This window comes from Oppia nitens, unplaced genomic scaffold, assembly GCF_028296485.1.
Source record: "Oppia nitens isolate AA-2021 unplaced genomic scaffold, nextdenovo-longstitch-racon4-pilon3 scaffold11_pilon_pilon_pilon, whole genome shotgun sequence".
Taxonomy (NCBI): Eukaryota; Metazoa; Arthropoda; class Arachnida; order Sarcoptiformes; family Oppiidae; genus Oppia; species Oppia nitens.
This window is the reverse complement of record NW_026533190.1, coordinates 1,640,001-1,705,000: the sequence shown is the minus strand read 5'-3', so window position 1 is coordinate 1,705,000 and position 65,000 is coordinate 1,640,001. Positions and strand designations below refer to the sequence as shown.

At 26.3% G+C, this 65,000-nt stretch overlaps 14 protein-coding genes across 14 annotated transcripts in view; 9 read left to right on the top strand and 5 right to left on the bottom strand.

Moving 5' to 3' along the window:
* Positions 1-20,325: 20,325 nt before the first annotated feature.
* LOC128952669 (DNA endonuclease RBBP8-like) lies at positions 20,326-21,187 on the bottom strand. Its single transcript, XM_054298103.1, has 2 exons — positions 20,924-21,187; positions 20,326-20,834 (listed from the first exon to the last, which is right to left on the bottom strand). Exons 1-2 carry the CDS (start codon positions 21,143-21,145, stop codon positions 20,502-20,504), a joined length of 555 nt encoding a protein of 184 aa, XP_054154078.1. The 5' UTR covers positions 21,146-21,187; the 3' UTR covers positions 20,326-20,501.
* Positions 21,188-23,601: 2,414 nt separating this feature from the next.
* Positions 23,602-25,351, top strand: LOC128952659 (signal peptidase complex subunit 2-like). Its single transcript, XM_054298091.1, has 2 exons — positions 23,602-24,285; positions 25,070-25,351. Exons 1-2 carry the CDS (start codon positions 23,890-23,892, stop codon positions 25,280-25,282), a joined length of 609 nt encoding a protein of 202 aa, XP_054154066.1. The 5' UTR covers positions 23,602-23,889; the 3' UTR covers positions 25,283-25,351.
* A 678-nt stretch (positions 25,352-26,029) lies between these two features.
* Positions 26,030-29,779, top strand: LOC128952625 (uncharacterized). Its single transcript, XM_054298047.1, has 5 exons — positions 26,030-26,480; positions 26,587-26,961; positions 27,137-28,165; positions 28,239-28,795; positions 28,893-29,779. Exons 1-5 carry the CDS (start codon positions 26,246-26,248, stop codon positions 29,445-29,447), a joined length of 2,751 nt encoding a protein of 916 aa, XP_054154022.1. The 5' UTR covers positions 26,030-26,245; the 3' UTR covers positions 29,448-29,779.
* Positions 29,780-29,863: 84 nt separating this feature from the next.
* Positions 29,864-35,798, bottom strand: LOC128953734 (copper-transporting ATPase 1-like). The gene is made up of 4 exons (XM_054299257.1): positions 35,757-35,798; positions 31,481-33,595; positions 30,429-31,408; positions 29,864-30,355 (listed from the first exon to the last, which is right to left on the bottom strand). The coding sequence occupies exons 2-4, from the start codon at positions 33,558-33,560 to the stop codon at positions 29,864-29,866; spliced, it is 3,552 nt and encodes a 1,183-aa protein (XP_054155232.1). The 5' UTR covers positions 33,561-33,595; positions 35,757-35,798.
* Positions 35,799-36,732: 934 nt separating this feature from the next.
* Positions 36,733-40,623, top strand: LOC128966333 (isochorismatase domain-containing protein 2-like). The gene is made up of 5 exons (XM_054313184.1): positions 36,733-36,974; positions 37,697-37,730; positions 40,007-40,294; positions 40,395-40,428; positions 40,515-40,623. The coding sequence occupies exons 1-5, from the start codon at positions 36,822-36,824 to the stop codon at positions 40,621-40,623; spliced, it is 618 nt and encodes a 205-aa protein (XP_054169159.1). The 5' UTR covers positions 36,733-36,821.
* LOC128966344 (E3 ubiquitin-protein ligase RNF125-like) lies at positions 38,496-39,283 on the bottom strand. Its single transcript, XM_054313195.1, has one exon. It carries the CDS (start codon positions 39,185-39,187, stop codon positions 38,711-38,713), a length of 477 nt encoding a protein of 158 aa, XP_054169170.1. The 5' UTR covers positions 39,188-39,283; the 3' UTR covers positions 38,496-38,710.
* Positions 40,624-41,007: 384 nt separating the features above from the next.
* Positions 41,008-41,581, bottom strand: LOC128953723 (uncharacterized). Its single transcript, XM_054299246.1, has one exon. It carries the CDS (start codon positions 41,572-41,574, stop codon positions 41,008-41,010), a length of 567 nt encoding a protein of 188 aa, XP_054155221.1. The 5' UTR covers positions 41,575-41,581.
* A 3,671-nt stretch (positions 41,582-45,252) lies between these two features.
* Positions 45,253-45,717, top strand: LOC128953712 (uncharacterized). The gene has a single exon (XM_054299234.1). It carries the CDS (start codon positions 45,253-45,255, stop codon positions 45,715-45,717), a length of 465 nt encoding a protein of 154 aa, XP_054155209.1.
* A 2,942-nt stretch (positions 45,718-48,659) lies between these two features.
* Positions 48,660-49,073, top strand: LOC128952699 (uncharacterized). The gene is made up of 2 exons (XM_054298136.1): positions 48,660-48,714; positions 48,804-49,073. The coding sequence occupies exons 1-2, from the start codon at positions 48,705-48,707 to the stop codon at positions 49,058-49,060; spliced, it is 267 nt and encodes an 88-aa protein (XP_054154111.1). The 5' UTR covers positions 48,660-48,704; the 3' UTR covers positions 49,061-49,073.
* Positions 49,074-49,540: 467 nt separating this feature from the next.
* LOC128953702 (probable H/ACA ribonucleoprotein complex subunit 1) lies at positions 49,541-51,772 on the top strand. The gene is made up of 2 exons (XM_054299222.1): positions 49,541-49,670; positions 51,498-51,772. Exons 1-2 carry the CDS (start codon positions 49,541-49,543, stop codon positions 51,770-51,772), a joined length of 405 nt encoding a protein of 134 aa, XP_054155197.1.
* A 2,739-nt stretch (positions 51,773-54,511) lies between these two features.
* Positions 54,512-55,725, top strand: LOC128953693 (isochorismatase domain-containing protein 2-like). The gene is made up of 5 exons (XM_054299211.1): positions 54,512-54,673; positions 54,828-54,855; positions 54,975-55,262; positions 55,445-55,478; positions 55,614-55,725. The coding sequence occupies exons 1-5, from the start codon at positions 54,512-54,514 to the stop codon at positions 55,723-55,725; spliced, it is 624 nt and encodes a 207-aa protein (XP_054155186.1).
* Positions 55,726-56,514: 789 nt separating this feature from the next.
* LOC128952208 (isochorismatase domain-containing protein 2-like) lies at positions 56,515-57,598 on the top strand. The gene is made up of 5 exons (XM_054297563.1): positions 56,515-56,718; positions 56,824-56,851; positions 56,920-57,207; positions 57,323-57,356; positions 57,443-57,598. The coding sequence occupies exons 1-5, from the start codon at positions 56,548-56,550 to the stop codon at positions 57,552-57,554; spliced, it is 633 nt and encodes a 210-aa protein (XP_054153538.1). The 5' UTR covers positions 56,515-56,547; the 3' UTR covers positions 57,555-57,598.
* An 853-nt stretch (positions 57,599-58,451) lies between these two features.
* LOC128952083 (uncharacterized) lies at positions 58,452-60,604 on the bottom strand. The gene is made up of 3 exons (XM_054297421.1): positions 60,450-60,604; positions 59,293-60,379; positions 58,452-58,905 (listed from the first exon to the last, which is right to left on the bottom strand). Exons 2-3 carry the CDS (start codon positions 59,963-59,965, stop codon positions 58,517-58,519), a joined length of 1,062 nt encoding a protein of 353 aa, XP_054153396.1. The 5' UTR covers positions 59,966-60,379; positions 60,450-60,604; the 3' UTR covers positions 58,452-58,516.
* Positions 60,605-62,996: 2,392 nt separating this feature from the next.
* The window catches only part of LOC128953682 (RYamide receptor-like), a 13,721-nt gene continuing 11,717 nt past the window's right edge, over positions 62,997-65,000 (top strand). Inside the window, exon 1 of the mRNA XM_054299199.1 lies at positions 62,997-63,379. Coding sequence (XP_054155174.1) covers positions 62,997-63,379 — 383 coding nt within the window. The remainder of the gene's footprint in view (positions 63,380-65,000) is intronic.

The following is a 65,000-nucleotide window of genomic DNA, read 5'->3' as shown; positions in this document are numbered from 1 at the left end:
TCAATTATTTTTTATATATATAGTATTATGGATTGTTCTTATATTTATTATAAATAATAAATAAAGTGTTAAATATATATATATAATATAGTGTTAAATTAAATTTATCAAACAAACAAACAAACATTTATCACATAAAATAAATGACTTTTTCAAAAAAAAAATAATAATTTGTATAACAATAATCCCCATAAAATAATTTGTGGTAAAATTCAATAAAAAAATCATTTAATAAATTCATGTATAATATAGTAAAATAAAATATTTGATACGTTTTTATCAAAAAAATTTTTTACTAAATTAAGATTTAAATAATTTGGTTACTAATTATTTTTAAATAAAAAAAATAAAATGTTTATCAATGTATAGTCATCAACAACAACAACAACAACAACAAAATATAAACTATTTAATAACTCAATTACGATTAAATAAAAATAAATAAATAATTGTTTTTAATTAAAACAATGATATTATTATAATAAATATCAATTGGGTAAATAAAAATATTTTATTTATTTTTTTTTTTTGAATATTATTAATATTAATCTCATATCAGGTATATATATAATGAAATAATACTATAGTATTATGTAAATGAAGTTAATATATTATATATATATACATATATAATATATATATATATATATATATATATATATATATATATATATATATATATATAATAGACTATACATATGTTTAGATAAGAGATTTTATTTATTAAATATTTATTTTAATATTAATAAGATTAGCATATTTTTAAAATAGAGAGACCATTATATTAGTGTAAATATTTGCAAATTACATAAATATTTTTTTCTATATTATAATAATTGAAATATTATTGTAAAACAAAACAAAAATACATATTTATAATCATAATTTTTGATGACTAAACAACACACTAAACAACAAATTTATTATTATTATTATTATTATATTGGTATCAATTTATTAATATATTTATATATATATATATATAATAGACTATATTTGATATTATTAACATTTCTATTTAATATGATATATCTATATCTATATATATATATTTATTGCAAATTATTTATTTTAGTTATATATATCTTTCTATCATTATTGAAACTAAATGATAATGATAGACAATAATAGTTTATTTTTTTCTGTCTATTATAATAAATAATTGACTAATTTTAATACTAATAGTGAGAGAGAGAGAGAGAGAGAGAGAGAGAGATAATTTAGTTATAACAGTTATATTATGTAAAAAATAACATTACTATTGTTTTTTGGGTTAATAACCAGCAAATCGACACATAAAAAATAATGTATATAAATAAACAGTAGTTTTGAATAAATTGTAATATAATATTATATTTTACTTATATTATTATTATTATTATCAACTAGATTTACAATATATTTTAAATAATTTTTATAACTATATATTTATATTAAGGAAATAAGTTTTTTTTAAATAAATAAATAATTTATATTAATTAATTCTATTATCAAATAATATTATTATCAAAATTATTGATATATTGTTTATAAAAAATTTATTATTATATATTATTTACTATTTGTAATCTATATATATATATAAAAAAAATGTAAATTTAATTTTTTTTGTCTTGTTATAGTTTTACCTAGTTACAAAATAATATAATATATACAGACACAATATGTGCTAGTTTGTACTAGCTCCTATTGTTATTTTTAATAATATTAATAGTAATAGTGTACTAGTAGTAGAAAATAACACAATATTTTTTATTATTATAACTAACTATAGATTTTTCTATAGACATGCAAATTATAAATTATTTTTTGTTATTAATAGCATAGGAAATATATATTGTAAATCAAAATAATATTCTAATAAAAATTATGATATTTAACTATAATATATGATATATATATATATTACAAGTTTAATTAATAAAAAAAATATAAATTTTATTTAATAATAAATAATAATAATAAATTTATATATATAAAAGTCGATAATAACTTACTTATTGTTAAATTATTAATACACATTATTAATGACTTATTAATAATAATAATGTTTAATTATTATTATTATTATTATTGTAAAATTCACCGAAAAAAATTAAATAAAAATTTTTAAAACTAAAAAATTATCTATATATATATATATTAATGTACAAAAAAATTGTGATGTTTTATAATAAAACTATAATGTTATACTATCATTATGTTATAACTAATTATTACTATACTATCTATTATATGTATATATATATATATATATAGTTATAAATATATTTTTTTCAAAATTATTTAAAACATATGTATAAATTAATGATTGATTTAGATAACAGCAATAGTAAATCAAATTCAAATATATATATAGCTTAAAGTTTACAATGTTATAAAATATGTTATACAACACAAAAAATAATAAGAAACAAAAAACAAACAAAAATCATATACAGGTGTAAATCTATTGGTAGTTTAAATATAATAAATTAATAATTTTGAAAAAAAAGTTTTTTTTAAAACACTTACATAAAACTCACACCAAATGTTATCCAAAATTGTTTTTTATTATTGATTATTAATTGTTATAACAATTTACTATAAAACCATATGTCCTGGTTGTCTAGTATTTTTTGAGCTCAGGTAGTATATAACTAATCAATTAAAAAATTTTTTTTAAAAAAAGTAAATAATTAATTAACTGATAGTATTTTATTAATTAATTTTATTTAATTCAGATATTATTATTGTTATTAGCTGTTATTATAAACTATTAATATTAGATTTTTGTTGCAATTTTACATTTTTTTTTATTATAAACTAAAAAATTCAAATAGTCAATGCAAATGTTAGATAATATACAGGTATAATAAAGTTTTTAATACTCAATATTTTTAAAATGATATGTAATATTACAACAATTTTTTTGTCATATGTATCATATATGTATATATAAAAAAAATTATATCTATTAATATAGTTAGAAATTAATATTATTATTTTTTATATATAAAAAAATAAATATTATTTGCAACATACGTAATAAGTTTATAATTTGTTATATTATATGCAATAAAAAAATACTACTATAACAACAACAACTAAAATTAAGTTTAAAATAATATTTAAATTAATTAATTATTTTTTGTTTAAAAAAATATGTTACAAATAAAAATTATATAAACGTATTTGTAAAATATTTATATAAAAAAATAAAATTACTTATACTAACCAAAAAAAAAAAATTATTATTTGTTTTGTAATGTATTGTAAACACAACAAAAAAAATTATTTGTAATAATATTATAGATAATATAAAATTATTATTGAATAATATAGAAAAAAATATTATAATAATTATTAAATTATATACAAATAATTTAATTTATAAATTAAACATCATTGATCTACTAATACATTATAGTTTTTTTGTTGAAAATATATATATATATTAATTTAAACTTATAGCTTAAAATTAATTAAAAAAAACTACAATAATTTTAATTAAATAATTTTAAATATTTGTCGTTTTGCTTTGTAATATAATACTATTTTAAAAATGATTTATAAATCTAATATATATATCTATATATATATATATATACTGTATATTATTTGTTAATAAAATCTATAGTACAATATAAACTACATATACAGTATCTTTGAATTTAAAAATAAAATTAAATCATTTAAAAAATAACATTTTCTAATTTTATTTATTTATAGTAATACTAATAATAGTTTAAAATAATTAATCAACAATTGGTATAATAGCTTTTAATTTTAAATGTTATTTTTCTATAAAAAAAACTAATTAATATAGTTATCAATTTGATTAAATATTAAAAAAAACACTTTTTTAACTATTAATTACAAAATAAAAACATTGTAACAAAAAATTTCATTATAGTAACAATAAAACTATTTAAAAATAAAATTATAATTATTTAATCATAACTTTTATCATTATTAGTCACAAATACATATAATAATTATTATTATTATTGAATTGAATGATAAATATTTGTTGACTAATAAATATCATATATATATATATATAATTTTTTAATCATTATACAAACAAAATAAAAAAAATACACAGTAACTAATTTATTAATAATATATATATATATAGATAATATTTTATAATAATTGTAAATAATAATGTCTAGACGTGCTTGAAATATATGTATATAATATATATATATTGTATTACATAACTGTCTAGAAGTTACTACCCTTTTAATTGTCCATGATAATTTTTTGTTTATATATATATATGTCTATTTGTTTTATGTTAAGTTTATTTTATTTAATCAAAAATAAACTTAATTTAAATATTTAAAATAAACTTTAGATTTATAAAAGTTTTAATAATGTACTATAAATACTTAGTGTATATATATATAAAGTTAATATAGTTAACAATATACTATATGTTTAATTATTATATATATATAATTTTTATAATAGTTTTTTAATTACTCATCAATATAATAATTTAATTAATCTTTTTAACAAAAAATATATATATATACACATACATAGTATATAAATATATATCAACGCAATTATGATATATTTTTTTGGATATTATATACAGTATATAAATTATAGTATATATATAGTATAATTTTTTTGATAAAAAAAATTATATCTACTAAAAAAATATTTAAGAGAAAGAGAGAGAGAGAGAAAAAAAAAATAATTATTAAGTATTATATATTATATACTATATTATAATATATTTATAATATAACAAATCACTATATTTTATTGATATATATTATATATACTGTATATATATATATATATATATATATATATATATAATACTTATAAGTCATAATTTTAGTTAATAATTTTAATTAACAATTTAAAAAAAAATAAATTGACCAATTTAATTGCGTACATTGTTTACGTATATATAGAGGTTATTTGCGTCAACAAAAAAAATTTGATACTTAACTTATTTTTTTTTAAACTAAAATTATTAAAAATATTTATTTTGCAACAATAAATACATATATAAAAAATTGAAAAGTATTATAAAAAAAAATTCCATATAAATGTAATTTATTTTTTTTAATTTATATAAAAAAGATATATATATTTTTTGCAATAAGTTTTATTAGCTATAAGTATAATATGTATTATAATATCAAATATGTTTTTCTATTTGTTACTAAAATAGATTTATTTTTCCTCTTTAAACTTAATTTCAAAAATAATTAACACATTTATATAAAAGTAATTTTATTTAATTAAAAATAAAAGTTTGATTATTTACTATAAATTATATGACTAATAAAAAATAGTAATAATTTAAATTTTGGTTTATTTTTTGTTATATATAATTGTTATATCTATATATACTAAATCAAAAGTAATTTAATACAATAAAAAAAAATTACATACAATTTGTTGTTGTTGTTATTATTATTAGTAAAATAAAAATTATTGTTAAAAATATTCACACACAAAAAATTTAATTACAAAAAATCTGAGACAAACATTATTATCTTAAATACTCAATATATATATATATAATATTTATATAAAACTTTAGATTTAAATAACACATTAGACTGTATGTCTAAAATTTATTTAACATATATATCATATACAGTATATATGACCATCAATACAGTAGTAATGTACTGATGAGGCCTGGTATGTATGTATGGTATTTGTATAGTATAATGCCGACGCCCATATACTTGTATATAAGTTATATAATATAACCCTTTTTTAAAAAATCAAATAACTACTGGAGTATTAAGCACCGGGCAATTATATATGTTTATGTATGTGTATGTGTGTGTATGTATGTGTGTATGTATGTGTGTATGTGTGTGCATGTGTGTGTATGTGTGTGTGTGTATGTGTGTGTATGTGTGTGTATGTGTGTGTATGTGTGTGTGTGTGTGTATGTGTGTGTATGTGTGTGTATGTGTGTGTATGTGTGTGTATGTGTGTGTATGTGTGGGTATGTATGTGTGTCTATGTGTGTCTATGTGTGCCTATGTGTGTCTATGTGTGTATGTATGTCTATGTGTGTGTGTGTGTGTGTGTGTGTGTGTGTGTGTGTGTGTGTGTGTGTGTGTGTGTGTGTGTGTGTATGTGTGTCAGCTAATAATATAATAGCTCATCTAATAATAATAAGTCTAGTCATCAAAAAAAGACACATACGCAAATTTTATAGACTTTTACCCCTACCCACCTCCACCCCCTCCCACCGATTTTTGTTTAGTAAATGTAAAATAAATAGATATATAAAATTATAATTTGTTATACTAGTATATATACATACAGTATATATATACTGTATGTATATACTATATTATATATAGACTATTAATATTAAAGAGAGTATAGTTTATATACAAACAAAACTTACTTTTATTTTTCTTTAATTATATATCACTTCACTTGTCGTTAAAAAATATACAGTAATATGAAAATTGAAAAAATAACTGTTAAATAAACAGTTAAATTAAAACAATAATATATATATATTTATAAATTGTATATTAAGTTTTTATATACATATTGTATATTGTATATATAGAAAGTGAAAACAACTTTAAAACAATAATAATAATTTCTATATTAATTATAAATAAAAAAGATATTATTAATTGCAAAATATTTTATTTTGTTGGTAATTATTATAAGATCTTACACAATAAGTATCTGTACTGTCTAATACATAACAATAAAATACAATACCTAATAAATATGTTTATAATAAAAATTTATCATATATGAGATATTGATATATATATATATATATATAAAATATTAATATATAATGTTATATTTTTAGCAATTAGATGCAGACTAGACATTAGTACACATACAATGGGAACTAAAACACAACGATTAGGGAAAAAAATATGGAAATATAAATTGTAATAATTTTTTTTAGTTTTGTTTCATTTATGATATAAATAATTTATATATWTATTTATTAATATATTTTGAAAGAGACGGTGACAGACAGCGAGAGAGAGAGAGAGAGAGAGAGAGAGAGAGAGARAGAGAGAGAGTCTATTAAATATAGTTAACAACAAATTGATTTATTTTCTTAAATAATATAATTATTATTATTATTATTATTATTAATAGTAATAAATTTTGTTTTAAATATACTCTTAAACTGTATAAATCTTTGTATAAATATATTTAAATATAATAATAATAATAATATTAAAATAATTATGTGTCTCATTAATTTTATTTTGTCATAATAATAATAATAATAATAATATATAATTTAGTATAAACAGTATAATTTATTATTTTAACAACAACAATTTTGTATACGAAAAAAATTATTATTATTATTATTATTATTACATAACAAATTAAATACTAATAATTTTTTTTAATTATTATAATAAGTAAATTATTACTTATAATAATAATTATACAGTAAAATAAATTGCATAATAAATTGTGTAAAAATATTTATTTATAAAACAAATTAACAAATTATTATAACATTTATTGTTTAGATTATTGATTAATTTTAAAAAAATAAATTTTATTAAAACTATTACTTGTATTTATACTATTATTCAATTGATCTAGCAAATATAATTAGGTGTCAACATATTTATTATTAAAATTAACAAAAAAAATTATAGGTTATATTTTTAATACTATTGTACATACGGTATACACTTTATAATAGCAAAATAATTGAGACATCAATATTTAAATAACTATTTATATATAAATACATATATAGTATATATATATATATAGAGTATATATTGTATGTTACTTATTAAGTTGACATCAATTTATTTACAATAATAATAGCAATAGTAATAATAATAATAATAAATAATAATAATTTTAATAAGTATGTATTTATCTAACAATGTAATTGCATATTAATAATAAAAATAATGATTATAATAATAGAGGAAATTATTTTATACTATTTTTTTATTTTATTTTATTATCTTATTAGACAATCAATATATTTGCAATTAATTTTGTAAAATAAAGTTATTATATTCACATTATAATTATATATCTTATTTAATATGTTAATCAATAATAATAATAATTATTATTATTATTAACTATATATTTATATACTGTTATAATAGATATCAAGAATATTCTTTAGACATGCATTTAAATGATAAAATAAAATCAAACTTTTATTTTATAATAATGTTATTTAAACAAAACAAAAATACTTATAATAAAATATATATAAAAAAAAATTTTGATATTTTTTTTGTCTTTTCTGATTTCATTTGCAATAAATTTTTATTGTTATAGTAGTTTTTTTATATTATAAATTATCAATAAATTATTATATTTCAGTCAATGATAATAAAAATGTCAGCAATTTATTATTGATATTATAATATTAATAATATAGTGATAATTGCATGTTGTTTAGCAATTTATTTATTTTATTTTATTTATTTTATTGATACAATACTATAACAAACAGTACTTATACTTACATTTCAATTGAAGATAAATATATAGTAATTTCAACAAAAAAAGCCTAATTATTAAAACATTTTTAGTATTATTATTATTAAACTAAAATTAACATTAAATATATATAACTTTATTTAACATTCTTTTATTTATTTATTAATTTATTTAGTTTTGTTAGTAAAAATTGTAGTTTTTTTTAATTTATATATACATATAATAAAAAGCAACAGGTATTTGGTATCAAGTGTTATATCAATTTGTTATCAAAATAAATTAATTACAAAAAAAAACAGTTATTTTATTTATTTAACACTATATATATATAATTTTATTTATATATATATATATATAACACCACCAAAAAAATACAATACACTACACAATAGCAACAATAAATAAAAATAACTAAAAATAAAGTGTAACACAAAATTGTTATCTTATTTTGTTGTTGTTGTTGTGTTTTTTGTTGATAAAATCACAACAATTTTATTATTATTATTATTTTTTTGTTAGTATTGTTGATAATGTTGTTAAACTTGTTGTTGACAATGATATGTTCAACCAAACAAACAAACAAACAAAAAACCATTGCTTTTGCATTATTTAGTTATTATTATTATTATATCATTTAGTTTTTTTTGAATGTGTTTTATAACCAGTGAGAGAAAGAGAGAGAGAGAGAGAGAGAGAGAGAGAGAGAGAGAGAGAAAGAAAAAACAATGAAATACTATTAAAATAAAAACTTTTAATGTAATTAAAGCTTTTCTCTGTATATCTATTGAAATCTTTTATCTAAAACAACACAACAACTAAAAACTTATATATATTTTTGTGTGAAATTAGGTGGGAGTGTATGTGTGTGAAAGTGGTGGCATCGGATCGGATCGATAGGGAGGACAGTGTGTGTGTGTGTGTGTGTGTGTGTGTGTGTGTGTGTGTGTGTGTGTGTGTGTGTGTGTGTGTGTGTGTGTGTGTGTGTGTGTGTGTGTGTGTGTGTGTGTGTGTGTGTGTGTGTGTGTGTGTGTGTTAGAGTTAGTTGAGTTGAGAGGGGAAAGGGCTATAAATGTCTGGAAATCTCAGACAACAACAACAATAATACAACAAACTATTGGTTAAAAATTAAAATGAATATTTTCAATGTGTCTATGGATTTGTATATTATAAAATTATATGTATATAAAGTTATATATATATTATATATATATGTAATAATATGTGATTGAATGAGAGTTTATAGAGCATAGGGAGGTGRCTATATAACTGTACATTATATATATATATATATATATATATATATATATATATATATATATATATATCAGTGCCAAAGTTCAGTCAAATATACATAACATGTATATATTTTATGTACAGAATCTCTGCGAAACAATTTGTGTGAATCCATATAGACGTCTATCGACCCGACTATCTATACATTACTGTACAGTATGTATGTGTGTGACTGACTATCCATACCATACTTGTCTGTACACACACACACACACACACACACACAYACACACACACACACATACATACACACACACACACACACACACACACAACACACATACACATACACATACACATACACATACACATACACATACACATACACATACACATACACATACACATACACATACACATACACATACACATACACATACACATACACATACACATACACATACACATACACATACACATACACATACACATACACATACACATACACATACACATACACATACACATACACATACACATACACATACACATACACATACACATACACATACACATACACATACACATACACATACACATACACATACACATACACATCGTACAGACAGATATCGTATGCAATACTAGTATTAAACTGTACTACCAGTGCTTTCAGACTGACTACAAGTGCACTTAATATATAATACTGTATATGTGTTTAGACTATCGTAGACGAGTCCCGAGACTAACACACATATAATTTTCTATATAAACCGTAAACTTATAGAGTCTATAACTATAACTATATATATATATATATATATATATATATGATATCAAAATAATATTAAAATATAGTTAACTTAAGAGGCACTGGGAGTAGTGGTGATGTTATTATAAATATGAAACATATATATATATATATAATACAGTAAATAACATTTTACAGTAAATGTTAAAATAATAAAATAAAGAGAGAGAGAGAGAAAAAAAAGACACCTTTGAAGCCAAACAAATAAAAAGAAATTATTATTACTTTTATTGTTATTATTATTATTTTATTTTATTAATATATATACACTATTATTGCCTTTAAAGTCCATAACAACTCTCTCTCTCTCTCTCTCTCTCTCTCTCTCTTTGCAATCAAAATATAGTTATAGATCACGAAATAGTTTTGTTTTATTAATAAAATATTTTAGTCCCTAAAACATATTGGTCTATCAGATATACTTTACATATTATACTGTATTTATATTAATAATATTATTTTATTAACAATATTATTACTATTATTACTGTATTATTGACAACCAGTTATATATATATATTAATATACAAATTAAATAAAGTATAATAAAATTTTATGATAAATTTGTTTTTTTTAAATTAGTGTTATACATGATAATATTTATCATAATCAAAAAAAAATCAAATTAGTTAATTAGTAATTACCAAAAATATAATATATATATTAATATTATAGTAGTAATGAATATCTATTTATATTAAATTTATTATAATTTGCAATTTATTATTATTATTATTATTACTGCTACTATTAATATTATTATTATTATAATCATTATCATTATAATTTATTATAAAAGCACTTATAGAGATTTAACCGGAAAAAAACTAAATATAATTATACTTATGAGACATATTATGTGTAATATATGTAATATTTTTATTTTTTGTTTGTTTGTTATATTTATTTATAAATATAATATCATYTCTCTCTCTCTCTCTCTCTCTCTCTCTCTCTCTCTCTCTCTCTCTCTCTCTCTCTCTCTCTCTCTATCCATAAAACAAAACAACACTTGAAATGCTTATTACATAATTAATCATAAAAATATGATTTAATACTAAATATTATAGTTTCCGTATTTACTATTTATATGTATATACAGTATATATCAAACAAACAAAAATTATATTTAATATATTTAACATTATTTAAAGTGATTTTTTAACATTATTATAATAACCAACTAAATTATTTTCTATACTTTTATCATTACAAATCTATATAACCGTATAAATAGATAGTGTTTTTTGCTAACCATATATATATATATTAATATCACTAACTATTTAAACCCTATTTTTAATTAATCACTTTTGGGTATAAATTAAATTGTCTAACAAATTGAATTGTTTATTTCAAATTATTATTATTATTACACAAACACACATACATACTCATACACACACATACGCACACACACACATACGCACACACACACATACATACACACAAATACATACACACAAATACATACACACACACACATACACACATACATACATACATAAAATTGTTATACTAAATGTTTATTTTATATCTCGTTTATTATCTATTTTGTTTGCGATATAATTTATATATATATATATATAGTTATGTAGTAAATGGTTAACGATTATCACTTATTTCAAGTGTTAAAAACATTTTTTTATATTATATGATATTAATAGAAACAGACAATAAAACAACAATAACAACATCTTTATAATAATTTGTAATAAATCTATAATAACACCAAACAATAAAATCATTGTTAGTATAGAATAAATCAAAGTTAATATAATAATAACTTTATTTAATAAATTGAATATACAGTAATAATATAGAAAATAATTTTTGATATTTTAATTATATTTAAATTATGAGAATATTTATTGTAATTATAATTACAGTTATAAATAAATAGTTAACTATTAATAATAKCAACAAAATTAAAATCATTTTTAGTTTATGTTTTTGCGATAACAACCAAACGGTGACCGACTCTAACTGCCGCCGCCGACGGTAATCAAATGGGCAAATTGGTGACCATTAACGATAAGAATAGTCGCGGCGGTAGCGCTACGGCTGCTGTTGCTGGCAGTGCTCAGCAAAAGTTGGTACCGATAAAGTCAGATGAAAGCCATCGCTGGTTAAGCTAAAACTGAAGACATTGGGACCAACAGTTAGAGAGCGATCAAAACGGCGCCAATTGAACGGATACTCGTGTAAGGTATGTATTGTTGAGCCGACCGATTCAATTAGCCAATCGGCAACCACTTAGTTATCGGTAATCTGACTAAACAATTGTTTGTTGACATCAGGAATGCGAAGACTACTACTACTACAAGACCCGACATCTAAGCGACGGCCAACTCCGCAATCGGCTGAACATTACTGGGAGACACACATACCAATAAACACCTGAACTGATCCGACGGGGAGTCTTCCAATGTGGAAGACAAGCGATTAGTTGGGGTGAAGACGATGACGACTACGACGACCACCACCGAGAAGAATAAGAAGAAGAAGAAGACGTGGAAGTGTTTGGAGAATGAGTTGAGTCTGTCTTCATCGTCAACGATGACGACTACATCGGAACAAGAGATTGTAGTCTTAAGCGATTGACTGATCCACTGATAGCTCAAATACACACACTATTGCTAGACATATACTAATGTTATATATCTTTTATATACTGTATTAAAATTGTATCTTATATTCAATCAATGAAAATCTGATTCAATCGGTTTAGTTACTATCCGATGCTAATGAGTGGTATAAAAGTATAGTATATATCTATAAATATGTTTTGTCTTTTAAAAGTGCCATTAGTTTTGTATAAAAAAATAATTTCATTTATATTTTAATTTTAAAAAATTCAAGAATTTATATTATTATATATTTATAAAATTTTTATGCAATTGTTTATTGTTGTTTAAGTCATATATTTAATGTCTTTTTTAATCGGATTCATATATATATATATACCGGTATATATATATACTGTATATATAGGTATAACTAAATTGTTTTATTTAATTATCATTTAGTTAAAACATCATTATAATGATAATGCATACAAACAAACAAACAATAAGTAAAAACACCAAATAGTCGCAGTGGGTCTTCAACTGACCGATAATGCTATCCTTAAGAAACTTCAGAAACGGATCCAATTTGTTGGCCAACACCGAGACTCCGGTTGTTGGCGACGATTCCGGATTCGTAATCACCAATCGCTGGCATATCTTATGTGTTACGCACCGACACTGAGGACCACCATTACCACCATCACCACCATAACTACCATCAACACCACCACCGATAACTACCTGTCTCTGACCACCACCACCATCACCACCATTGCCTGTATAAACCAGACCCAGTTCCTCCTCCTGTTGTTGTTGTCGTCTAAGGGCTACCTGTGCAGCCATTATACGTTTACGTTCATCAGTTAGATTGCACTTGGTACAATGACAATCGCGCCATGGACAAAAACGTTTATGATCTAGATTAGATTTAGATTTAATTTTTTGAAAAAATAAAATTATTAAAAATTAATTATGGAAAAATTAAAGTTTACATGTGTTTTGTGTGTTATTAAAATAATAATTATAATTTATATAATAATAATTATTATTATTGTAAAAACTAAAATTTTAAAAATGTTACCTAGTTAATATATATATATTGATGTTATTTTCTAATACATATATATATTTATATATTATATTTTTGCTTATTTTTAATGTTAAAGTTATTAATGTCGTTTTGTATAAATATTAAGTAATAATTTTTTTATTTTTATGAAAATTAACTTACAATATACTATGACTTTAGTAATAAATTATATATATATATATTACATTTTTGAACTTTAAAAAATAAATTGTGTAATTTTTTACATTTAATTCAAATTTTTAAATTATTGCCTAATTTACTTAATTTTATAGAAAACTTTTAGTATATTTATACTTAATACTACTTAATATTTGTGTTTAAAAAAAATTGATTTAATGTATTTAATGTAAAATAAATCAGAGAGAGAGAGAGAGAGAGAGAGAGAGAGAGAGAGAGAGAGAGAGATTGAATAGATATATACAGTATATAACCGGTATATAGATAGAGGTAAACCCTAACACACATAACATGTATATATATAATATACAGTATATATTAATATAACTTATTAATACAAATTTAATTATAAATTATAAAACTATTGAAAAAAAATTAAATAAAATCAACAAAAAAAAAACATTTAAAAAACACAACGACTCACTTCTGACGTCTTGGTGAACGCCGTGATTAAGGCATTTTGAACACTTCGTGTTACGGGTGTCACCACTGGTCGACTGGACAAACCCGTTACGCGCGCCGCCGGCAGCCAATGGAGACGACGGCGACGACAACGATTGGTCGCTGATCATCGACGACGGCGGCGGTGGTGGTGATCCGTTACTATTCTTGCGATCGTTACCACCATCTAGTGATGGTATAGATAATGGGGACATCACTAGTCCAGCACTAGTAGTAATAGTAATATATATATATATATACCGAAAAAAATAGTAATTATTGTTTATTATATTTTTTTACATTAATTTAATGTATGGTAATTGTATAGGAATTTTAAACATATATAATATAAAATATTATATGATATATATATATAATACATTTAATTGAAAATTATAATAAAAAAAACAGTTTATATATAAATAATTAAATAAAAGTAATTTATATTTTTATTATTTTACAATAATTATTAAAACTAGTTTTACAAACTTTTACAAGTTTTTCAGTTAATAACAAATATGTTTTCTATTTGTTACTAAAATAGATTTTTTCCCCTTAAACTTAATTTTAAATAATTAACACATTTATATAAAAGTTATTTTATAATAAAATTAAAAAGTTTAATTATTTAATATAAGTTATATGATTAAAAAATAATAATAATAATTTAAATAATAGCATTTTTATTTTTGTTTATTATTATTATTATTTTTTGTTATATAAATTTATATATTAAATCAAATGTAATTTAATAACTTTTTAAAAATACATACAGTTTGTTGTTATTATTAAAATAAAAATTGTTATTAAAAATATTCACCAAAAAAAATATATTTTTAATTACACAAAATCTGAGATAAATATTTTATCTTAAGTACTCAATATATATATATATATATATACGGTATATAAAACTTTAGATTTAAATAACAAATTAGACTGTATGTCTAAAATTTATTTAACATATATACTGTATATATGTGTGTGTGTGACCATCAATACAGTAATAATGTACTGATGAGGCACTGGTATGTATAATATATATATATGGTATCTATATATTGATAGTATAGTGTCAACGCCCATATACTTGTATATAAGTTATATAATATAACCCTTTTTAAAAAAAATCAAAAAACTATTGGAGAATTAAGCACCGGGCAATTATATATATGTATGTATGTATCAGGGTTAAGCAAGGGGTGCTAGGGTGGGATCAAGACAAATGACCCCCCCTAAGATTTTGTGACCCCACATTTTGTTATTTTATCCTTGAATGAAAGTTTATAGAGCATAGGGAGGTGGATATATAACTGTATATATACCAGTGTCAAAGTTCAGTCAATTATATATATAACATATTTATTATATCATATTTGATGTACAGAATCTCTGCTAAACTATTTGTGTGAATCCATATAGACGTCTATCGACCCGACTATCTATACATTAGTGTACAGTATGTATGTGTGTGACTGACTATCCATACTATACTTGTTTGTGCATACAAACAAACAAACAAACACACACACACACACACACACACACATACATACAAACACACACACACACATACATACATACATACATAAAATTGTTATACTAAATGTTTATTTTATATCTCGTTTATTATCTATTTTGTTTGCGATATAATTTATATCATATATATATATATATATATATATATATATATATATATATATATATAGTTATGTAGTAAATGGTTAACGATTATCTCTTATTTCAAGTGTTAAAAACATTTTTTTATATAATATGATATTAATAGTAACAGACAATAAAACAACAATAACAACACCGATAATAATAAAATCATTGTTAGTATATAATAATAAATCAAAGTTAATATAATTTAATAACTTTATTGAATATATTGAATATACAGTAATATACACAAAAATAAATTTAATGATATATTTACTTTATTAACTTATATATTTTTATTGTATTTTTTTTAATCGGATCCATATATATATATATATACTGTTAGATAGATATAACTAAATTGTTTTTTTTTTAAATTATCATTTAGTTAAAACACTATTATAATGAGATACCATAAATTTTTTATGCAATATTTTTTTTTTAATTTTTAAATAATGTTTCGTTTTTATAGAGAGAATAAACATAAAAAATAGTTTGTTTTTTTTATAAAAAAAATATTTATATAAAGTAATAATTATTTAGAAACAGTTTTACAACAGTTATGTTTGAATCGTTTACCGACTTTTTGGCCACAATTGTCGCACAGATTATAGTTACACTTTTCCAGATGCGAGTCCAATAGGTTTAGCTCCAGTACCTCCTGGCAACCCTTGTCCTTGTAGTCGCAGTTGGTCTTCAACTGACCGATAATGCTATCCACAAGACGATTGGACTTCAAAAACGGATCCAATTTGTTGGCCAACACCGAGACTCCGGTTGTTGACGACGATTCCGCCAATCGCTGGCATATCTTATGTGTTACGCACCGACACTGCGGACATATCAGCGTATCGCTGATAACTAAACGCTGTATACATTGTCGGCAAAATGTATGACCGCATTGGGTGTCCACTGGTTGGCGAAAGATATGCAAACATATAGGACATTCCAGTTCTTTGGCCAACCAATCTTCGAGACCGATAAACCGTTTCGGTTCGTAACCAACACCATCATTATCAGTAACTAACTGTTCCTGACCATCATCACCACCATCAACACCATTGCCGGCTCCATTACCGGGATGAATGAGACCCAGTTCCTCATCCTTTTGTTGTTGTCGTCTAAGGGCTACCTGTGCAGCCATTATACGTTTACGTTCATCAGTTAGATTGCACTTGGTACAATGACAATCGCGCCATGGACAAAAACGTTTATGATCTAGATTAAATTAGATTTAATTTTTTTGAAAAAATAAAATTATTAAAAATAAATTATGGAAAAATTAAAGTTTACATATTTTGTGTGTGTGTGTGTGTGTGTGCTATTTAAATAATTGTAAAAACTAAAATTTTAAAATTGTTACCTAGTTAATATATATATAAAAGTTATATATTGATATTATTACATATAATATATACATATATAATATGTATCTTTTTGTGCTTATTTTTAATGTTAAAGTTATTAATATTTTTTAAAATCTAGAAATTTTGTATAAAAATTAAATAATATTTTTTTAATTTTTTATGAAAGTTAACTTACAATTTACTATGACATTAGTAATAAATTATATATATATTACATTTTAGATCTTTAAAAAAAATTATGCAATTTTTTTATATTTAATTCAAATTTATAAATTATTGTCTAATTTACTTAATTTTATAGCAAACTTTTAGTATATTTATACTAAATATTTGTGTTTCAAAAAATTGATCAGAAATAATAAAATAGTAATAAATATTTTTTTTAAACTACATTTTAACTTAATTTAATAAATTAATAATAAATTAATACTATTTAATAAATTGAGCATATACTGTATATATTTTATTTATATAAATAACATTTTATTAAGTTAGAAATTAAAATGTTATTTTATATTCAAATGAAAATTATTTCTAATATATTTTTTTTGAAAAATTTTTACCAAGCTAATTTAATCAGTGATTATAACTTTTAAGATATATATATATATATATATATATATATACTGTATATATTGAATAGATATTTACAGTATATAACCGGTATATAGTTAGCGGTAAACCCTAACACACATAACACATATACAATATATATGTAATAATATATGACTTATTAATACAAATTTAATTATAAATTGTATAACTATTGAAAAAAATAAAATAAAATCAACAAAAAAAACATTTTAAAAAAACACAACGACTCACTTCTGACGGGAACGTGACTGCCGTGATTACGGCATTTTGAACACTTCGGGTTACGGATGCCATCACTGGTCGACTGGACAAATCCGTTGCGCGGGTCGACAGCCGATTGGGACGACGGCGGAGACAACGATTGGTCGGCCAATTGATCGCCGCTGATCATCGGTGGCGAGCCGTTACTACTCATTGGTGTGTGTTTTTGTAGGTGTGTTTGTGTTTAGATAAACTGTTTTTTCACCCGAAAAAAATCGGATCTAAATATACAGTATATATATATAAAAAAAATAAATTAATACTAATTATTGTTTATTATATTTTTTACATTAATTTAATGTATGGTAATTGTATAAGAATTTTAAATATATATATATATATATATATATATATATATAATATAAAATAATACATTTAATAGAATTTAAAATAATTAACAAATTTATATAAAAGTAATTGTAATTTGTATATAAGTTATATAATATAACCTTTTTTTTAAAAAAAATCATATAACTACTGGAGAATTAAGCACCGGGCAATTATATATATTGTTGAGAGGGGAAGGGCTATAAATGTCTGGAAATCTCAGACAACAACAACAATAATACAACAAACTATTGGTTAAAAATTAAAATGAATATTTTCAATGTGTCTATGGATTTATATATATATATTGTAAAATTATATGTATATATAAATATATGTAATAATATGTGATTGAGTGAGAGTTTATAGAGCATAGGGAGGTGGATATATATACTATATATATATATATATCAGTGCCAAAGTTCAGTCAAATATATATATAACATGTTTATTATATTATATCATATTTGATGTACAGAATCTCTGCAAAACAATTTGTGTGAATCCATATTGACGTCTATCTATAAATTACTGTATGTAAGTGTGTGTGTGTGACTGACTATCCATACCATACTTGACTGCACATACACACACACACACACACACAYACACATACACATACACATACACATACACATACACATACACATACACATACACATACACATACACATACACATACACATACACATACACATACACATACACATACACATACACATACACATACACACACACATACAAACACACACACACACACACACAGACACATACACACACATACAAACACACACACACACACACACACACACACATACATACAAACACACACAACATACATACATACATAAAATTCTTATACTAAATGTTTATTTTATATCTCGTTTATTATGTATTTTGTTTGCGATATAATTTATATATACAGTATATAGAAAATAAATTATGATAATATACAGTATATATTGTATTTTTTTATTATTTTTAAAAAAAACTCATTCACTAGAAAAAAAATTCATATAAATTGTTTGCTTTTAGTTATTGTTAGTTTGTATGTATGGTATCATTAAAATGGTGTTTTAACTAAATGATAATTTAAAAATCAAAATTTAGCTAAACCTATATACAGTATATATCTATATATGGATCCGATTAAAAAAAATACAATAAATATATGACTTAAACAACAACAACAAACAATTGGATATAAATTTTATAAATATATAATAAATTCTTTGATAATGAAAAATAAATAAAATAATAATTCTTGAATATTTAAGATTAAAAAAATGAAATTATGTTTTTAAAATTAATGGCACTTTTAAAAGGCTTTTACAAAACATATATATATCTTCTTCTATACCACTCATTAGCATCGGATGGTAACCAAACCGATTGAATCACACATTCATTGATTGAATATAAGATACAATTTTTTTTTATATATAAAAGACTTAAAAACATTAGTATATGTCTAGCAATAGTATGTGTGACCTATCAGTGGATCAGCGGATCAGTCAATCGCTTAAGACAACAATCTCTTGTTCCGATGTTGTCGTCGTCGTTGACGATGAAGACTGACTCAACTCATTCTCCAAACACTTCCACGTCTTCTTCTTCTTATTCTTCTCGGTGGTGGTGGTCGTCGTCTTCACACCTACTAATCGCTTGTCTTCCACATTGAAGACTCCCCGTCGGATCAGTTCTGGTGTAGTCGGTATGTGTGTCTCCCAGAAATGTTCGGGCGATTTGGGCGGCGAATACTCCTGTCGATGACGGGAACACTCGTTCAGCCGATTGCGGAGTTGGCCGTCGCTTAGCTGTCGTGTCTTGTAGTAGTCTTCGCATTCCTGATGTCAACAAATAATCGATTAGTCAGATCACCGATGGCCTAAGTGGCCGATTGGCTAATTGAATCGATGGTCTCGACAATACATACCTTACACGAGTATCCGTTCAATTGACGGCGTTTTGATCGCTCTCTAACTGTCGGTCCCAATGTCTTCATTTTTAGCTTAACCGGCGATGTCTTTCGTCTGTCCACCAACTTTATCGGGACCACCAACTTTTGCTGACCATTGCCAGCAGCAGCAGCCGTAGCCATAGCCGTAGCGCTACCGCCGCGACTATTCTCATCGTTAATGGTCACCAATTTGCCCATTTTGATTACCGTCGGCACTGTTTGGTTGTTATCTCAAAAAAAACATAAACTAATAATAATTTTAATTTTATTATTATTATTATTATTATTATTAGTTAACTATTTATTTATAACTATTAATTAATTTAATTGTTTGTTCATTGAATGTATTCAATCAATTGATTGATTGATTGATTGTATATTATATTTGAATTGAATATTATTTTTTGAATTTCAAACAGGGTTTTTAGTAGAATACACACTAGTGGGAAAGTAGTGATGTCATTATTGACATAACTAGAATGACCAAATAATACTTTAGTAATACACTTGTAATTATCTAGTAAGCAATATATTATAAATTTTTGATGATTTTAAGATTACTATAATAACAATTAAAAACTCACGAAAACTTACTCAGACTTATAAAGTGACAATAAATTATGTTTACATAACTGTTTCAATAATATGTTATCATTGTGTGATTGAAAGAACATGTTATCCAAAGGGTTCGAAGAGCACAAACCGGTAATGAAAATCCCGCAAAGTATGATAGCTCAGTCATATCAGAGTCACACCATACCACTTACATACATATCCCTCTACCGCAGTTTGAGATATTCGACTAAAGTTCGAAAATCGAAATTTTTAAATTCACGTTATTTATGCATATGATACATGATTTCAATGTATTTTTTATACTAATAATATATCTGAAAACAAAATATCAATGTCATTTAGAATTCGAAATATTCTACATTAATTATAAGTGAAATAATGAAAATAATACAATAATTAATTAAAGTAAAATACTTATCAACAATAAAAATATTACAATGTTAATTTCAATAAAGTAATTAGTTTAATTAGTAATTAGTAATTAGTAATTAGTAATTAGTAATTAGTAATTAGTAATTAGTAATTAGTAATTAGTAATTAGTAATTAGTAATTAGTAATTAGTAATTAGTAATTAGTAATTAGTAATTAGTAATTAGTAATCATTTAATTAAATTACTTTTTTGTAATTAACATTGTATTATTTTTATAGTTCATAATTATTTTACTTTAATCAATTATTGTATTATTTTAATTTTTATTATAATTACAATTTAAAAATATTTGATATTAAGATAATCAAAAAAATTAAAATAGTTTTCATGATTTCAATGTATTTTTAATACTAATATTATATCTGAAAACAAAATATCAATGTCATTTAGTATTCGAAATATTCTACATTAAAATCGTAATTATTTAATTAACGTTATTTATGCATATGATAAATTATTTCACTGTATTTTTAATACTAATATATCATGCATAAATAACGTGAATTAAAAAATTTCGGTTTTTGAATTTTAGTCGAAGATCTCAAATTGCGGTAGAGGGATATGTATGTAAATAGTATGGTGTGCCTCAGTGATGTCTGGGCTATCATCATTTTGCGACATTTTCAGTACCGGTTTGCGCTCTTCGAACCTGATATTATCTAAATATCATCCGACAGGTATTTTTTTAATTTGATTAAATTAATTAAATAATTAAATAAAATAAATTATTAAAGATGTTAAAAATTTTTAAAATTAATTTTGTATAAATATAAGTTATATATTATTATTAAATTATTATTAAATTATTATTAAATTATTATTAAATTATTATTAAATTATTATTAAATTATTATTAAATTATTATTAAATTATTAATATTTATTTATTTATATTTATTTCATAATTAAATTAAAGCAACATAATTTTTTTTAGTTTATATTTTTAATTTTTAAAATTTGGGTTGTTATTTTTTTATTTGGTAACACTGCATAGTATATTTTGTATTAATTGCTAAAAGCATTAATAATACTATATAACATTTGTGCAGTAATTTACTTATGATGTCATTACTACCTTTACATTGATACCACATGTGTGATTGGTTGATCCCACTAGTGTGTATTGTTGTAAAAACACTGATTTCAAATAAATTACTGTAATTTATATAAACACATACAGTTTAAAACATAAATAATGTCTAGTAATTGTTTGCAAAATAAAATTATATATTAATACAAATAGCCGATCAATACTATGGATAAAACAAATTAGAGGGTATTGTTATATATGAACGTTATTTATGACCAATGGGTGACTATAATACAATAATTCAAACATTGCGCTAATATTAATACAGTATATGCTATGCACTGTACTGTAGAGTACATATAACAGTCTAACTATCGCTATAATATACACTACTACTACACACACACACACAATGTATTATTTTTTTAAAATTAATAATAATTAAAATAAAAAATTAACCAGAACATTTTCTCATTCAAATAATAATAATATTTTAATTTCTATAAATAACTTGTAATAAACATTTATGCAATCAACAAACAAAACAATTTAATTAAAAATATTTTTTTAAAAACTTTATACTATTTGTATATTAAATCATAGTCTAAACTGTATTATTACTATAGCATAGCATAGCATAACTTAAAGCCAACTCAGCATTGATTTTCAAACAATATATTTTGTATTCAAATAATATTAAAATAAAAAATTATTTACACAACACATACACATAGTTATCAATCGGTACCGACGGTAATACACATACGAGTGGCCACAACAACAACCAGTGACCACCACCAACAGTGACTATCATATTATATACCGTAAACAATACAACCCGCCAAAAGTGGTCATCACCAACGATTGCCGCGACTGAATAGATATTACAACTACCGTATAAAACAATGTCAAACAACGGTGACTCGGGAAATGGTGACCAATCGGCCGCCGCCGCAGCTGCCGAAGAGGTCAAAGTAGACAAATGGGACGGTAATGCGGTGAAAAATTCGCTGGACGATGCCGTCAAGAAAACATTTACCGATACCGATCGCAAACTCAAGTATCGGGAAAATCATTCGCTGGTCGACACACGGCTGGCCATCTGTGTTACGGCTGTTGGTGCGGCCATGTTTGCCCTGGTCTGGGACTATATGCGACCGTTTCCCGAATCTCGACCCGTACTCATACTGTGCGTAATCGGCTATTTTGTATTGATGTCCATTTTGACCGCCTATACGACTCTGGTCGAAAAGGGTATCTTCTTGCGGGCCGTACAGACCGATGCCAACGGTGCTACTAAGGTATGGACACATAGTACACACACACACACATCCCTGTCCACATCACCCGGTTTTTCATTTGCTAGCAGTTATTGATAGCAATACCTATAGACGGGAGGGAAACACGTGTCACATATGATATCACTTATAATAAGTGGTAATGGATTTCATTGATTGACTGATTGATTGATCCCATTGTCATTGAAATTATAGTTTTTTTTGTTGTTGTCATAAATCAATTGTATTTATGAATTAGGGTTTAGTTTAAATTAATTAATTTTTTTTTTATTTAACACACGTGTCATAGGAATTAATACATTTAGATGTTTTTAACTAAAATTAATAATAATAATAATAATTTTTTTGGGGGGGATATTAGGATAATCCATGGCTTATCACTAACTATTAGCTTTAAAAAACAGGTAACCTATTAAGCACTGGTAGTTTATAACACGTTTCACTGGTGTAATGGTTTGCGACATAGGTCTCCCTCTATAGCTATAGGGTTAAGGGTTGTGAGTTCAAATCCCAGTGCCGCTTAGATGATGACAATGAAAGTGATGATTTAAATTTCCCATGAAACATTCGCGGTTTCCACCGGAGGTTTACCCAAACCTATGATGGTCTGCCTGCGGAAGCGTCTGATTCATTGTCTTTCAAACAACAAAAAAATATTTAATTTTAGTTTTTTTTAAATTAAATGTTTGTTTTAATAACTTTTTAATTTTAAAACTTTTTTTTTGTTTGTTTTCATTGTCCGGGTTTCGTTGGTTACCCGATTGGTTGGTTCGGTTCGGTTAAACAGTTGTGGACACTGTCATCGATGCTGAAACGTTTTGACGATATCTATCATCTGTGCATTGAATACAAGGCACCCAATGGACGGGTAGCCGAAGCTAACCTATCGAAATCGATAGCCAACTGGTTTGATACCGACGGCACACTATTGTACGATAAGTTTGAGTCGGAAGTACTCAAACTGCACGACAGTCTACTGTCCGATAAGAAAAATAAATAATTTAAAAGTTTATTTGTTTTTATTAATAATTTTTTCAATATTATTATTATTATTAGTAAACTAATTGATGTTTTTGTAATGTTATGATAAAAGTAAGATATAGTAAAAGCAAAATTTTTTTTTTGTTTGTTAATTTGATAAAATGTTATAACAATATACCGTATGTTATGATTAAACAATTTAAAAAAATTATTTATATATTATTATTATTATTACCGTATTTTATATGACATGCATTGATTCTCCCTATATATATCTAAACAAAAATTTAATTTATAATTAATTATACATTCAAAAAAAAGTATTGTATTTTAAGTTTTTTTTAAATAAATAAATTAAAAATTAATTTATTAAGAAAATAATTTATTACTAGAATTTATGTTTGAATAAAAATTATTATTATTTTAATGAATTATTATTAATTTCTAACATTGATATGTATATAAAAAAAATTTAGTTAATAATATTATGTTAATTATATTTTAATAAATAAATAGTTATTTAATTTTTTTTCAAAAAATATTAGTTAATAATAGTTAATAATAAAACTTTTAATATAATAATAGTAAACATATATTAATACTGTATAGTATAGCATAACGTACTTAATTGTATAGCAAAACACAATTTGTACCAAAATTATACTAACTATTGTTGGCCTATATTAGAGTAGGCGCCCAATGAGACAATTAATACATAGAAATAGTCCCAATAGTACCCACTTATAACTCAATAGGTTTCCATTGACGACATTTTAGGCCATTTTATACTAGTGAAACACATTGTAAAAATCATTACCATATAAACAGCCATTTGTTTGCTGTATTAAAGCGTCCATTGAATTGAATATTAGTTTTTAAATTATTATACAGTAGTGGCCACCAAAAAGTTTCGGGAAATTACGGGCCATCGGGTATAGAGATAGAGAGAGAGATAGGACACGAGTAATATTGACCAGCGCTAATGGCCACCATCGGCGGCGGCGATGACGATGACGACGACTTGTCGCCCGTTTACGACAAAAAGGCTGAACTTATTGGCCAGTATTCGGCCGATTGTCTGCCCGACGAAGTCAAAGACATTATACCCGACTTTTTTATGGAGTCGGTTAGGGTTACCGAACAAATGGAAACGATGGCCCGATACGAGTACGTATCCGATGCTGTAGTGGCCGCCACTACCACCACTACCGATGACGGTCTGTATGTTTTTTTTGCCGCCAAAAATTCCTGGACACAAAAATTTGACCGAAAAATCCCCGTTTTTTCTCTCTCCCGCTCTCTCTCTCTCTCTCTCTCTCATAGACTTTATGAACGGCGCCGCCGCTTCGGCTGCCAACTATGGCCTGGACTCTGGTGGTGGCGTTGACGATATCGGCGGTGACCAACAACAACAACATCACGGCGGTCTACCCGAACTCAAGAATATTCTCGATAATCTTGACGATATACCCGACGATCTGGTCAAGTGTTCCGAGGTTTTTGATGACTATTTTCGCGAAGGTTGCGGCTGTCATCGTAAATGTCACGAAAGATTTCCGAAGTTTATGGCATTTGAGGCTCATTTGGACGCTCTGGACGCCGACCAGTACTGTCCCGATCATATCAATCATCAACATTTGCTACTGTTGGGCGCCATGAACTCGCTGGTCCAGAATCATCCGACTACTATTGCCAAAGGTATTGCCGCGCTAACCGGGGGAACACACCCATAGTGGACACACACCCGATAATCATTGATTTTCCCGAGCCGTACGAGTTTTTTTTTAAAAAATACTAATTTGTTTTTCCGTTTTTTTTCTCTCGGGGCTGTCCCCTGACGACTGGTTCCCGACCCGACTGTATACACGTCTAGAACATCGACCAAAAGATCGGAAGAATGCGCGGACACAGTTCCGATTTCGCGGCCAAGAAGTTTGCCGCAAATTTTTCCTATTCGTATTCGGTTGCGGCGAAAAACGTGTCAAAAATGTTATGAAACAATTCTTGACTACCGGTATAGCGCCCAAAGCGCACGAATCGGCTCAGATGACCAAAGATTTGATTAAATCGGATCCGAACGATCAGCGCCGGGATGCCGTCATATTCATCAAAAACTATGCCCAACAACACGCCCTACAGCTATCCGGTCGCTATGTCTGTCCGGATAGGTCGGTAAAAGATTTGTTTTTGTTGCCCGCAGTGGCCAACATGACTCGCAAGTATATCTACGACCAGTATATGATATGCTGTCGCGATCTGCACCGGGACGGCGTATCGTTTGCCCTGTGGGGCGCCCTATGGGACTGGTTGTGCCCCAACGTTATGGTACCGAAAAATAAGTACGAAATTTGTCGCGACTGTCGCGAACATCAGTATATACTGTCGAAACCGGAACCGCTCAATGATAATCGTAAGCTACGATCGACCGAAAAGTTCATACATCACCTGTCCCTACAGCACCACGAACTGGCCTACTATAAGCAAATGGTCGAACTGGCCCGACAGTCGCTGATCCAGTGCCAGGGAGGAACCACCTCAGCTCATGGACAACAACAGTCGTCACCGGCAACCATGCACTATACATTCGACTGGTATACATCCGTATCCCTGCCCTATTCGAGTCGACTGTCCTCTGTCTACTTTCATTCGGCCTACAAGGTCTCGTTGTTCGGTGTCTGTATTGAACCGATTGAAAAATTCTATCTCTATATTGTACCCGAATTTATTATCGGTTCCAATGGCAACGATAAACTCCAAGATATTACCGTTTCGTTGATCAACCATTTTTTTACCAACTATGCCCTAAGCGAAAGTCAAACATATATACATTTTTCGGATAATAGTGTACAGCAAAGCAAAAACAATCACATATTATCCTATTTTATGTGGCGATCGGTTACCGGTATGTCTATCACCTCCCAATCCCTCCCCCAACTTAACTAACAGATTATTGAGTGAATGATTGGTTTTTTTAGGTCTCAACGAAAAGATAGTCCTGTCCTATATGCCGAAAGGTCATTCCCGATCGTGGAACGACCTATTTATGGGCGTATTCAAGAAAAAGTTTCGCAATTGCGATATCAATAGTCTGAAAGATGTCTACATGATTGCCGAACGTTGTTGCGGACCAACCGAATCCATAACGCCGGTACTGGTCGGCAACGATGACGGCGATGTGGAGTTTCCGCTGTTGGACTGGAACGACAAGTTTGCGCACATCAACAACTTGGACGCCAATATCCTGAACAGTAATAATCACTTTGAGATCAGCAACGAAGTACCCGGTCTAGTACTGTGCCGCCGGATGGTCAACAGTGATACCATATCCTATCAGCTTATCGATAACGAACACTTGGACCACATATCAGGCGAACTACCCGAATGTCTGGAACTGGAATCGATGACAATGGAAAGGAAACTCTATTTGTACGAAAATATCCGACAGTTTACGCCCACTGCCTTCCAGTCGCTGATATGCGCCGATCCCGAAGCCCGTGGCTTTCAATACGCTAGTGTTGGACAAGAATATACGGTAAGTGTGTTGTTGTCCCGAAAAAAAAATTAGTGGTAATAACATTGGTTTCTTGTATTGTTTCCATTTTTATTGGTCACCGATTTGCAAATAATAGGGAAAAAGTATTTTTACGCCAAAGAACAACAACAAGAGATCGAAATCGGATAATAAAAAGTCGTCATCGGATTCGAGACGTCGGGACAATAGAACCCAAGAGTCGAGTAGTGGTGGAACTGCTGCCGCCGGCGGCGGGGCCAGTGGTGGTGCCAAACGTAAGCGTGCGGGTCAGCCAAAGTGTAGCTACTGTAAAGAGGTTGGCCATCGGGAACGTATATTCGGTAAGACTACGTGTCCGAAAAAGAAACGCGATTCACTGCTATTGAAACCGAAACCACCGAATGCAGGCGCCGCCGCCGCCGCTGCAGTAGCCGAAAGTAGTACCGGTGCCCAAACACATCATGAACTAGCCATTGCCGCTGTTATTATGGCCAATACTGATACAGTCGGAGCCGGTGATCATCATCAGTTGGTGCTGACCACTACCACCAGTGAACAGTTTGATGACACGACTGCAACTACTGACACGAAAAATATTGTTGACGACGACGATGATGACGAACGAGTACTTCCCGAAGATGATGAAGAGGAAGACAATATGTCCAATGGTTAGGGTTAAACAACACCGGGGGAACGGGAGGTGCGCCGGTTATTATCCGATATCTTCCCTCCCCACCCACTCCCCTAACATTACTGTCAATCAATAGCTTATTAAATTCAAAACAATTCAATTATCAATTGCATTAAATATCATCAACACATGATTCACACCCACCCATCCACACACACACACACACGACTGTGTGATAATAATAATCATTACTGTGGTGTCAACAAAACGCACCAATAATTTCTATATATAAAAAAAACTATTGAAACGACTTATGAAATTTTAATTTTAATTTTTTTTTTAATGAATTAATTAACAAATAAATAGTTTACAGACACTACAAACACATATATATATATATATTAAAAGACAATTTATATAATTAAATAATAATAATAATAATATTTAAAAAAAGACAATTAAGTATACAATGATTTCGGTGATGACGACGACGACATATCGGTGACGTCAGTCGTCCTATTGTTGCCAGTCGTCGACTTGCGTAGCAATGGTCTCCTGGAGTCAGCAGCCGATCCTCCGATGCCGCCGACGACACCGACACTGTCATCGCCGCGATGTAACGATAGTGAGTCCAAGTCGTGTCGTAGACGATGTCTTGCGTTCAATCGCTGTAAATATTTCCGATATTCGTCAGCGGTTTCCAACTCCTGACGACTGGGTTTACGATAGAGTCTCAACAATAGCGACGAACAGACTACCGTTACCGACGAGGCGGCCATAGCTGCGGCGCCCATCCATGGCTGCAAAACCAGTGACCAGCGTAGAAACAGACCGGCAGCCAATGGTATACCAATTAGATTGTAGACAATGGCAAACAAAAAGTTGAGACGAATTCGGCGGACAGTCTTTCGGGACAAATCAATGGTCGCGTAGACGTCAAGCAAATCGTTCTGTTTGTTAGCAAATAGTAATAATAATTATTTCGGTGTCCACCCGACCGACTGTTGACGGACTACTACTTACCCGAACTAAGACAATATTGGCCGCTTCGACCGCCACATCGGTACCGTTGGCAATGGCAATGCCGACGTCTGCCTGCGCCAGTGCTGGCGAATCGTTAACACCGTCGCCAACCATTGCCACCTTCAGGCCGCGCGACTGAAACTCTCGGACTTTGGCCACTTTGTGCGACGGCAGTACTTCGGCAAATACACGTTTGAGTCCACACTGGCGGGCAATAGCTGTAGCCGAGTTCAGATTGTCGCCGGTCAACAATATTACTTCCAGTCCCAGCCGATTGCGTAACTGGTAGATAGTTAACTGGGCTTCGGGTTTGATTGGATCGGCTACTGCCAGTGCACAGACAACGTGGCCATCGATAGCGCACAAAAATACTGTTTGGCCGTTATCTTCGAGTAGACGCATTTCGGTGTCCACTTCATCGGTCACTGACATACCGTTGTTGGCAATCCATTTGCGATTACCGATAACCACTTGAAAACTATCGGCCTTTAGCTGTATCGGTGACCGTTGTTCATACAAATAGACGATATCAGTGTTGAACTCTTCATCGGCACTGATAGTAGTCTTCAGTTGATATCCATCGTCAGTATCGTCGATCAGAAAGTTTTCGTCGCTTACGATCTCATCAATGGTTTTTCGGCTGACCGAACATCGGATACCGAAACCGGGTTCGGCAACAAATTCATCGCATTTGCCATAAACACTGTTCGATGTCCGATCGGTGTCCAACTGAAACAATTTATCAACCATTTTGGACACAGCATTACCAATCGGATGTTGACTATTGGCTTCGGCAATGCCTACAGCGGCAAACATACGTTGCAGTGAACGTTGGTCAGCGAATCGGGTGATGACTATGACTTTGGTTACTACTGGTTTGCCGTAAGTAATGGTTCCCGTTTTGTCGAATATGACGGCTCCGAGTTTGTGGGCATTTTCCAGTGGTTCGGCACCTTTGATGAGTATACCGTTGACGGCACCTGTAGTGGCGAAACAAAAATCATGGATTAGTTTATAAATTTTTTTTCTCAATCAATTCAATCAATTATTACCGATTCCTGTGCCAACCATAACGGCAGTCGGTGTGGCCAATCCGAGAGCACAGGGACAGGCAATGGTCAGTACGTTGAGTGCGCACTGGAAGGCAAACTGTATGATCACTTCCTGGCGATCCATAGCCTCGTAGAGATCGGGATTTTGTTGATAGATATAATCAAAGTAGACATTACCGATGGCCATCCATACCGACAGCGTTACCAATGAAGTTAACAATACAAACGGTACAAAATAGCCGGCAATCTGGTCGGCCAACTGTTGTATCGGTGCTTTCGATGTCTGGGCCTCTTCAATGAGTTTGACAATCTGGGCCAGTGTTGTATCTTTGCCGACGTGTGTGGCGGCCATTACTAGTACTCCTTTCTGATTGATTGAACCGCCGATGACTAGCGAACCGACTTTTTTGTGTACCGGCAACGACTCGCCGGTAATCAGCGACTCGTCGACCATTGATTCGCCTTCGATGACACGTCCGTCGACCGGTATTTTGCCGCCGGAAAACACTTTCAATAGATCGCCTCTCTGGACCAGATCAACGGGTATCGGCCGGATTTCTACCGATTGGCCACCACTACTACCGGTACTAGTTTTTTCGACCAGATTGGCTTCGGTAGCCTGCAGTGACATCAGCTGCGCCAGTGCTTCGGATGTCTTACGTTTGGCCATACATTCCAGCCAACGACCCAACGCTATAAACACCAATAGCATGGGTGGTGTGTCGAAAAACGTTAGCGGACTGGCCTGAAAACCACGGGCCATATAGTAGAGCAAAATGGCTACACTGTAGAAGTACGCGATGGTAGTGGCCAGCATTATCAGGACGTCCATATTGGCCGTACCGTGTTTCAAGGCCCGATAGGCTTGGACATAGAAATGTCGACCGCCGATAAACTGGACCAAAGTGGACAGTACCAACAGTATGAGGTTCTCGAGCGATAGGCCCGGAGCCAGACAGCAATGGCCGCCATTATCGTGCGGCAGGACATACATGAAGATAATCATTGTCAGTATAGTCGGTACGCCAAATACAAGTGAAACCAGAAAACTGTTTCGCCATTTGCGTACTTCGTGTCGCATGGCCTGGTCGGTAGAATTACTGCCGACGGCCGTATCGGTAACCGGATATGCGGTAAATCCGCGGTCCATTTGTTCGACACAGTTAACAATATCGCGTGCGCCGACCAATTCCGGATCGTACCATACTTTGACCCGATGTTGTTGTTGTTTGTCCTCGTCGTCCGCCACCGCCGATGCCCGTTGTCTTCCTCCTCCTCCTCCTCTGCTGATAATGTCCACACGTTTGACACCAAATCGTTTCGCGAGTTCCTTCTCCAGAACCTCGAGATCCTTCTCGGAGCTGATCCCCAATACATGCAGTGTTATGTCGTGCAATGCGTCGCCGCCGGCGCCTACATCCCGATCGATGACAGTGGCCTCAAAACCCATATCATCAACTACTTCGGCAATCCTGTCGGGTGTTATCAGACGTGGATTGTATTCAATGTCTCCTTTCTGGGCCATCAGCGCTACCAATGCGCTCAGCACACCCTTGGTTTTCATCAACTGTTTCTCGATGTTGGCCACACACGATGCGCAGGTCATACCCCGTATCTGTAGATAACACTTGACTGGCCGTACGTGCGGTTCGTAACTACTAATGTCTAAATCACTTTTTTGGTGTGTCTTTAATTTTGTCGCTGACCGCTGCTGTTGCTGATGATCAGTATCGGTGGTCAACTTTTTGGGACTATTATTACGACAATTACCGATAGTTTCATGTCTTGTTGGTGTTGTTGTAACCGTAGGACAGGTTTCGTTGTTGTTGTCGACAAAATCTGTTTCAACCAAATCGACCGTAACATTCAATTGGCTATCCGTACGGATCAGTTGGCAAATCTGGTCGGCATCGATCACATCCGGATCGTAGACAACAATTGTTTGGCCAGTCTTAACATCGGCCGACACTATCTCCAGGCTGTCGATACCGTCGACTTCAGCGACCAGTGTCTTGAGTTTCTGGACACACGACTGGCATCGGAGGCCAGTTATCTGCAAATTTAGTACCACTTTTGTCATCACTTTTTTGTTTTTTAGTTTGTTGTTAACTAAAACTTTAAAAATATAATTTTAACAAAAAATAAATTATTATATTTTTGTTATTAAATTATTATAGAATTATATACAGAAAAAAAATTATTTTAGATTTTTTTCTAAATGAATAAATTTGTTATTAAATCTGTAAATAAACTAAAACTAAATAATAATAGTTTATATATAAAAGTTTTTTTTTGTTTAATTATTTTAATATTATTTTTTTTTTAAAACTAATGTTATAAATATTTGTATGCAATAAATTATTTTTGTTACATATATTATATTTCAATGTAAATTATATTAAAAAAAATTTTAGTTTATTTTATTTTTTAAATATTTATTTAATATCATAATATCGCGTGTATTAAATATTTTAAGTTTATATTTAATAAACGAAATACTATTATATTTTTTTATCGTAAAATTTTTATTTATACAAAAATATAATTAATTTATTATTAATAATTTCGATCAATAATATTATAATGTATTTTAAATATTTCTAAATAAATAATATATTATGTTATTATAACATTTAAAATTAATTATATTAACTATACTATTATTATTATTATTATTATTACAGTATTTTTTTAGATTAAAGTCTATATATTTTTAATAATTTTTTTTTTAATAATAACATTATTATCAATAATATATTTCATATACATTTCTAGTATCTTAAGTGGAAATAATATTAAAAAATTATAATAAGAAAATAGTTATATTGTTTCTAAATATTTTATAATATAATGATAAAAAAAATTGAAATCATTTTTTATACCGTATTTTTTACATATTATATTCAATATATATATATATATATATATTGATTATTAAAAATATATATATTAAATACTATTTTTTAAAAAAAACTATTTTTCATTATTGCTAAATGTTTACAAATAGATGTTTAAAGAAAATATTTATCAGTAATTATCTAAATAAATAAAAAAAATTATATTTATTTTATGAAAATAAATCATTTTTGAGTTCAACAACAACAACATAAAAAAATGTTTATTTAAAATACATAAAAATTAACGAAAAATAAATAAATAAACTGAAATATGATATATAAAATATTTACAATATTTTTATACCAGTATAACAAACAAACATAAATAAAATACTAATATATCAATCAATCAATTTTATTTTATTTAAAAAATAAATACATTAATCAATTTAATTAATTGATTAGAAAAATTTGTATATTTGAATGATATTGTTATCATTTTATTTAAAATATAATAATTATAATAATAATTATAATTTTGACAAAAATATAAACTTTTAGAAAACAATTTCATTATTATAGTGCAATAGTGTGTGTGTGTGTGTGTGTGTGTGTGTGTGTGTCTATGTGTGTGTGTGTGAGCACCGTTATCTACTAATATGGTATATAATCATAAGATTTTAGTGGACAGGGAGATAAAAAAAATTGAATGGAAAATTAGTACTACTAATATATATACTATGATAGACTAAATTTAATATTATAATACAACTAAAAATACATATTGATATTAAATATATGATAACTTGAGTTTATAATTATTACTTTAGTATATTTTTTTTAATTTATAAAAAATTAACTGAAATTATTTGTGTAATTAGTTTATGAATCAATGTTTTTATTGTTTAAATACCACATAAAAAACAAAATTAGATTTATTATTAATTAATAATAATAATAAAAATAATAATAATAATTATTAATTATTAATTATTAATTATTAATTATTAATTATTAATTATTAATTATTAATTATTAATTATTAATTATTAATTATTAATTATTAATTATTAATTATTAATTATTAATTATTAATTATTAATTATTAATTATTAATTATTAATTATTAATTAATTATATTAAATTTAATATTAAATTAATTAATTATTATTATTATTACTAAATTATCAGAGATAAAAAAAATTATTTATGTTTAAAAATGTTTATTAATTTTTTTAAAAATTATAGTTAATAATTTAAAAATAATATTTGAATTTAATATAAATACTAATTTGATTTTTTAAAACATATAATTTATATTAGAAATTATTAACTAACTTTATTTAACATAAATTGTTAGTTTAAATATTTATTTTTAAAAAAACTTAATTATCAAAATAATTAATTAGTAATATAATAATAAATATTTTCAAACTTACCGCTCAAACAAATTGATTGATTTTATTATTCACTTGTAATTTGAAAGTAAAAGTTAAAAAAACTAAAAGTCTAAAACTTTTTTCACACAAACTAATGAATATCACATTAAATATATTATTAAAATATATAAATAAATTAAATAAAAAAATTTTTTTATTAGAGAGCACTTTAATTATCACTGATTTAAAAAAAATAAAGTTATTGACACCCGATCGGGTCAGTGGACACCCGCTTATATTGGCCGCCAATAAGCTTAGTGTCGTGTGCATAATGTGTGCAAAAATTGCGCACCGGGTGCACAATATGGTAACTGTGCTGGCTGCTGCTACAGTAGGACACCATTAGTATTATTATCTAGATACAATACACATGTAATATTTTTAAAAAAATAGCATTGTCAAAATAATTTTTTTTTTTAAAATTGCTAATTTTTTATATGATAATTTTTTCCCCAAACTAAATTAATTATTATTTATTAAAAATTAAAAAAAAATAAATATATTTTTGTTTTCAATTGTAACGGGTGTTGTACTGTATATTTATATATAACACAAACCACTTGAAACAAACATCTATGACATCTACAATACGTGACGTCATTGTTGATGTCTGTCTGTCAACAATATAATTATTTTATTGCATTGAATCAAACATAAAGTACGTAACAGTCAATAGTTGCATAAGTATTGCGTAATATTATAATTAACTAAAATTAGTAAATATTAAATTATTTATTATTATTTTTTGCTAGTGACACTTAATTAAAAAAAAATATTTATTTTAATAAAACTAAATTTAATAAATACAATTTCTAACTTATATATATAATAATAATAATTTAACTAACTATTTTGTATCATGGTCATTATTTATGTATAAAAAATAAATTGTACATGTACAACATTTGTAAATAAATATTTTTTTGTGATGATAAAAATTATTATTATTAAAAAATAATAATAATATTACAGTTTGTTTTTTACATTGTACTTATAATAAGGAAAAAACTATATAATAAATTAATTTAGTTTTTTTTTTAAAAAACAATAATTTAATTAAAAATAATGAGTGGATGCGCACGTGTGGGACAGTTGTCGGCCAAAAAATCGGCCCTATTTTTGTGTGACCTCCAGGAAAAGTTTCGGCCAATGATCCAATACTTTCCGGCCATTGTCGAAGTTTCCCGACGGTTGCTATGCGCGGCCAAACTGTTGGACGTAAGACATAATTATTTTATTTATTTAAAAAAATAAATAAATTTTAATATGCTAAATCTATTTTGTTTTTTTAAATAGTTTTTTAAGCATGCTAAATTTTAAATTTTATTAGTTTAGAAGTTAGGAAAAATTTTTTGTTTTAAATTTTGTAAAAATATTTTAGTAGTAGTAGTAGTAGTACTAATTTTTTTAGCCACTAGTTAGTTTATCATGCTAATTTTTTTTGACTAATAATAAATTAAATAAAAGTATTATAATTTTTAATTAATATTTTTTAATTATAATTGACTACAATATATGGTATATATAAACTAGTATTAAATAATATATATATATATATATATATATATATATATATATTCGATTAAAAATAATATCGTATTATTATTATTACTTAGATATTAATGTTTTATCAATATTACTGTATTATTATTATTATCAACAAAAAATACCATATATTTAACATTTATAACAATATTTTCAATAGGCTTAACATTGGATTATTTTTGTTAAATAATAATCAAGAGATTAATTTTTTTTAAATAATAATAATTAGAAAACTATTTATTATTATTAATAATTTTTTTATTTATTTAAAGTAATTTATAATTATATTACTATTATTCAAGTATTTTGGATATATTAATACAATTATTTTTTATTAATTTTTTTAAATTATCAAATTATACTACAATTTATTTTTATTTTTTATTATTTTTTAGATGCCTGTAATAGTTACCGAACAATACCCGAAAGGTATGTCTAAAAATAAAAAATGATAATAATTTTAAACTTTTTTTTAAACTTTAAATATTACGGTAAGTATTTAAATCATTATATTACTAATGGTTAGACTGACCACCCATACAGGTGCCGCCTGTATTATACAGGAATCAAGGGTCTAATACAGGTGACAGGAAAGGGCTAACCTGTATAATAAAATATACAATTTTAAAATATGTTAAACTAATTGATTAATAAAAGTATAAAATAACTATGAATTAAGTTTTGTTAGTAAAAAATTGCTTGTATTTTTAATATACAGTTTAAATATTTCAAATATTTTTTTAAATATAAAAAATTTATAAATATTTCTAAAATAGTTCATGTTCAATATAAAATAATTTCAACTTTTTATGTAATTATAGCATCTAAATTAAATTTATTAATTAAAATTATAAATATACACGAATATATTGTTATTTAAGTACAGGTTAACATACAGGAATATAATATTTAATATACAGGAAAATACAGGTGAAAATAATAATTTTATACTATTATACAGGTTTACTAATAAATTGGGTGGTCAGTCTACTAATGGTATATATAATATATAATATAATTTTAGGATTAAATTATTAAAAAATATATATATATAATATTTTTTTTGGCGATTACAGTAATAGTTAGTAGTAATTAAATAATAATAATAATAATACAAAAAAACTAAATTTATATAAACTTATGTTTGTTTGTTGTTTAACTAATTATTAAACTGTTTTAAAAGTTTATGTGATATATAAACTTGTAATTAAATTAATACACAAAACAAACAAACAAAAAATACCTGAAAATTATTTATAGTAAATGAATAATTAATTAGTAAATAAAAAAAAACAAAAAAAAATCCAAAAAAAAATTGGTCACAAATGCCTAAAAACATTTGTAAATCGGTCGGTACTACTAAACACCTGATTGCCATTAAATGTGTCCGAACGGGTCGGGTAACGGGCCTAATATTGTCTGAACTGCTGATGATATTGATGATGACCACCGATGCCGCCGCCGCCGTCCGATACCACTTTTGTTGGCCACTCTTTAGGTACAGCGCCCGTACACTTGGGTCCGCAACGATAACAGTAGGGATTGTGTCGGCAATCAAGCAAATGACGGCGCAATTGGCCATAGAGGACAACCACCGGACAACCTTTAGCCGCGTACGTACAGCTAATACGTTGGCCGTCGATAAACTGGCCAATCTTTGTGTTCGGTAGCAAACACCACTGGTTTTCCGTACGTGTTGTTCGGCCGCACTGCGGACACACCAGTAGCCGTCGGCCGGCCAGTATCGATTGGCCAATACAGTCGGCGCAAAACGTATGGCCACAGCGGGTGGTCATCGGCTGATCGAATATCAGTAGACATATCGGACAGGTTAGGTCACGCGCTAGACGCGTGCCCTGCAAGTCCACGAATCGGCTGATGTCCATTTGATTGGTGCCGATCAATGTGTGTCCGCGCGTGAAATGAGATGATAATTGATTTTTTTGAGATAAACTTTTTTTTTTAGTAACTAATTATTAATTTAATTAATTAATTTTTTTCAACAAAAAAAATGGAAAAAGTATTCAGTGTTTAGCAAAAAAAAATTAAGTTTTAGTTTAGTTTTTTTAATGTATTTTTCCTCAAGTATTGAGAGTCTAAAAAAAAATACTGCAATTTTTTTTTTGGTAATGTATTTATGTATTATTAATTACAGTGTGTTTTCAATATTATAATATTTAGTAAAAAAATGTATTAATCATATGAAATGTATTGACCAAAAAAAAATGTATTAATAATTTGTTTCACATTTTAAAAATTATTCTCACATTTTTAGACTAATAATAATAATAATAATCATAATTAATACTAATTAACAAACATTTTAATTTTAAATAACTAAAAGTTTGTTTTTATTATTATTATTATTATTAATTGGTATTGAATTTCAATACATTTCATAGTATAGTAGAGTACAGTTGAGAAAAAAATATTTTTTTTAAAAACTTATTACAACTTTTATTAGTTTATTATTTGAATTTTAATTCAAACCCATTATTATTATTACTGTAATATAATTAGTATTACATTACACTATAAGTTATTTTTGTTTTATAAATATTTAGAAAACTTTATAACATTTATTAATTGTTTTTATACATACAATATATTTTTTAATTAATTAATTTTAGTTGTTTTAAAAAATTGATAATTTTTTTTGTTGATGTATTTATCTATTGATTGATTGATTGAATTGATTGACACAGGTTTGGGTCCGACTGTCCCAGAGCTGGGACTACAGGACTATCCGGACATCAAACCGGTGGCCAAAACCCAGTTTTCGATGTTTACGGCCGATGTCCTGAAGACACTGAAATCGGATTATCCGGACATCAATAGTATCATATTGTGCGGCATTGAAACGCATGTCTGTGTTCAGGGGACAGCCCTACAGGCCCTGAGCGACGGCTACGACGTTCACATAGTAGTGGACGGCTGTAGTTCACGATCTCTGGTCGACCGTATGTTTGGTTTTGATCGCGTGAAAGCCGCCGGTAATTTTTGTGGCCACAAAATAAAACAAAAATAAATAATTTTCTTTAATTAAATTTTTTTTATATAACCAAAAAAAATCAATTCAATTCAATTTCATAGGCGCTTGGCTTACAACCAGTGAATCGGTTATATTGTAAGTAAATTTTTTTTTAATTAATTTTGTTTTTTTTAAAAATTATTTAGTTTTTTTAATAACTAATTTTGTTATTATTATTATAGAGGTTTGGTGGGCGACTCATCCCATCCCAAGTTCAGGGATTGCCAGAAACTGATTATGCAATCGGCACCCGATTCCGGACTATTGTCACTATTGGCGCAAAAAATTTAAAAACATTTTTTTTTGTTAAAAATAATAATAATTATTATTTTTTTGAATAATTTAACCAAAATATTCTGTTATTACCGTAGTTTATATATATATATATAAACTATAAATATATTTTTCTATTTGAATTTTTTTATTTTTAAATAATTAAATAAAATTTATTAATTTTAATTTAATTGCTAATACATATATTTTATTTATTTATGATTTCATTTTTAATACAGTGTTTACTACTCTAAGGTATGATTTTATTATAAAAAAATTGTAAATAATATTTATTTTTTAAAAAAACAATCAATTAGTATAACTATTAGTAAAATTCATATATAATTAATCATCAATTAGTAGTAGTAGTAGTAGTTGTTGTTATATAAACAATAAAATCAATTATAATATACCAAACAAGCCATAGATAGCCAGTAATACCGTTCCCACACAAACATCACTAATCACTGGATGATAACAGTCATCGCCATCACCAGTGTTTAGTTGGCCACTGCTAGTATCGGCGGCGGCGGTGGTGGCAGCGGACACTACCATCAGATCCTTGCCGGCCGTAACCGTAGCAAAACTGGGACCTTCGACCGATACTTCGCACATATAGTGGCCACTGGTTTGCGGCTGTATTGACTCGAGTACTACCGACTTCGGGCCACTTTGATCCAAGTTTACCGTAATACCGGGTGTCGGAAATAACTTAATCGATGGCCGATCGCGGGGCAGATATCGGAAAAATTCGTGTCCACTACTTGCGTACCATTTGACTGAATACAGTTGTTCATTGGTGGCCAACTCGTACTGACAGTTTAGCTGAACTGATTGATTGACACGTGCAGGTGATGGTACGTCCATACGGGTTATGGTCAACCCGTGCACCACTACCACTGTTGGACCGGCAGTCACGGCCAACAGTATTGTTGTGGTCAATAGGTTTTGTATGGATGATAAATACATGATTTTTTTTTGGGGGGGGGTGGGGGTGTATGGGTGGGTACTACTGATATATACTTTATATATAATTTTTTATATATATATAAAAAAAAATAGTTTACATAATAACTGTTGTGTCATCAATACGTGTTATACTTATTATATAAATGACTTATTATTGATAATTATATAATTAGTTTTCCATAAAACAAGTATTAAACTGTATGTATAGTTATAAATAGTCTATTAATGATTTAATTATCTAATATTTATATTTATATTACTAGTATTTATAACTTAAATATTAAAGTCCATCTCAATTTGTTTGTTAATTTATTTTTATCTTAAATATCAATATTACAAATATAATAATAACAATAAATAAATAAAATAAAATTCAAAAAAAGTCATTGAAATACAAGCTATTAATATCTATATTATATAAAAATAATTATTGAATATTTAGATTATATAATATTTTAGTTAATTTTTTTTCGAAAAAAAAATTATTTAAAAAATTTATTATTTAAAAAAATATAATTTTGAAGATTATATAATAATATAAAATATATATACGATAGTCACCAACGATATTATAATCATTGGCCAATTTGTAGGCCCGATTTGGTTACAGCTATTTACCGCTGATGGCAACACTGTTAACATTCGGTCGGCCCGATAGACTTGTCGGTCGCCGGTATCGACCAGACATGCATACTGGCCACTCGTTTCGGTATCAATCTGTAGTAGCCTTATCGATCGCGGGCCACTATTCATAACATCTATATCCAAACCGGGCAGCCGGTAGACGGTTATGGCTGGCAAACCAGTTTTCGGTACATACCTATAGAATAGGCTACCATTTTTATGCCATTCAATGGCATACAGTTCCTCATTATCAGCCAATTCATACACACAATCTAATCTAATTGATTGATTCACACGTGCAGGCAATGGTATAATATCAACACGTGTTAGGTTGACGGCTTGGACTATATGATGATGATGACCAGTGGCCACTATTATGGCCAATAATAATAATACTGTAATCATTATTAAAATATTTTAACACATTTTTTTGGGGGGGTACTATTATTAAACAAACAACATGTTTAACAACATGTTTATTATGTGATAATTGTTTTTTTTAATATAACCATATAATTGTATAACTTTAATAACTAGAATATTTATTTTTTAAATTAAATAATAATTATATATTAAAATTTTTATCACTTATTAAATAAATATTATATAATTTTTAAATATATTTCCATAAAAGTATATGATATCAACAATTTTGATTAAAACTATTTTTATATATCATAATATATATATTAAGTTTATAATTTGATAATTAATACTGTATATGTAATTTATATGTAATACAGGTATTATATTATGATATGTATATTAATTATACATAATAATTGCTTATTGTAAACATATAATATATTATTATTATATTAAATTGAAGGTTAAATTTTTAAACAAACAAAATCATATATTATAAATACACTTACAGTTAGTGTAGTATTAACTGTAGGTATTTGTATATATTGATAATAATTAATGATAATTTTTTATTAGATAATAAATTTAAATTTTTACTCAATTTACATAAAATTAAACAAATATTTGGTTAACAACAAAAAATAATAATAATTAAAAACTAACAAAATATGTTATTTTTCAAAATAAAAGTTATAGAAAATTTATATTTTTCAATATCTTATAGATACAGTATATACTGTATTGAAAACATTTTATTTAATACATAATAACTTTATAAAAAAATATTTTTAAAAACATTGCTAGAGATATTATAAATATATATATATACAGTATATTATTGTTAATAATAAACATTAATACTAATAAAATAACAATTTTAATCCTATTAATTATTTGTTATATTAAAAAAACAAAACTTTTCAAGTTTTTTTTTGAAAATTATTTATACGCTTAAAATAATAATTTTATTATATCTTTTTTAAAAAAATAGATAAATGTTTTTTTTATTATTATTTTAATATATGTAAAATAAAATATGTATTATATATTTGTTAGAATTGACATAAAAAATTTGTAATATAATAATAATAATAATCATATATTGAATATTATAATTTCAATTGATTGAAATAATTAAAAAATATAAATTTATATCATATTATTATTGAAATGAATATTTTAAAAAATAATTACTTTTGTAATAAATTGATAATAATAATAATTACTGTATTTTAATTTTTTATTTAAAATTCAAAGTGATATATAAATTTATATATAGAAACAGTATTTAATAACTAAAAAAAAATATTAGAAATAAAATAAAGATTTTAGTTATTATTAGATTTATTAATCACAACAAAACAATTGATGGTCTTTTTTTTCGTCCAAATCTATTGGGACACACAAATAATTGGACACAAATTATTGTTTGTCACTACATATTCATACATCGATTAGCCTATCATTGACTACACCAATGGATCAGTCAGTTTAGTTAGAATGTATGTACCAATTGGCTGCCAAATGAGGAACTGTATGCCAACTGAATGGCATAAAAAATTGTTGTCTAAATTCTATAGAGAATATGCCGAAAGCTGGTTAAACCGGCCATAATAAACATGTTGTTAAACAATTTGTTTGTTTAATAATAGTACCCCCAAAAAAAAGTGTTAAAATATTTTACTAATGATTGCACTATTATTGGCCATAATAGTGGCCACTGGTCATCATAATCATCAGCATATAGTACAAGCTGTCAACGTAACACATTATCAAATTATAAACTTAATATCTATATATATATATATATATGTTATGATCAGGGTTTTAAAAATGGCAGGCATAAACAATAGATGCCAATTTTGCCAAATGCCTGCCCTGTCTCTGCCATGCCCTGGGCATCTATTTTCAGGTGGTGACACCTATTATTTTAATTTTAGATTATTAATTAATTTATAAAACATTGTTTTTATAATATATTTGCTTGTATTTTTGTTTTGTATACCTTTAAATAAAAACGTAATATCATTGGAAATAAGTAAATTAATTGTAAATTTAATTAACACGTTAAAACACTAAATTACATTATTTTTATAAATACAGTTGTTTTTTAGCAATTTAAATTGGCAGGCAAATAAAATAGATGCCCAAAATGAATGCATTCATGGCATCTATTTGGGCATTGCCAGGACAGGCATTTATTTCCTTAAAACCCTGGTTATGATATATAAAAATAGTTTTAATCAAAATTGATGATATCATATACTTTTATGGAAATATTTTTTTAAAAATATAATATTAATTTAATAAGTGAAAAAAATTTGTGAATATATTTATTAAAAAAATTAATTTAGTTAAATTAAAATTAATTAGTTATTAAAGTTATAAACATTTAATATAACATTTAATATAATTATGATTATTTGTAAACCAATCTGTGCCAAATTATTGGTCCCGAAGGTCACAGTTTTGCTACGGTTACGGCCGTCAAATATCCGATGGTAGTGTCCGCCACCGCTATCGTCGCCGCCGCCGATACTAGCGGTGGCCAACTAATCATTGGTTATTGATGATGTTTTTTTTGTGGGAACGGTATCCATACAACACCTATTGACCTCAACAATACTGTTGGCGGTCATTGCGGGTCCAACAGTAGTAGTAGTGGTGCACGGGTTGACCATAACCCGTATGGACGTACCATCGCCTGCACGTGTGAACCAATCAGTTCAGCTAAACTGTCAGTACGAGTTGGCCACCAATGAACAACTGTATTCAGTCAAATGGTACGGAAGTAGTGGACACGAATTTTTCCGATATCTGCCCCGCGATCGGCCATCGATTAAGTTATTTCCGACACCCGGTATTTCGGTAAACTTGTATCAAAGTGGCCCGAAGTCGGTAGTACTCGAGTCAATACAGCCGCAAACCAGTGGCCACTATATGTGCGAAGTATCGGTCGAAGGTCCCAGTTTTGCTACGGTTACGGCCGGCAAGGATCTGATGGTAGTGTCCGCTGCCACCACTGCCGCCGCCGATACTAGCAGTGGCCAACTAAACACTGGTGATGGCGATGACTGTTATCATCCAGTGATTAGTGATGTTTGTGTGGTAACGGTATTACTGGCTATCTATGGATTGTTTGGTATATTATAATTGATTCTATTGTTTATATAACTACTATTACTGAGTGAGTCTTAAACAGCGGCGCCGACGACGACAGCGACGATGCTTTTAATTTCAATTATCTGGTCAACAATATTTTCGATTTAAAAATGACCAAGGTGGCAATGTTGTAAATAATTTTTGAACTAAATAATATTGTAATTGGTAATTTTTTTTTTTTAAATAATTGCATGATTGGCCAGATAATTGCAGTCGACTATCATTTTTACAATTTTTTTAACAGTTTCGACTGTATATTATATTTTAAATAATGCAATTAATTAAAAAAATTACCAATTACAATCTTATTTTTGTTTAAAATTATCTACAACATTGCCACCATTGGTCACTTTTAAATCCAACGTATTGTTTGACCAGATAATTGAAATTAAAAGCATCGCCGCTATCGTCGTCGTCGTCGTCGGCGCCGCTGTTTAAGACTCTCACTCACAGTAATAACTACTACAATATTACTGAACCATATATTGATATATTTATATCAGGGTAAAGCAAGTGATTGGTAGAGTGGGGGGAGGGTTGTCAAACCAAATGACCCTACATAAAATCAAGATTTTCGGATTTGATCACCCTCTCCAGACTTTTTAAGAAAATTGTCGCTTAAAAACAAAAAAAATACGTTTCCCTAAAATTTCGGCGTTAATTACGCCGACATTTTTTTTAAATTTATAAAAATTTTAATTTTAATTGATACTATTTTACGTAATTATTATTATGTTTTTTTAGAATTTATATCAATCTAATTATTGATTAAAAAAAATAAATAGATAATTAGTTATCATTACGTTAAAAATCATCAAAAATAACATTATTTTTAATTAAAATATTTAACTAAAAATTACATATTTATAATCATATTACAATTTGAATAGAAGTTAAAGATAAAAAAAACAATAACTAATTAGATTGACTAGAGTTTTTATTGATAATTTTTAAAATTTTAGCCATCGGCGCCGAAAATTAGTAGGGGACTTTTTTGGCTTGAGTCCAGGGGGTAACCCTCCTACGACCAACCGACCACTTAACCTTTACCACCACCACCACCACCATCACCACTACCGGCACCACCAATACCGGCACCAATACTGCGAAAAATCACGACGATTACCACTGCCATCATAACTAGCACTACTACTACCAGCACTAATACTACCCCCGCTATCAAAAGATTTACGACTAGCACTGGTACCACCATTTTTACGTAGACTTGAAGTATCGCGACGATCATCACCGGTAACTAATACAATAATATATATATATATATAATATTATTAATATATATATATATATATATTTGAATAATAATAAATAAAATTTTCAGTTTTTTTTAAAGTTTAGTTAACAAATTACTAATATTAATTCATTCATTAATAAATAAATAATAAATGCCATTTTTTTAATAATATAAAATACTAAAAAATATGATATACTAAAATATAGTAATATCATTTAGCATATATATATATATATAGTCACTGATTGACATACAGTATTGTATAGATAGTCGGGTCGATAGACGTCTATATGGATTCACACAAATTGTTTCGCAGAGATTCTGTACATAAAATATATACATGTTATGTATATTTGACTGAACTTTGGCACTGATATATATATATATATATATATATATATACAGTTATATAGTCACCTCCCTATGCTCTATAAACTCTCATTCAATCACATATTATTACATAAATATACAAATAATTTTAAATATATATAAATCCATAGACACATTAAAAATATTCATTTTAATTTTTAACCAATAGTTTCTTGTATTGTCTGAGATTTACAGATAAAACCCTACCGTGCCTTAAAAACTAACTCAAACATGGGGGGTCTTCCTATGGATCCGATATCACCACTTTCACACACACACACTCACACACATTCCCATCTATGGTTGCCATCACAGGCATAATCTACCGGACAATGCCGGGCATTGAATGTGCAGTGTTTTCGTGTGTCCGGCACTAACTAATCTGTCAAACCATATATTATCTGACAATAAAATAAAAATAAAATTTAACAATTTTTTTGTTGATATTATAATTATTATTTTTTAAAAAATAATTTTTTATCAATGCTTATATAGATTTCGCTAAACAATGGTTTTTATTTCATAATAATAAAGTTATTTTATTTATTTAAGTTATTTTTGTTGGTTTACAACATACAGTACAGTCACACAAAAAATAATAGATATAATGATTAGCGACGGCAACGGCCAGCCATCCATCCATTTGGCTGACCAGTGGTGGCCGAACCCCACAACTATTTTTACAACAATGTTTGCCAATTATCAGGAATTATATTATAAATATTATAAATATTATAAATAGGATTTGATTTTTTTAGATAATTAATATCTATTTTATAAACAAAATTAACATGGTACAATTACTATACAGTACGTATATCAATTAAAAATTAAATTTTAATTGAAATATATATATATAATACTGTTTATTAAAACAAATCAAATCAAAGCTTAATAATTTTTTTTAATTATTAATATATTTTACATAAATTAACTCTTTTATTTAATTAAATTATTATTTAATTAAATAAATAACTCATTTAAGTACACGTTATATAATATTGTAAAGTTATAAAAATAAAAATAAAATTATTAATTAATTTTGTTAATACTTAACAACCTAAATGTTTTTAATATTTAATACAGTTTTTGTAAAATATGGATGCACATTAATTATTAAAAATAAAATATAAGTGTTATATTATTATTATTAATAATAATTTATTAAACACACATTGTTTAAGTTTATTATTAAAACAGTCAATCCATTGATTTATGTTTATTGATAATTATTTTAAAAATAAAGTTAATTATATATATTAATAAAATGCAACAAAACAATCAAATAATTTCTACATTATTAACGTTTGTAACTATTGTTGTTATTATTATTATTTTACATTTATTATCAAACAATATGATTGACGGTTTGTAATTAAATATATTAGTATTTTCAAAAAAAAAAATTATATATATATATATATATACTATTCTTGAAATATATTATTTATATTAGCTGCCGGTGCTGGTCGTAGTGGTAGTGATAGTGCCAGTAGTGGTGGTCGTCGTGATTACGGTTCGTTTGGCAGTAAAGGTGCCGCCGCTGCTCGTAGTGGAGGTACTGGTGGTAAGGTTGCCGGTAGTGTAGCTTTTTCTGGTAGCGGTAAATGTATTGAAGTTAACAAACCGTGTAATCCATCGTATATTAAACAATGTTGTGGTGACCTAACCTGTAAAGAGATTACCAGAACTACTGGTCAATGTTTGAACTAAAAAAAAAATCAAAAATATTTTTTTAATAAAAAAACAAAACTCTATAATTAATTTGTAATAAAATTTTAATAATCTAACAAGGCAGTTTGTTATGAAATTGGTGTCAATTATTATTAGTTTTTATATAATATAATTAATCAATTTTATAATTTCATAATTATGTTTAATTTTTCTGAAATATTTTCAAAAGTAAAAATTAAGTTTTTTTTAAAAAAAATATTTATATATAATAATTTGCTTGAAATTGTTATCAATTAAATATTATTTGTAAATTGATTTTTTTAATATTAAATTTTAATATGTAAATTTAATTAAAATTTTAAAGTAGTAGCAGTAGTAATGATAGCTATATATATATATATATATATATAAACAATAAAATCAATTATAATATACCAAACAATCCATAGATAGCCAGTAATACCGTTACCACACAAAACATCATTAATCACTGGATGATAACAGTCATCGCCATCACCAATGTTTAGTTGGCCACTGCTAGTATCGGCTGCGACGGTAGCGGTGACCGGTAGCGGACACTACCAACTGTCCGATTGTCGGTCCGATCCTCGATCCAATACAACCACTTTCGCATACATTCCCATATATGGTTAGTGGCGATCGTCGAGATTTTTATAGTATACGTAGGGTTAGATTAGATTCCCTCCCTCGTCTTATATTCCATAAGTTCCTTATATTCCCTGTTCCCTGGGAATTCCCTGGGAAGACATTTCCTTGTGGTACCACCTATCGTACCCTAACTCACATTACATAATGTTTTATTAAAAACATGTTTGTATAGTAAATGTCTACAAAATGTATTTAATGTTTTTACTAAATGTTTAATATTATTAGAATCATATTTTGATTGAGTTATTACTAACATAATGGTCCCAATTGAAACACATAGTCATTGAGATTAGGTACTTTTTAATGTATGACAAATTATATTTTCCCTTTCTAACGATCAAGGGAGGGAATATAATATATTTTCCATATTTTCCGGGAAAATTGGAGGGATTTTATCTGGGAACTTCCCTCCCTGGGAATCTCAATCTAACCCTAAGTATACGTAATAATAATAATAATAATAATAATAATTTGTTTATAAAATTATATTAATTATCTAAAAAAAATCAAATCCTATTTATAATATAATTTCTGATATTTGGCAAACATTGTTGTTATATAGTTGTCGGGTTTGGCCGCCAGTTCATGAACGACGAGGACGACGACTGGTCAGCCAAATGGATGGATGGCTGGCCGTTGCCGTCGCTAATCATTATATCTATTATTTTCAGTGTGACTGTACTGTATGTTGTAAACCAACAAAAATAACTAAAAATAAAATAAAATTATTGATTTTTTATGAAATTAAAACCATTGTCTATCGAATTTATGGTTTTGACAGATTGACCTAACCTAACCATATATGGGAATGTATGCGAAAGTGGTTGTATTGGATCGAGGATCGGACCGACAATCGGACAGTTGGTAGTGTCCGCTACCGGTCACCGCTACCGTCGCAGCCGATACTAGCAGTGGCCAACTAAACATTGGTGATGGCGATGACTGTTATCATACAGTGATTAGTGATTTTTTGTGTGGGAACGGTATTACTGGCTATCTATGGATTGTTTGGTATTATTGGTATGACTACTATTATCTATTATTATCTAGTTAATTTTATAATTATTTAAAAAAAAATATGTAAAAAATATGCTTTAAAAAATTATATATCAATATCTAATATAAACTAATTATAATACTCTTTATAAAAGTTATAAAAATTACTTCTTAAATAAAACTCTTTTATAATATATATATATAATTTACTTAATAAAACAGTTTAGTACATATTATATAACATTAATTATAAAATTAAATTATTAATTAAATACCTAAATGTTTTTAATATTGATGCACCAACTTTTAATATATATATATATATATATATAATTAAGATATTTTAACATATAATACTAATAATTATTTTTTATTAAATGTCTACAAAGGGTCTTTTTTTATTTAAAGAGTCTATTAATTGATTTAAGTTTTTTATATTATATTTTTTTTAAAAAAACCCAAATAATTATTAATAAAATGCAACAAAACTATCGACTTGTTGTTGTTGTTGTTGTTATCATACAGTTATTGGCAAACAATATGATTGACGGTATTTATTAATATATATTTGATATATATTTATATATATATGATATATATAAATATATATATGCTAAATAATACTAAATTTTAGTATACTTTTTTTTAGTACGTTATATTATTAAAGATGACGTTTATTATTATTTATTTATTTTAATTAATTAATTAATAGTAACTTGTTAACTAAACCAACAAAAAAAAAACCTGAAAATTTTATTTATTTATAGTATTATTAATCAAATATATATATATATATATATTATTATATTAGCTGCCGGTGGTCGTGGTAGTGGTGGTAGTGGTAATGATGATCGTCGAGATACTGCTGGTCTACTTAGGAATGCTGGTGCCAGCAGTGGTGGTGGTGGTGGTAGTCGTAGTGATAGTAGTGCTTACGATGGCGGCGGTGGTCGCGGTGGTGGTGCTGGTCGTAGTGCTGCCTATGATAGTGGTGGTGATCGTCGAGATTTTTCTAGTATACGTAATAATAATAATAAGGGTGGTGCCAGTAATGGTGGTATTGGTCGTGGTAATGGTAAAGGTTAATAGTGGTAGCAACCTTGATTACTTGTCAATTTAAAAAATAAAATAAAAATAAATAAATACTTTTAGTTAATAAATTTACGGCAAATAAATTATATTGATATAAAACAATTTAAAATAATTTAATGGCAATTCAACAACAACAACAAAAATCATAATGTTTATAACATCAATTAAAGTAAAATTATCTATATATATATATCAGCGTTAAGTAAGGGGGTAGGGGTAAGATCAAAATACCCCCTATGATCGAGAAATTGGGATTTTACCCCCCCTTCCCCTCTCCAGACTTTCGGAGGTTATAATTTTTCTATATATTAGAAAAATCAGAGGCAATGATAGAGACGAGGACAGGGCTATTGGGTGGTCGATATGCAGTCAGTAAGTTTGGACCATTGATTCAGAAACTGGCCGTAAAGTGATTGAAACCGCCGGACATACGGATACGTGCGACCAATATATTCAATGTATTCATTCAAATAAAATTTTATATAATTAATTGTATTTTAAATAACTTTTTAAACTTTTTTTTAAAAAAAAAAATAATTATTACTAATTTTTAAATTAGTTATCTATATATGTAAGCGAGTAATCAATAGGGGTAATAAATAAATTGATAATAAAGTTTTTATTAGTTATAATAAAATTTTTAATTAATATTATTATTATTATTATCTAATAATTTTTTTTTTAAAGGTTGATAACCGTCGGCACCGGAGTTATCGCTCAATAGTTACACCAAAAATATTAATTATGTACCGAAAACACATACAGTTTTCAATGCTATTACCGGATGTATTGAAATCCAATGAAAGCTAAACACCCGGTCGGTCGACAAACTCATAGGGTATGCGGTGTTATGGCACACGTTGTGTGTCCAGGAGACTGTCCTCACTGGACTTGAACACGACTACACTGTCCATGTGGTGGCCGATGCGGTCTCAGTTCGCCGACAATGACCGATCGCAAGTACGCTATCAAACGTATGCGACAATCGGGTAATTAATTAATTAATTAATAAATAATTTGATAATTAATATAAATAGAAATATTTATTATTATTAGTACTATTATTTGATTGAAATTAAAATTTTTATTATTAATATACTCTAATTAACATTCAGATGCTTTCATAACCACACGTGAATCAGCCATTTAGTAAGTTTATTAACTATTAAACATTTCTATGATAAATATATACTATATATATATATTAATATATTTTTTAATCTATAAATAGTGGTCTAATTCGTGATAAAACTAATCCCAAATATCAGGAGTTTTATAAAACCGGTTACAAAACATTTGTCGCCGATTCGGGACTTTTATCGCATAAACCCGAAAAAAAGAATTGTTTTTTTAATAAACTAAATAAATTAAAATTAATTTAATTATATTAAATAAATTAAAAAAAAATTTAATTAATAATAGAAAAATTTAATTTATAATTACTAAAAATATTAATTAATTTAATTAAACTAGAAAAATAAACTAGTTAACTTGATTAGAAATATAATAACGTTCTATATGTATATATAAATATTAATTTTATCAAATTCATCAATGTCTTATTACTAAGATTATATTTATTATACTATAAAGTAATTAATTATTATTTAAAATTTTTATTATATATAAAAATTATAAATAATCTAATACTTTATCAATATTCAATAATCAAATTTTTTTTATATAAATTTAGTTTTATTGACATATCAAACAAACCATGCTTTTATAATATATAATACAGAATATAATATATATGATATTCATTAATATAATAAAGAAATATTGTTTAATTAGGGTTTTTTTTTTAAATAAAAACCATATTACAAATAAAATATTTAATTTGCCAAATAATCTACAGTTAAACACCAGTGAGACTGTCAAACAAAATAATCTGCAATTTCTGTGTGCGTGTGTGTGTGGTATAAATGTTTATATAATCCTAGTCTATACAAGTTTTAAAAAATACATTAATACATACATACACACACATACACACATACAGACACACACACATACACATACAGACACACACATATACACACACATACAGACACACACACATACACACACACATACACATACAGACACACACATATACACACACATACACATACAGACACACACATATACACACACATACATACACATACAGACACACACATATACACACACATACATACACACATACATACACACATACATACACACATACATACACACATACATACACACATACATACACACATACATACATACATACATACATACATACATACATACATACATACATACATACATACATACATACACACACACATACAGACACACACACACACACACATACACATACAGACACACACATATACACACACATACATACACACATACATACACACATACATACACATATACATACACACATATATACACACATACATACACATATACATACACACATACACTCACACATACATACACACATACAAACACATACAAACACATACATAGATGCACACACAAGCTATATAAGTTATAGTTCAACTTAGCTATTAAATAATATTTTGTAAAAACAAATAAAATTTATTATTATACTGTAATTTATGTTTTAATAATAATAATAAATTCTTTATATTAATTTAATTTATCTAAAAATACTTTATAAACTGTGATTGAAAAAAATAAGTAATATTATAATTCAATATATTATTATACTGTATATCGATATAAACTATAATGAGTTGTTGTGATAAACAAAAAAATGTCGGCGAATTGGACAGTCAGAGGACAGCCCTATTGGTGGTCGATCTGCAGGTCAAGTTCGGGCCAATGATGCAGTACTGGCCACAAGTGATTAAAGCCGCCCGACAGCTGATACGTGCGGCAAACATATTGAATGTATAATTATTTTTTTGAAAAATAAAAATTGATTTTTCAATTATACTATTTTTTTGTTATATTATAGATAGATATGAAATATTTTATTTTTAAAATTATATAAAAATTATGAATTTTAAGATTTATTATTAATTTTTTGTTTTGTTTAATATAGTTACCTATATATGTTAGCGAACAAAAAGGTATTATTGATTATTTAGTTAAATTAAAATCTAATTATTATTTTTTTTGGATTAATTAATATATTATATATTTATTTAAAAAAAATTAATAAAAATTATAATTTTTAACTATAATATAGGTTGGGGTTCATCGGCACCGGAGTTATCACTTAATAGTTACACAAATATTAATTATGTACCGAAAACACAGTTTTCAATGCTATTACCGGATGTATTGGAATCACTGAAAACTAGACACCCGTCGGTCGACACACTCATAGTATGCGGTGTTATGACACACTGTTGTGTACAGTCGACTGTCCTGACGGGCCTAAAACATGGCTATACTGTCCATTTGGTCGGCAATGCAGTCAGTTCGCCGACAATGACCGATCGCCAGTACGCTATCGATCGTATGCGACAATCGGGTAATTAATTTAATTAATTAAGAAATAATTTTTGATAATTAGTATATATATAATAGAAATATTTAAATTATTTAATATATATATACATATTTAATATATATATATATATATGTATATATTTATATAATTATTGTATTAATAATTTTGTGTTTAATTTATTTTTAAAAAATATACATACCTAGGTGCTTTTATAACCACATGTGAAGCGGTTATACTGTAAGTTTATATTTTTATTTAATTAAAAATATTTTTTAAAAATTATGTTTTTTTTCAATTGAATTATCTCTCTCTCTCTCTCTCTCTCTCTCTCTCTCTCTCTCTCTCTCTTTCTCTCTCTCTCTATTGAAACAGTGGTCTACTTCGTGACGAAACTAATCCGAAATTTTACGACATTTATACCGAACCTTACGAAACACTTGTTAGCGACTGTTCGGGATTGTTGTCCAATAAACCGGAAAAATAATTATCATTTTTTAAAAAATTTATTAATTATTTTTTAACTAAAATAAATAATTAAATGAATAATAATAATAAATATCTGAATCTATAATTTTTTGTTTGTTTGTCTATAAACTAATGGCTAATCAATAACAATGTATTAATTATTTTGGTTATTAACAAATATATATATATAAAAATAATTTGTTTTTTTACATTATCCTAAAATTTAATATAAATGTTGATAAAAAAAATAAGTTTAATACAATAAATTCATTTATTCAATATAACAGTTGCATAAATATTTTTATCAATTATATCAAATCAATTTAATGATAAACTTTTTGTTTTTTATTTTTTTTATTTAATGATTATAATATTGCCTGTACTTGAAAGTTATTTTTTTAATATATATAAAAAGTTTTATTTAAATATTTTATTTCATAAATTAATAAATTCATCAATCAATTACTTTATATTATATACTAATAATAATTATAGTAATTTTATATTAAATAAAAACAAGTTTTTAGAAAAGTTGTTTATATAATAAAAAATTATATAATTTATCATTCAATATACAGTATAGTTAGTTATCTTAAGTTAATAAATAAAATTAAATATATATATTTAAAACTATTGAAATTGAAATATTATTATATTATATTTACTTATACTAAATATACAATTAAAAAATTTATTGAAATATTAATTATATTTATATTTTTAAGCAACCATTTGTGCAATTAATTAAAAGTTATTTTTTTTATAATAATTTCATTTAAATTAATTTCAAATTTAATATTAAAGTGTATTTTATTTGTTTAAAAAAAATTTAGTAGCAATTATGAGTTGCTGTGGCAATGATGACGGCAACAAAACTGTCGGTGAATTGGACACTAAGCGGACAGCCCTATTGGTCGTCGACTTGCAGGACAAGTTCGGGCCAATGATTCAATACTGGAGTCATATAATTGAAATTTCCCGACGGCTTGTCCGTGCGGCCCATATATTGGATGTAAATATTTCAAACAAAAAAAAAATTAATATAAAATTTAAAAAAAAAATTGTTTTCATAATACAATATAATTATAATAATTATAATTAAATATTTTATTAATAGTTACCAATTTATGTTAGCGAACAAAAAGGTATTATTGATTATTATTTAATTATTTTTTTTTATAATAATTTAATTATTAAAATATATTTTTGAAAGGTTGGGGTTCATCGGCATCGGAGTTATCGCTCAATAGTTATACAAATATTAATTATGTATCGAAAACACAGTTTTCAATGCTATTACCGGATGTATTGAAATCCATGAAAGCTAAACACCCGTCGGTCGACACACTCATAGTATGCGGTGTTATGGCTCACTGTTGTGTACAGTCGACTGTCCTGACAGCCATCAAACACGGCTATACTGTCCATGTGGTGGTCAATGCGGTCAGTTCGCCGACAATGACCGATCGCAAGTACGCTATCAAACGTATGCGACAATCGGGTAATTATAAACAATAATATTATTATACTATATATAGATAGAAATAGATATTTTATTTTTGAATAAAATAACTTAAAATTGATTTTTTTGTTAATTAATTTATTTGTAACTACAGGTGCTTTCATAACTACATTTGAAGCGGCCGTTCTGTAAGTATAGACTAAATATAAATAAATTAAATACTAATTAAATTGTTTTTTTAAATAATTTTTTTATCTATAAAAAAAATATTTAGTGGACTATTTCGCGCTGAATCTGATCCCAAATTTCAAGAGTTTTATTTATCCGGTTATTTAAAACCAATACCCGATAATATCAGTTTATTAGAGCATAAACCGGAAAAATAAAAAATTATAATTTGACAAAAAATTATTAAACAAATATTTTTTTTAATTATTATTAATTTTTAGTAATAGTAATTACAACAAATTAAATGTTTTATTTTATTTTTTTTTGGTGAATAAATAAAAACAAAACAAAAAATACTTTATATATATATTATATATTAATGTTTCGTTTTTATAGAGAGAGAGAGAGAATAAACATAAAAATTGTTTTTTATTGATAGTTAAAAAAAAATTTTTAAATATAATTTATGATTATTTAAATTATTTTAAAAAATCAATTTGTTTGTTTAAATACATAATTATTTTTGCTAAACAAAAAATATATATAATAAAAAAAAAATTACGGTAAGATTATATATCATTAATAAATTAAATTGAAAAAATAAGTCAAAATTAATAAAAATTACATTAATTATTAGGCACAAAAAAAATCATAAAAGTACCGGTAATTCAAATATTATAACTGTATAGATAATAATCATCAAAAAAATATATATAAATTAATTGAACCAATAATAATAATAATAATAATTAAACATTCAATGACTATATATATATCTCACTATATCTTATACTTATATTAAAATTACGATATTATATATTAATTTATTATACAATAATAATTTTTTTTTAAAAACAAACAAACAAACAATATGTCATAACAATTATAATATCGCAACAATTATAATTACAATTTAAATTATGGTAATAGTCATAATACTCATAATAATAATTGTAATAACAATTAATAGTAGAAATAATAATAATAATAGGATTAATAAGGTGACCAAAAAAAAACTAAATTAAAAATAACTAAACCATTAATATACTCGGATATAATAATAATAATAATAATAATATCACATCTCATATACATGTTATTTTTTTTGTTGTTTAAATTATTATTAATAATAATAAATTATACTAAAAAATCAATCAAATCAATAATAATAATCATGATTTTAAATATCAATATTAATCGACTTGCGGTCAGCCCTGTAGACAGCTCTCAACGTGCGCTTATTGGACGGCACGTTGAGCATCGGTATGGTATCGTTACGTGAGATCAGTTCATTGTAGTTGAGTGTCAGACTGAGATGTTTGTCGTCGGTATTGAACTGATTGGCCACAAATTTGATTAGTTCGCCAAACGTTTCCCGAGATTTCATACGATAGACGCCAATTCGGTTGTCCGATTCGTCGAACAGATTGAATATCTTGTACAGTGCACGGGTTTTACCGGTTTTGGTGGTCGCCGACGCCGCAGCCGCCGCCAGCACGTGTGCTGAGTTGGCCAACGATGATAATGTGGTTGTTGTTGTTGGTGTTGGTGGTGACCAGGAAATACCGGCTACCGAAAACAATCAAAAAATAATTAATTGATAATTTGATTACAAAAAAAATAACACTAAAAAAATTATTAATCAAATTTAACGAAACAATATTTTAGATTTAGATATTATACTAATTGTTCAAAAAAAAAAAAATAATAAAATACTATAAATAATAATAACATTAAGTGTATAACTATTTGATGTCACATATATATATACTCGGGTCACATATCGGGTATTAATTACTAATAATTACTGATAACTAATCAATAGTTTACTTAAAACACTGGTAGCTATCAATCACTAACACTACTACTACTACTACTACTTCATTGTCATTCAATAGTTTGGATTTAGTCGGTAACCGATCGGTACTCCTCTCTCTCTGTCCACACTCAACCTACCCGTGCAGCTTCCGTTGGTGGCGGCAGTGGCTGCCGAACCCTTACAATCCATACCACCCTTAAATCGGCGTAACTCTGACTCCAGTTCCCTATTCTTCTGTTCCAATGTCCGCAGCTTTTTGTTAACATTATTCAACCGAAACTTATAGTTAATAATTGTATTCATAAACCGTTTTCGTTCCGATTTCATCAGATCCAGACAGTTATGTTCCAATCGTTTACCGACTTTTAGGCCACAATTGTCGCACAGATTATAGTTACACTTTTCCAGATGCGAGTCCAATAGGTTCAGCTCCAGTACCTCTTCGCAGCCCTTGTCCTCGTAGTCGCAGTTGGTCCTCAACCGACCGATAATGCTGTCCACGCGACGATTGGACTTCAGAAACGGATCGACTTTGTTGGCCAACGCCGACGCCGATGTTGTCGACGATGTCGGACTGTCGGTAATTGCCGATCGCTGGCGTTTCTTATGGGTTTCGCACCGACACTGCGGACATATTAGTTTGTTGCTGACAACTATACGCTGTATGCATAGCCGACAAAATGTATGACCGCATTGGGTGTCCACTGCCTGGCGAAAGATATGCAAACATATGGAACATTCCAGTTCTTTGGCCAACCAGTCTTCGAGACCGATAAACCGTTTCGGTTCGTAACCGCCAGTTTCCGGCATCGATGATGATCGGCAACAACGGTTACGGCCTCCACCTCCTAGTCCTACCGCGGCTATAGTGGTGGCCACTTTTGGTTACTACTATCGGTGGTCGTCCACTTGTTTATGTATGTTATATATGTCCGTCGGGCACGTATGTAGCGGTCACGCAATCGGCACGTCAACTGTCAATCAACTGTCCTATAGTCCTCTCGCAGCTGTGGTAGTGATGGCCACACTTTTGTTTACGACTTTCGGTGGACGCGTCCACTTGTGTGTGTTATATATATATATATACGCGTATATGTCCGTCGGGCACGTATTTGGCGGTAACTGTCAATCCCTGTCCTCGGGTGCGGCAACGATAACCTCTCTCTATATATACCGCGATATCGTTGTGTGGTCACCAATTGGTGTTATAATTTTATTGGTCAGCTGTAAATTGAAAAAAATTTATTTTAGTCGGGTCTCAACTCCTGCCGATATCTGGTCACTAATATATTACCGATCGATACTTAAAATAATGATTACTATTATTATAGTATTGATTGAAAAAACATTGGAAACTGTTTAGTGTTTTAGTGTTTTGTTTTGTTATTTACTTTTTAATGTGTTTTCTCTCTAACAATGTTTACAACCAATTGATTCATTGATTCATTTATTAATACTGTATTCTCATTGTTTGTGTATTGAATTCAGTAACACAAACAATATATATATAATACAATAAATTACGTAAATTGTATACAATTTTTACTGTAATTTTAAAAATATACTGTTTTTTTTAAATAAAAATAAGTTTTAATTAGTTTAACTAATTTGTTGTTGTATTAATTAATTTAATTATTAAATTAATTATTATAATTTTTTTTAATAACAAAATTAAATAAATAAATATATTTTATTAACAAAATAATAATAATTTATAATACAGTTTTAATTTTATTGAATTTTTTTGATTAAATAAAATTATTTATATACTGTATATATATTAATGTTGTATTAATTTTTTTATAATAAAAGTTTTTTTTTAAAAAAATATTATTTTATATATTTAATAAAATTTTGCTTTTTATTTTATTTTTTGTTGTATTTATTATTATTAATTTAATGCTTAGTAATCAAAAATTATTATTATTTTTTATATCAGAATTAATTAATTATCATTTTTTAAGCTAAACTAAATATTGTACATCATTATTATTATTAAAACAAATTGTCATTAAATTTATTTTTTTAAATTTTGTTTATTTAAATAATTTAATTTTTTTAAAAATAATTTATTTATAAAATAATTCAATTAATACAATTACATTATAATTTATTTTTTGTTTACTTATTTAAATTTTTATTTGACAATAATTATGCAAATTTTAATTAGTATTTTATGTTTTATTTGTTTAAATAAAATATATATATTTTTTATTTTATTAATTTAGTTTGATTTCATTTAAAAATCAATTTGTTATATATATATATATATATATATATATATATAATTGTAAGACAAATGTTTTTATTAAATAATAAATCATTTATTTGTAAAAAAATATTTTATTATTGATATTATTTATTTTATTTTAATTATTTATTTTTGTAACAAAATTGAATTGAAAAAAAAATTTTAGGGATTATTATAGTTTTTTCCCCTACACTTAAATAGTGTTAAAATTAAATGATTTTTTTTTTAAAAATAAATATTTTGATCGATAAATTACACACAAAAAAAGGTTTAAATGTTAAAGTTTATAATATACTGTATTTATAATTTAATTATAAATTTTTAGTGAAAAAAAAAATTTCTGTCAAATATTTAATGACAATTTAAATACTAATAATATGATTAGTATTTTTTGGGATATGATTTGCACCGTCGCTGTCAATGTAAGTGATATACAAATTATATATATATTTTTATATTATATCATATATAATAAAGTATTTCATATTATATATAAAACAGCAGCACTTTATATATCACTTGACTATACCATACCATACCATACCATACCATACCATACCATACAGTCATATAGTAAAGTACAGTACAGTACAGTACTATAGTAGGAATCGGTAGGTTATATACAATAGTGTGGGAAAGTTATATAATAGTTGTGTGTTTAATGTGTGTGTGTTAAAAAACCCAGTGTTTAGATATGCGTAAACATATTTGAAGATTAATAATAATAATAATAGTTATTAACTGAAATTATTAGTATTATTATTATTATTATATTTTATTTTTTTTTAAATAAATATTTTCAAAATCAAAATCTTGTCTTAAAATATAATCAGTTAAATACTATATATTATATGATAATTAAATAAATAATGATATAATTTTTCGTTTTTTTATTAATTTTATTAAACTAACGATATAAATAATTACAGTATATATAAAATTAGTTTTATTTATTTATTATAATACAGTAAAATGTTTAAATATTTATTAAATGTTTTAAAGATTAATAAAGATATTCCTATAATAAATATTATTATAATAATTATTTCAATAATAATAATAACAATAAAGTTATACAAACGGATAATAATAATAATAATTTTAACTTTAAAAATTTGATTATAATAAAATTATAATCAACAAGTTTTTAATTAACAAATTAATAAAATATTTATTTAAAAAACACAAATTTATTTAATTGTCATTTAACTAATTTTTAAAAATATAACTAAAAAATATACTGTATTAATAATAAACATTAGTGTATTATTATGTTTATGTGATTTTTCTTTATAAACAAAAAAATTAAAATAATAAATACGATTAAAACCTATAATAAGATTAAAAAATAATATAAATGTGAAATTATAGTAAAATAAAAAAAATTATATACAGTATATATATGTAGAGTATATAAATTAAAGTGAATATAATATTATATTATATAATATTAAAAATAAATTATTATATTATCATATTATTATTAATAATAATATATCAATAATCTATTAATTGTGTGACACCTATACTAATAATAACTATTGTCTATTAATATACTAAATATATATTATATATATATATATATTATATATGGATCCGCTCTGGTATGTCGGCAATAATATATCCTTAAGTTCATCAAACATACCGGCACTTGAAGCCCTAAGTTTCTGGCCCTATCAGGTACTACTCATTGGTCTCTATTCAACTACTGCCCTGATATCCCTGAGCTTCAATGTGGTAACCATACTCGTACTGGTCAAAGGTGATCGGCTATCATCGGAATTATGGAAATTCCTGGTCAATCTATCGGCAGCCGACATAACAATGGCCACATTTAGCATACCGTTTACCTATACAGGCTTTATGTTAGGCCGTTGGATATTTCCGACGTTTCTCTGTCCGATTGTCCAGTTTGTACAGTTGTTGTCGGTGTTTGTATCGGTTTGGACACTGACTGCCATCGGGTTTGACAGGTTTGGCCTAAAATAATAAGTTGTTTTGTTTTTTTTTGTTAAAATTAATTGGTAATAAAAAATATCTATCTATTTTTTTTTTGGTAATTTAATTTAGTATATTTTATTTTGAATTTAGTTTTGAATTGTTTGTTTGTTTTTTTGGGGTGGGGATGGGTGGGGTTAAAATTAATTGTAATAATAATAATTAATTATTTTTTTTTGATTTAAGTCATAATTGATGTGTTCATTGATTTCTTATTATACAGTAATTATAGTTATAATTTATTTTATTTATTTTTTCAAAAATTTGTTTGTGTTTTTTCTAAAAATTAATTATAATTAAAAAATGTTTATTTTTTTGATAATTTAATTATCATATATTTTTTTGAATTATTAATATTTGTATTTAGTTTTGTTTGTTTGGGGATAAAATTAGTTGTAATAATAATTAATTTTTTAATATTAGTTATAATTATATTGTTTGCTTTATATATTAAAATTATAGTTTTAAAAAATATTTTTTATTTTATTTTTTTTAATCATATTATATTTAGTTAATATTTACTAACAATATATTGTATATTTTTAATCAGTTGAAATTATGATGATTATTAATTTAATAATTTAATAATTCAATAAAAATTTGTAATAATGTAAAATAGTAGATATTTTATAAAAAAAATTATTTTATGTTATTTTTTTGTTGTTTGTTATATTATAATTTGAAGCAAAACAATACAACAAAAACAAAATATTAACAATTTTATTGATCACGTTTTGTATACAATAATTTATTTTATCATTATATTTTCATAAATTTTTATAACACGATTTTAATCTATTTTATACAATATTTTATGTTTACAATTACAGTATTACAATATCTTTATTTAAAAATAGCAAATGATTTATCATAGACTATGTATTAAATATTTATTAATATATTGTCTAATAAATTAAAAATATAATAAAATAGTTTATAAATTTTCCTTTTAGTATATATTTATAAATTTCCTTTTAGTATATATTTATGAATTTTTAGAAAACAACTATTTTATTATTTAAAGTATTCAACTATAATATATAATTGAAATAATGTAAATAAAAATTTTGTGTAATTTATAATATAACATATATAATAATAATTATTATTATTATGACTATTAACAGAAAATCTGTTTTATTTAACATAATTTTTATTTCAAAACCAGTTGAGAATGCTAGAAAGCATTTCCACACGAATTCCTAATCATAATTAAAAATTAAATTCAGTATGATAAAATAAAATTAACTAAAGTTATGTAGGGTATCAAACGATTTAGTATGACAAAATATACAATTATAGTCATGTGGGGTATCAAATGATTCAGTATTACAAAATAAACTACTATTTTCCTAAAAAATAAACTCAAAAACGAAAAAAATAAAAAAATCAATATTTAAAAAAAATTCAAAAAAATAAATTCAAAAAAAAATTCAAAATTTTTTTAATTAATTTTTGGACACAATTTTCTTCAATTTCCTAAAAAATAAACTTAAATAAGAAAAAAAAACAAAAAAAAATTCAAAAAAAAATTTGTAGCGGATAGTGGATTCGAACCTATGTCCTCGTGGGACAGACAGACCGACAGACCGACAG

Coding starts and splice junctions, on each gene's coding strand:
- LOC128966344 (XM_054313195.1), bottom strand. CDS start 39,187: ATGGACATCAGCCGATTCGTGGACTTGCAGGGCACGCGTCTAGCGCGT.
- LOC128953723 (XM_054299246.1), bottom strand. CDS start 41,574: ATGTATTTATCATCCATACAAAACCTATTGACCACAACAATACTGTTG.
- LOC128952208 (XM_054297563.1), top strand. CDS start 56,548: ATGAGTTGCTGTGGCAATGATGACGGCAACAAAACTGTCGGTGAATTG. Junction 57,208..57,322: donor CAAACGTATGCGACAATCGG/GTAATTATAAAC, acceptor TTGTAACTACAG/GTGCTTTCATAACTACATTT. Junction 57,357..57,442: donor ACATTTGAAGCGGCCGTTCT/GTAAGTATAGAC, acceptor AAAAATATTTAG/TGGACTATTTCGCGCTGAAT.
- LOC128966333 (XM_054313184.1), top strand. CDS start 36,822: ATGAGTGGATGCGCACGTGTGGGACAGTTGTCGGCCAAAAAATCGGCC. Junction 40,295..40,394: donor TGATCGCGTGAAAGCCGCCG/GTAATTTTTGTG, acceptor TCAATTTCATAG/GCGCTTGGCTTACAACCAGT. Junction 40,429..40,514: donor ACCAGTGAATCGGTTATATT/GTAAGTAAATTT, acceptor TTATTATTATAG/AGGTTTGGTGGGCGACTCAT.
- LOC128952669 (XM_054298103.1), bottom strand. CDS start 21,145: ATGGGCAAATTGGTGACCATTAACGATGAGAATAGTCGCGGCGGTAGC. Junction 20,835..20,923: donor TGAACGGATACTCGTGTAAG/GTATGTATTGTC, acceptor TGTTGACATCAG/GAATGCGAAGACTACTACAA.
- LOC128952625 (XM_054298047.1), top strand. CDS start 26,246: ATGGCCACCATCGGCGGCGGCGATGACGATGACGACGACTTGTCGCCC. Junction 26,481..26,586: donor TACCACCACTACCGATGACG/GTCTGTATGTTT, acceptor TCTCTCTCATAG/ACTTTATGAACGGCGCCGCC. Junction 26,962..27,136: donor TCCGACTACTATTGCCAAAG/GTATTGCCGCGC, acceptor ATACACGTCTAG/AACATCGACCAAAAGATCGG.
- LOC128952083 (XM_054297421.1), bottom strand. CDS start 59,965: ATGCCGGAAACTGGCGGTTACGAACCGAAACGGTTTATCGGTCTCGAA. Junction 58,906..59,292: donor CACCAACGGAAGCTGCACGG/GTAGGTTGAGTG, acceptor TGTTTTCGGTAG/CCGGTATTTCCTGGTCACCA.
- LOC128952659 (XM_054298091.1), top strand. CDS start 23,890: ATGTCAAACAACGGTGACTCGGGAAATGGTGACCAATCGGCCGCCGCC. Junction 24,286..25,069: donor ATGCCAACGGTGCTACTAAG/GTATGGACACAT, acceptor TCGGTTAAACAG/TTGTGGACACTGTCATCGAT.
- LOC128953702 (XM_054299222.1), top strand. CDS start 49,541: ATGTTTAGTTGGCCACTGCTAGTATCGGCTGCGACGGTAGCGGTGACC. Junction 49,671..51,497: donor CGCATACATTCCCATATATG/GTTAGTGGCGAT, acceptor TTATTATATTAG/CTGCCGGTGGTCGTGGTAGT.
- LOC128953693 (XM_054299211.1), top strand. CDS start 54,512: ATGAGTTGTTGTGATAAACAAAAAAATGTCGGCGAATTGGACAGTCAG. Junction 54,674..54,827: donor GTGCGGCAAACATATTGAAT/GTATAATTATTT, acceptor TGTTTAATATAG/TTACCTATATATGTTAGCGA. Junction 55,263..55,444: donor CGATCGTATGCGACAATCGG/GTAATTAATTTA, acceptor ATACATACCTAG/GTGCTTTTATAACCACATGT.
- LOC128953712 (XM_054299234.1), top strand. CDS start 45,253: ATGGACGTACCATCGCCTGCACGTGTGAACCAATCAGTTCAGCTAAAC.
- LOC128953734 (XM_054299257.1), bottom strand. CDS start 33,560: ATGACAAAAGTGGTACTAAATTTGCAGATAACTGGCCTCCGATGCCAG. Junction 31,409..31,480: donor TATGGTTGGCACAGGAATCG/GTAATAATTGAT, acceptor TCGCCACTACAG/GTGCCGTCAACGGTATACTC. Junction 30,356..30,428: donor CCAATATTGTCTTAGTTCGG/GTAAGTAGTAGT, acceptor GCTAACAAACAG/AACGATTTGCTTGACGTCTA.